Consider the following 72,089-nt stretch of genomic DNA (forward strand, 5'->3'; position numbering starts at 1 on the left):
AATGAAAGAAATCTTCTTTCCTCTCTCCCCCTCCATGTACATATATATCTCCCTCAATATCTCCTTCTTTTTCTCTCTATCTCAACCCCAAACTCACATGCTCTCTCACTCCATATCTATCAATTTCTTTGTTCTTCCCTCCCTGTCTCACTCTCTCTCTTCTTCCCTCTCTTCACCTTACATCTATATCTCTATCTTCCCTTGTCTCTGTATATCACCCCCAATACATACACTCTCTTTCCCAATTCTATATATATTACTCCCTCCTCTCTCTTTATCTTCCTTATCAATCTCTCTCTCTCTCTCTCCACTTTTCTCTCTCTATGTCTTTCTTCTTAACTCCATTTCTCTCTCCCTCCATAACCATCTCTCTTTCCCTACCTCTCTCCACTCTCTTGCATCCTCTCTCTCTTTCTTTTTCTCTCTCCGTTTCTCTCCCACCTCTCTCTCTCTCTCTCTTCACCCTCCAACTCTGTTACTAAATGCCTCTCTCTCTCCTTCTCTACCCCTTTCTCTTCATCTCTCCTTATTTGTCTCATTATCTCACCCCCAAAGATACACACTATCTCTCTATCTCTCCCTTGTCACTCCCTTTCTCTCTCCACTTCTCACTCTTTGTGTTTTTCTTCTTCCCTCCCTCTCTCCCCCTCCAACTCCATCTCTCTATCCCTCCCTCTCTCCTCCTCTCTCATTCTTCATCTCTCTTCCTTTCTCTCCTACCCCCCTCTCTCTCTCTCTCTTCCCCCATCACTCTCTTCTTCTCTCTTATCCTTCCCCTCTTTCCATTTCTCTTCTGCCTCCCTTTATGTTCTCCTCTCTCTCTCTTTTCCATCCAATTCTCTCTCTCTCTCTGTCTTCCCTCCAATCCTCTCTCTTCCCCCAACACTCCCTCTCTCTCTCCAACTATGTTACTATATCCCTCCCTTTATCCTTCTCTCTCCATCTCTCCTTATTTGTCCCTTTATCTCACCCATTAACATACACACTCTCTCTCCATCTCTCCCTTGTAACTCCCTCTCCCTCTCCACTTCTCACTCTCTATGTATTTCTTCTTCCCTCCCTCTCTACCCCTCCAACTCCATCTTTTTATCCCCCCCACTATCATCCTCTCTCTCAAGTTCTCTCTCTCCCTTTCTCTCCTACCTCCCGCTATGTTCCCCCATATCTCTCTTTCTCTCTCTCTCTCTCTCTACCCTCCAATCCTCTCACCAGCTCCCTCCCTCTCTCCTTCTCCCTCCTTCTCTCATTCTCTTTGTCCCACCTTCATCTTTATGTTTCCCTCCCCCTCTCTTACCCTTCTCTACCTCTCTCTCTCTTTCTCTCCATTTGTACTCTCCCCTTTTCTTCAGTTTATCTTCATCTCTCCCTTGTCACTCCCCTATCTCTCCACATCTCACTCTATGTTTTTGATATTCCCTCCCATATATATCTAGAGTTAATATATATCATGATATATTAATATATTATAATATAACAAATTTAATATTATATTAATCCAAAGTTATTAATATTAATATTATAATATATTAATATGAATATTAAATTTAATATTTACCCTGTAAGGTGTTTCCCTTTGTAAGGTGTTTCCCTTTGAAATTAAATCTCCCTGTCATTGCTATGCACCATCAGATTAAGTGTTAGATGATTGAAATCTTGCCCTCCGTTGATCTCATAACAGACTCCTCATAACCAACTCCTTACCGCTCAACTGACTCATTAATTTTTCAGTTGCGTCCCGACTACCCTCACCGTCCCATCCTGGATAAGACCTAACCGAACACGCTCACTCTTTCTTGCCAAGTCTTGCTCAAAGTGGCATTGTTTCTTCTTCTTCTTTTGTGGATGGATTCAAATGAGAACCAGTTTAAAGCAGCATAAACCCTATGTGGCATCTAAGACTTGTCGCGTGAGGTGGTTTATTTAGCTCGTTGTTCCTGTTCCAAATTCGGTTCAAGGTCGACCAACACCTTTTTAAGAAACATAAAATCCAGCTTAGTTCAGCCCGGTCAAGCACTCTCTATGTGGCGTGCATGATTAGCTATCTTGCCCAACATCCTTGTTAGTTCGAGAGCCAAAGTCAGTCAATCCCATTAGATATCTTGATGTCAAAGGTAGGTTATTTGTCTTTAGCAATTGTCAAATATTTCCAAGGTAGGTCATCAGTTATTGATGTCTCATTTTATTTTTTGAAAGGTTATTGGAAGTGAATTATGTGCGTGATTGTGCAGAAAATCGTGTTGGAGGTGGGCCTAAACTGCGAAAAATGCAAATGGAGGGCCATGAAAACGGTTGCAGGGATTGAAGGTAATCTTTGGCTTTATTTGTTATGTGCGCACTGCGGGGTTAATGTAAAGTAGCTTACAGGATACTAAAATAACTGTAATTGGAGATGTGAATCCTATGTGCCTTACGACTAGTCTCAAAAAATTTGGATTCGTAGATATGGTGAGCGTCAGATCTTCTAAATAGGCGCAAAATAAATCCTGAAATGCAGCCCCAAAATGAGCCTTCAGGAAACATGTGGGAGGCATCAAAACATAATTTATGTTAGGTCATTCTTCAACTAGTGGTGGTTGTTGCAGCGGCTACGGTTATTTCTGGCGTGACAAGAACCCCCAATGCCTTCTGCATTATGTGACTTTCGTACCAAGGATTTTGCCGATTTGCGAAAGAACTGGGCGGTTTCAATGATGTTGCGTCAAAGTAGGTTTTGGCATTTCATTTGTGGCCTCCTCAAGACACGGATCTCAGAATTCCGTTTGTACCTCTCACGCTTGGCTATATATAAGATTCAATAATTTGTTTGGCTACGCTTATCTGTTTTCTCCGCATTGTGCACGTAACTTCTAATTATTATTAATTTATAACTGATTATTATTACTTTATATGGCTTTTGATGATAGAAAAATTTCAGTTAAATATTTTGTTCAAGGGCGTTTAAATGCAGTAGTATATATATATATATTTTTAATATATTTTGGAGTGTTTATGAATTTGTTAATAATTGAACATGAATTTTTTCGAATCATACATTTAAGTTGTAGAGTCTTCGCAATGAATTAAAAAAAAAATATCAAAGTTCTGAATCTGTATATTCAATTGAAGATATATTTTAAATGTATGATAATTAATCAACGCCTATTTAAGTTTTTGTAAGATTCAGTACGTCTACTCATATTTTATGTTCTCTCATATAACTAGCATTTGCATCAGATGTTGCAAAGGAAACGCCGTAAGGCATAAATTTAAATGGTCATTGAAAAGAAGATAAAGCATAGATAAAGCATAGATTTATCCCATGAATTAACTGTGAGCTTCCCCTGGCACTAAAAGTTGTAGGGAGGACAAAGGCAGGGTGTATTGATCCACTACAGTGGAAATGGACCGCTCAGAGACTGCCAAATGACCATAGCCTCGATGCTTGTCTAAGCTTGAGTTACGATGCACTGGGTAAGGAGACTATTCATTTGCAATTATTCTTTCTATACATGGCTGCAACATTTGCAGAACACCAAATTATTCATGCCAACCATGTGATTCCATTGTGGGTGGGAGAAGGGTTGTTGGCAAGAAAAGATCGCCATCAACTTAGCTACAACCCATCCGCACTGGGAGGGGTTTATCTCAACCTTTTGGCAGATCGTTGTTTGATTGAACCCATCGTGAGAAACATTGATGGGTGCGTAGTCTTCTGTAGGATACACAACCTCTTGCGCGATTTGGGAATCCATGTTGCCGAGGCCGAAGAAACTTTATTTTGCCGTGTGGGTCAGGATTTGAGCATGTTTAATGAAAATGAACGTTTCGGATGTAGTTGGATTTTGTTGAGTAGTAACAAACTGAGTTCGCTCCCTGAGTCAATGAGAGTTCCAGAACTATGTTCATTTTTAATAGATGGTAACAAATGTTTAACAAAAATTCCAAAAAGGGTTATTGGGAATATGGTCTCTCTTAAGGTTCTGGATTTGAGTGGGACGTCAGTGCAGTCATTACCAGAGAGTGTGGGGTGTTTGAAACAACTAAGATGCCTCTTTTTATCAGGTATGCCCATCAACTTTCTACCTGCATCTCTTACAAATCTTGGAAACCTAGAGATCCTTGATCTGAGTCGCTCTAGAATCACGGAATTACTGTTCGACCTTCATAATTTGAAATCTTTAAGGCATCTAGCCATGGATAAATGTGGTCATTTGCAGTATCTACCTTGCAGCATCTCAAGGCTCACCTCTTTGCAAGGTTTGACAATGTATGGATGCACCAATCTATGGGAAAAAGGTGAGCCCAAGAAATGGAAAAAAGTGGCCAACATTATCAATCTGGCCAACTTAAAGCAACTCACCAAGCTCCATTTGACAAACAATGAGGGCGTTACTAGGGAAGGCACATTAGGGAATATGATTGAAATGAACACCCTCATGTTAGAGCTCGCAAAGGTGAGATCTCTGCCGAGTGACATGAATAATATGTCAAAGTTGAGAAAACTATATATGGAGTGTCGTGACTTGGTTAGAATGGAACTAGTCTTATATTATACAAGTGTAATATGTTGGAAGAACTTTCACATCTGCATAAGCTCAACAATCTGCGGCGATTAGAAATGATTGAATGCTCTAAATTAAAGAAGTTTCCTCAGCTCAATAATCTGCAACGATTAGAAATAATTGAATGCTCTAGATTAAAGAAGTTTCCTCAGGAATTCGGTGACAAGGAGGCATTTTCTTTATTGAAGATATTTTCAATTGCTGGGTTGCATGAATTATAAGAGTTGGCAATCGTAAAGGAAGGAGCAATGCCAGTACTTGACATATTCATCATAGTAAAATGCTCAGCATTGAAGGTATTTCCAAAGAGTTATTTCGATTTGAAAACACTTCAAATAAGAAAAATCTATGGTTGCAGTTCCCTGAAAATGGAAGATTTAAGAGAACTTAGGGAATCCAATAAAATGATAGAGGTGAAGACTATGTCTGTAGAAGACACTAGAGACTCAAGAAATAGGTACTCTCAATTAATGACGGAAATGAAAAGTTGGCTCCACAGAGAATTTTGGAGCAATAATGATGTGTTCCTTTTCTTAAGAAGTCTTTATACACTTGCATGAGTTAACTGTGAGCATTCTATATATGGTGAGTTCTAGGAAGGGTAGTCCATTAAAATTGACCAATATAGACCAATCAATACTCAAAATACGTAATACTCATAAGAAAAACATATATTCCTCTATTATGTATATTTATTTACTATGTGGTTTTGAGTGCCGTTGTTGGAAAATATAATCATTAAATTAAAAGATATATTCATCCATTATGTATATTTATTTACTATGTGGTTTTTTGAAAGACTTTCATCTCATTTTGTTACAATTTCCTTGTAAACTTTAAAATCAACCTATCAATCCAGTACATGGTTGGTGTATATATTATTTGTTAGCATGTGAAAGATATATATGTCTTAGCATAACAATCAAATTTGTACTAGTTTTTCTTTGTGATGGCAGTGCTTCCCTACATCTTAACTACGTTGTGCATGCAATAATATGCAAGTGTGTTCCATAAAGAAAAACATACTATAAATGAGACTCCTAAGCAATGCCATACAAGGTTTCATTCATCAAGTAGTCATATTCCACTGGACATCCAAATCAGGTTTAAATACCAGTAAACAAATCTTTAAATGGGGTTCTAGCACCATGCCAAATGGATGCAAAACGAAAAGAAGAGCAAGGATTGAGTTGGAGGCATTTTATCTTCAGAAATATTTGGATTACTTGTTTTGTCTGTTGTAGCATTTGAAGTAGATACTTGTCGGGAGGACTTGGTGAAAGACGAGGCTTCTGTGAGTTGTCTTTCATGTGTGGTTGTTGTCGTTGAAGTTGCCAGTGCAGATTGAGCTGTAACAGAAGGTGCCTTTTTAAGAGTAGCATCAGTGGATTTAGGAGGCTCTAGTTGACTAGAAGCACTCAATTCTAACGAACCCACAGTTTGTTCCTGCATATTGCTCAGAGAAAAAACCCTATTCAAAGGTTTTGATGCAAAAGCTGTGATTGACTCTTAGTATCGTTGCTACTTGTCCCTGTGAAAATAAAAGGATATCTGGTCAGCCCAAATGCTGATTAAAATCAAACTAAATGTTACCTCCAACTATATCAATCAAATTAGCAACCCAAAGTAATTCATAGTCTATAGAATATGAACAGTGACAATTGACTTGCCAGAAATGTATGTTACTTCAAAAGGGTGCCACTGTTTTAGTGGCTAAATGCAAACAATATAAAGTGTATCTCCCAGTTTTTGGAACGTGTCATATTCCACTAGACAACCAAATCAGGGTTCAATACCAGTGAACAAATATTTGAATGGGGTTTTAGCACCATGCCAAATGGATCCAAAATGAAAAGAAGAGCAAATGTAGCATTTCTGAGAATTAAACAACCCTTCGTACTAGGAACAAAGCCATGAGATTCAAAGCAGGATAATGTAAGCACTTGCAGCAACATTTTTTTTGTAGAGGTGCTTCCCTACATCTTAACTACGTCTCTGAGCCTATTGTGCGCGCAATAATATGCAAGTGTGTTCCAGAAATAAAAACATACTATAAATGAGACTCCTAAGCAATGTCATACAAGGTTTCATTCATCAAGTAGTCATATTCCACTGGACATCCAAATCAGGGTTCAATACCAGTAAACAAATCTTTGAATGGGATTCTAGCACCATGCCAAATGGATCCAAAACAATGTCATACAAGGTTTCATTCATCAAGTAGTCATATTCCACTGGAAATCCAAATCAGGGTTCAATACCAGTAAACAAATCTTTGAATGGGGTTCTAGCACCATGCCAAATGGATCCAAAATGAAAAGAAGAGCAAATGTAGCATACAGATCACAAACTTTTCCAGCTCCTGAACCCTCAGTTCAAACTTTAACAGCAAGTCCATCTGCAGTGCAAAGCTTATTTGTAGGAGTTCCACCTTGTGATTCAATACAAGAAGGTTGCCAACAATAAAGCGGTTGGATTTCTTAGCAGACCACCAGTCCAGGTTCTTAGCGTTTTAGGTGTTCAATATGCTACTTATGATTTCTTGAAAGTGCACTACCTAATTTATCCAGATTGAAGGCGTTGTTATAATTAAGGGTTGATTTCTGCCAAATAAGCAGCTTGTCCTTCTATGTAGACCATGGTGGTAGTTATCCAGGCTGTACATGTTTCCAGAAATGAAGAATATACTTCATTTTTGTAGCATAGATGGTTGCATGTCTATCATACTCGGTAAGTTCACATCATATAGCAACCATGGCACTCACTAGAGCAGTGTAGAAATGAGCAACAACACAAGTTCATTTTGACAAATCAATTGATCTGTGATACAAAGGCCGCAGAGATGGATAAAGAATGTGTCAACAAAAGATAAATGTGGCACAGATTTGTATCCTTTCCAAATTCTACTCTGACAAATCACCACGTCATGCTAAACAAATGTAAAGTTACTCCTCACAGTTGGAACAATGATAAAGCAAATATATAAATATATAATAAAAACTGCATACTATTACTTGAACAGTAGATATACATACAACAACTAGCAAACTGTAAAGGTTTTCCAAGGACAAAAACCATCCTCTATCAAAGGGATAGTATCTGGGAACACAACCAAGTGACAAAAAAATTCATTAGAACCACATGCTTTACTACAATCTTGAAATAAATTACTAGAATCCTGAACTAACATAACATAGATAGTTAGTCTAGAAAAAGACATAACATAGATAAAAATCAATTTTCAATACCACTGGAAGATGCCCCTGAAGCATGGGAAGATTGCATAGGACCTGTCATCGGCGGGGCTTGTGAGGTTTCTCAATCAAGTTTATCTTCACAAACATTACATCAGAACCTGCCACCACCTCCACCACCCCCTCCTGCACTGGATGCTAGTCAACTACCTCCACCCACACACTCACAGCCTCGTTATCCCCAACAGTATTTGCCACAACCTCCTGCACTGGAATTTTCTCAACCACCTCCACCTTCAACAGATGCCTTGGATCAACCTCCATCTTCACACACAACCACTTTACCTCCACCTCCACAGGTGCCAAATGATGAAGAAATGGTTCAGAATATTGAAATTCTTTCTAAATTTGTTGTTAAGAATGGGCCTGAATTTGAAAATATGGCTCGGGCTAAGCAAGCAGGTAATCCAAAGTTTTCATTTTTATTTGATGGAGCACCCAGCAGTGATGCGGCAATTGGATATCAGTATTTTCAGTGGATGAAAAAAAAGTGGGAACTGCAAATAACTACAAGTGAGCAGGTGGAAAATCAGGGTCAATCTATAGAACCATCAGAGACACCTATGTATAGCCAACAATCAATAGATCCAAAGCTTTCAGTGGAACAGGTACCAACATCTCCTGCAGTGTCAGATATGGATATGGATGGTCAGTATTCCAGCCCTTTTTTTCTTTTAAACAAAACTTTGACTCTCGGTAGAAAAATCTGATCTATATCATATAATGTTTTTAGTTTTTAAATTATCATTAATAACTTTTACAATATTGATATAATGTTCTAGAATTTGGTGTATATCCATGTTATCACAAAAGATATGTTTTGCGTATAACCAAGCTTACCAATTGAAATAAGGATTACCTGAAGGATTGTGCATTTTGAATGGCATGCAAGCACCATATTCATGGGGTCATTTGTTTGTAAACATCATAAAGATATGTGACTTATATAGTTTGGCGAACTTGTGAGTCATAGTCGGTGGTGGATACTTGGGCCAAAATTGATGAATTTGGGAAGCAGGTTGGGATTTTGGGGCTGTAACATTATGTTCTCATCAAGCATAATCAAGAAATGTTTTAAACCTTTGGCGAGCTTGGACATTCCCAAAAGAGGAATAGGAAACAAGTTGACTACCTCGATATTTATCTGAAATAGACTAAACGTGGAAGATATTTGGAGGTGGACTTCGAAGCGACATGGTCTGGTTGGATGGTTTAATCAAATTTCGATTAATGAAATTGTTGTGTAATAGGTGCATATGCCATCTATTTTCTTTGACAAGATTCTCAACTCGTTTGGAGCTTTCCGCTTCACTCTAATTGTTTAGAAGTATTCAGACTCCAGTTGCATCCGAGGGAAGTTGAAGGCTGGCAACATGTGTCCACTCAAGGTGGAGCTTCACATTTGGCTAAAGCCTAAGTTGCACAGATATGCATACGGGAACAAATATGGATATGACATATTTTTAGAAAATAGGATACGGCAAGTATATATATATATAAAATGTGTCCGCTCAAGGTGGAACTAAAGCCTATGTTACGTAGATGTGCATAGGATATGCAGGTTTTTGGAAAACAGGATATGGTATGGCTAGGATATGATATTGAGTCGACATTTAAATGTTTACACTCTTTTACAGACACTACAACATCTCCCCCATACGGGCTGTAAAGTGCCTCTCAGCACAATTATATAACAAAAAAACCGTGAGACAATATTTTTTCATAATAGTATTCATGAATTTCAAATTTGTAAATAAAGACAAAAAGAGAGCTATAACTGAGAGGAGGTCCAAGTCTTCTATATTAACTTGATTTGTAAGAAATTAGGGTTACCATTTTTTTTCACTTTTACTTTAGTTTTCTATGGATTGAAATGTTGGCGGAAGTGATGGATATACACTTGGCTTAGAGTCCAAAATGGTGGCTGAAATGGCCGATACAGCATTTCAAAATCGAGAAACACTTCTGAAACATTTCAGTCTTGTTTAAAACAAGGATCCTTTTCCAAAACGTAGAAACACATTTGTGGCACCTAGAGGGCAGTGTTTCTGGTGTCTTAGGTCAAAAGCACTGATTGGATGATGAGCCAGGCTATATTAATTATGTATTGATTCTTTTGAGGTGGTGATTTTAGCATATTTACAGTTTTAAATATGATTTTGTACTTATATCTTAATAGTTTGGGACTATTTAAAAGCTTTATTTCTGATTCTTATCTTAAACTGAAATCTGGGTCTTTGGCCAATCCTATGCAAACTGGGGCTATCCTTGGAATTTTCCTGCAGCTACTTACTTTGGATTGGGTGGTCTTCTCATGCTGAAGTTTTGATGTTTAGCCAAATGTCTGCAACTGGGCTATGCTTGATTCTCTCCTGCATTTGTTCACTTTGTTTTGTTTTGGCTCTCTATCTCTTATGTTTTTCCATTAGTACGTTATCTGTTTGTATAGTAATGCTATTTTCTCATCACCTTGATGTTCATTTGCAAGCACTGCCAAGGTCCGCGGCATCATTTCTACAATTCAATCTTTAGCTGAAATAACTGCTCATTATATAGTTTGAGTGTGTTTGGGCTAGCTTGAGGTGATTGTATCATTCATTGAGCATTTTTTCAATTGATGAACATTCTTTTCTGTCTACTATATTTTTCCCTCGCTTGGGTTAGCCATTTCTCTTTGCTCTGATTTTTTTTATTTTTTTTGAGGGTTTGCTCTGTTCTTCTTTGCCATTTCTCTTCCTTTATGCAAATTAATTCCATGCATCTCAAATTAAATTTGAATATCATATAGGACCTTTTCCTTCATTATTCATCTTTGCCATTTCTTTCATGAGAAGAATATACTTCATTTTTGCAGCATAGATGGTTGCAAGTCTATCATACTCGGTAAGTTCACATCATATAGAAACCATGGCACTCACTACAGCAGTATAGAAATGAGCAACAACACAAGTTCATTTTGACAAATCAATTGATCTGTCATACAAAGGCTGCAGAGATGGAAAAAGAATGTGTCAACAAAAGATAATGTGGCACAGAGTTGTATCCTTTCCAAATTCTACTCTGACAAATCACCACATCATGACAAACAAATGTTAAGTTACTGCCCGTAGTTGGAACAATGATAAAGCAAATATATAAATATATAATAAAAACTGCATACTATTACTTGAACAGTAGATATACATACAACAACTAGCAAACTGTAAAGGTTTTCCAAGGACAAAAACTATCCTCTATCAAAGGGATAGTATCTGGGAACAGAACGAAGTGACAAAAAAATTCATTAGAACCACATGTTTTACTACAATCCTGAAATAAATTACTAGAATCCTGAACTAAAGAATACAATGTCACAAGTTTTCTTGCATACTGTAATGCTCTCAGATAGTTAGTCTAGAAAATGACATAACATAGATAAGAATCAATTTTCAATACCTCTGGAAGATGCCCTTGAAGCATGGGAAGATTGCATAGGACCTGTCATCGGTGGGGCTTGTGAGTCTGCAACCCAACTCGGCGATGTTCCAGAGACAGGTATTTGAAAAAGAGGAAATGGGCGAGTAGCCACAGGTTGGAAAACAACGCAGCTACTCCCTTTTGAGTTTTTGGTGTGTTTACATGGATGTCAGAGTATGTGTGTTTTTATGCGATAGAGGAGGATACTAGATCTTGATCATCACCTGTTGCAAACAACTCTAAAAATATGGTGAAGCAAAGTTGTCCATATGGTCAATGGAATTTTTAATTCTTTAATATCAGCGTTCTCCGTCACATGGTAACTGGTATTGTAGACTTATTTTGCACTCTTCTTTGGACATTCTTTTTCTGTCAACTATATTTTTTCCTGGCTTGGGTTAGTCATTACTCTTTGCTCTGATTTTTTTTTTTTTTTGAGGGTTTGCTCTGTTCTTCTCTACCATTTCTCTTCCTTTATGCAAATTAATTCCATGCATCTCAAATTAAATTTGAATCTTATATAGGACCTTTTCCTTCATTATTCATCTTTGCCATTTCTTTCACGATTGAGATATGACTGAGTGAATGAGAAATTTGCAGTGCTGAAACAAGAAAAATGGGTCAACCATAGAGTGGGTAATCATCATCATTTGGAGTGGGTACCCCACAATTCTGCTATCAGGTGTGTATCTCAATCGCAAATCCCTTCCTCTTCTGCAATGCTATTTTGCTGGAAACGAAACAATCTTGCATACAGATCACAGACTTTTCCAGCTCCTGAACCCTCAGTTCAAACTTTAACAGCAAGTCCATCTGCAGTGCAAAGCTTATTTGTAGGAGTTCCACCTTGTGATTTAATACAAGAAGTCTACCAACAATAAAGCAGTTGGATTTCTCGGCAGACCACCAGTCCAGGTTCTTGGCGTTTTAGGTGTTCAATATGCTACTTATGATTTCTTGAAAGTGCACTACCTAATTTATCCATATTGAAGGCGTTGCTATAATTAAGGGTTGATTTCTGCCAAATAAGCAGCTTGTCCTTCTATGTAGACCATGGTGGTAGTTATCTAGGCTGTACATGTTTTCAGAAATGAAGAATATACTTCATTTTTACAGCATAGATGGTTGCAAGTCTATCATAATCGGTAAGTTCACATCATATAGCAACCATGGCACTCACTACAGCAGTGTAGAAATGAGCAACAACACGAGTTTATTTTGACAAATCAACTGATCTTTCATCGAGATACAGGGCATATGTGCGTACAAATGCGGAATAGTCCCAAGCATTTGAGTGTGAATCATCTCTAAAATCAGACAGATTGAGCAGGCGTGCACCACGCCTTATTCCCTGAAGAACTTCCTGCTCAAAACTTGGATCACCGTCCTGAAATAGCCTATGAATGAGCATCAGCGCCTTCATTGCCACTATCCAATTGTGTGTTTTGCTGATCCTCTTGGACAGACTGTGGACACAAGCACTAACATAACCCCTGGAATAAGAGGTGAGGTGCAAAATTTCATACACATATTTTTCATCTATAGGTACTTCATCATGACTTGTTGCCTTTACAATGGCAACATCCAGATCCGGCGCATTGTTGCTTGCAACCTTTGCTATACTAATACTCGTCTGGTCCTTCACAGCACCGAGAGCTTTCCTTAGCTTACTTGGAGCCATTCGCAAATCTCAAAAAGCACAATTAACCTTAACAAAGGTTTGATCTCAAAAAAGGCAATTCAAGCTCTGAAAAAACCAAATTTCTACCAACGGGACCTAATCTCCCTACTGCACTTTTCATGGTCTAAATTCCCCAAATAATGACAAAATGTATGGCTAACGGCAAACCTGCCGATTTCACCGCCCTGGAACACCACCAGCCAAATCTCTCCACGAGAAGCGATGCCGGGGACCTCAAAGACACGGATTAAACCCTGTTATAAAAGCAGCCGACGTCAAAGGCCACAAATTACCGGCGAATATCCTCCACAGCTGGGGTTTCAGCTCAATTAGGTATATCAATTGCAAAATTTCAAAAAAATCCAAACCTACATAACCCAAATAACAGCTAAATCAGAGAAGATATCCAAAACATATGAGAAAGATGACAATATCCTCGCTTGAAATTAAAGCAAACAAAATCTCTGCAAGATTTTAAAAATGCAACAAAATCCATTATCAAAAAGCAGAACACGGATCTCCAATAAAAAAGATAAAATTTCACTAAATAATCCTATACATCGCACATCTATAAATACAAGAGTACAGCTTCCATCTCGAAAATGAAGATCGAATCGCCGGATCTAAGATTTGAGCAAAATTTTCCTCCAAAACATAAATCAAGCCACCTGACTTTCAAAAACTTTACAGAATCTCTCAAAAATACCTGGACAGCGGCCGATATAAATGGATCCTTTGACGCCGGTTCGAATCCTCCTCTCGCCAATCTCCAGCAAAGCTATAAACCATTGAGAAAATCCTCTTCTTCAAATATGAATCCACATTATATTGTCGTAGAGGAAGAACTTTGATTGAACATTTTAAAAGCCATGGACGGAGACGGCCGACCTACAGAGCACAAAATCCATCCATCTTACCAATGAAAAATGCTTGGATCCACTACCGCGACAAATTTGCTGGAATTTGATGGATTTTGGAATGCAAAATAAAATTTGATGATTTTTGGAATCCTCTTCTGCATTATTTCATAGTCTGAGATTGACGGTGAGCTCCTACTTGAAGATGCCCCTGAAGCATGGGCAGATTGCATAGGCCCTGTCATCGGCAGGGCTTGTGAGTTTGCAACCCAACTCGGCGGTGTTCCAGAGACAGGTATTTGAAAAAGAAGAAATGGGAAGTGCTTTCCTCGGTGCTGGAAGTCCTTGAATTGCAGAACAACCCCAGGACCTGCAGGCAGGAAAAGAAACAGAGAATTACCAGATTAAAGAAAACAAGAAAACAAAAGAATGTTCAGATACCTAATGTGTAAATCGCTACAAGACGGCTAACCCATCAACAAAAATTAAGCTTACTTGCACCCTGTGAAACTGGATTCTGGATGGTATTCGGTAGCAGTAGTTGGCAGTAGCAGTGGATAGGCAAGACGCATAGACCGGTTCACTGCAACGTCGTGGCCAAGAGGCAATAACTGCCACCCAGGAGGCAACCCTAGCTGAGTTAGGGTTTTGCAGAGCGTTTTCACAGAGCATGGCATCGAACACCCTAGATGAGTTAGGGTTTTGCAGAGCTTTTTCACAGAGCTTGGCATCGAACAACTGAGTTATTTCTGTTAATGAAAAGGCTTAGGGTTAGATGCACCCAGCGGAGCCACCGAACCGAGAACCGAGTTGTTACAGGTAATGAACAGTCTTAGGGTTAGATGCACCCAATGGAGCCACTAAACCGATTTAATTGCCTTGATAGCATCTAACGGTGGAAAAACATTTAATCGTCTAACAACGCATCTAATGGTCAAGATTATGACAGAAAGGCAATTGGGGAGGTTGATTTCAGAGGGGAACACCTTACGGCGTAATTAAACCACACCTATTTAAATTTATGATGTTCTCTCATATAATTAAACAAGGAGTGGTCTATAATGCGACTTTTTGGAAATACCGGTGACGGAATCCAATGGAAGAAATTGAGGTTAAATCTTGATTTGTTGCAGTTAAAATGGTTTTTTAACTGCATATTTGGATTCAACACCCTTGAAAATCCTAGGACGCTTTGATTGTGCAAAAACTAGCTATCAAACTTGCGATTCCAATAAATTGCTGCTGGATTTTGACCAAAAAACCCATCGAAAAAACTTCCAAAAAATCGCATTAGACAACTACATTAAACAACACTTAAATGTAGATTAGATGCCTTTGTTCATATTTAATGTTATCTCAATCGAATGTGCCTACTGCAATTTAATATTTTGTAGGTTATATATACGTGTTTCGAATATGCCAATTCATATTTAATGTATTTATATTTTAATGTTTTCTATGTTAGATATATTGTTCATATTTAATAGTTTGTATCTAATGTTAGATTCCGTAGAGTGAGAGTAGATTCCTGCCCCAGATTGATCTCGAGATACAACATCGTCATGGGTTGAAGTGAAAGCCATAGGTGCTCACATCTATCAGTCCTTCATATTGTTTTTTTGTTGAAATGGTTTTGTAAAAATGTTTTCTTTAACTATTTATAATTAGCGTTTTTTTGCACTGTCCTGCGTGATCTAATGAGTGAATATGTTGAACATATTCTTTTGAGAATCAATATAAGACATTAATTAAGAAATAAAAAAAGTCAAGAGATCCTCATCCATCTTAAATTGAAATAGAAATACTTTCACAATTATCTTTTTCTCATTCTTATTCCTAATATTTATTCCTAGATACTAATGTAATAATATTTATTGACGAGTACAACCACATTAAAAATATTAATGTGGTTGATATAGAAGGCTTCATAAATATAACAAAAATAAATAGAATATGAACATATTAGAATTGGAATAATCTCAAATCCCTAGGAAATTAACTATTGCAACATGAAGAATGTCTTACCAATCCACACATTTACTTGATTAACTATGTATAAAAAAATTATGGGTCAACTTTAATTTGAGAAGAAAAAATATTTACACATCTTATTGTAAAATGGACCATTTATCTCAATAACAATTTCTTATATACTAGCAATTGTCCCAAAAGGTACAAAGAGAGGCCGATAGGATTAGTGAAAGGAAGAAAGTTTTATAGATAGTGAAGCATATATAAAAGTATGTAGTGACGAAGTTAATAACCATCCTGTACCAGTACATTTGATATTAGAAGAACAAAACCAAAACCAAACCATTCATATTAATATAGTAAGTGTAGAACACGTTCATATTTTTAAAGTTCAATAGGTTCAATAGATTATTGGCAGCATGCTTTGTTGTACATGGTAAATGAAAAGTGAAGAAATTTGTTATTTGCAAATGTTAAAACAAATCACTTACATTACTGGTTGACAGTAGAAGTAAAACATTAACATTATTAAAATTTTGAAACCGATTTTAAATTCATGTATTGTATTTTTCAAAGTATTTTGTTTTACATACTTAAGTCCTCAAATATAGTGTTTTTAGATTCCATTTTGGCAAACCCACCATTTAAAACACTATGTATTTCTCATATTTATGGACATTTCTTAGCAGGCAATGAATCATATACCATACACAACAAGAAGAAATGATATTCAAAGGAATAGAATAATAGCATGAAGCATTTAACTATACAAGACAAGTGACATATAATATTCAAATAAATAGAATAATGGCAGAGACAGGATATATATTTTACCAGGATGATGTTGTAAATCCACACCCATTGTCCGTACAGGTGGACATAAATTTTAATTGAGTCTATGTTTCTTTTTTGTGCAACATTGCAATTTAAAGTTACTTTCTAATGTATGGCTACCGAGATGAAATTTGGTGTTTTCTCTGGTTCTTAGTATAGCAATAGGGGTAGAGTATGAAAGTTCAGGGGGTTATTGTTCCTCCTAACAATAACTGTGCTAAACAGAATCAGTCACAGAGCCTTTGTCATGGCAGGTTCTGTATTACTGACCTCTATTAATGTGTTTTAAATTAGTTATTGCTACCCTGTTTCTCTTTACATGCATGCTATTTTTAATTTATTTGTATTAAAGTACTGGACAAACATTTTGGTTCTAGAGCTGTCCCTGTTGAAAGACAATGCTGTACTTTTTGATGCTCTCTGCAAAAGTTTCATACTGAAGGGATAGAGTGCAATGGAGAATGAAGTACACTTAGCATTATGGTTATTGGACAAGATGGCTTGAAGATGAGGTGAATTCCTTTTTACTTGTAAATATGTAGCCTCTTGATTCAATCCAAGAAGGGTAAATTGTTTATAATTAATCTTTCCTTAACTGGAAGAAAGTCGTTATAACTGTATTTTTTAGGGGATACTGCTTTCTTATTAAAATTTTTAATTTTTATTGTTGGATCAGGTTGCTTCACTATGCACTATCCTCGTTGAAGAATACAAAGAACATGCATATGAACTCTTGCGACTTCCTTATATAAGGAAAATTTTGGTACACAGTTCATCTTTATTCTCCATTATGTATTTTATCTTTTGTTCTTAATGTCTATGGAAACATTTGCAAGGCAAAGAGTCTTCACTATTTTGTGCGCAACGTTCTAATCTTTGTGAGCTTTTGAGTCTCGGACACATCTGCATTTTTCTTATTTTCATTGTTGAGTCTTTGAGGAAATTACAACTGTCAGCTTGCAGGTATTTTTCTTGATTCAACTGCTGGATATTTCACCACATTGGACAGAGTTGCAGTTGATTTACTGCTTGTTGGTTGCAGCCAATATTATAGTACCATGGCAAATAATTTTATAAGTCTATCCAAATTAAAATTAATTTAATCGTATCTTTAAAAAAATTCCAGAACTTGAAAAGGCACTCTATCAACCAATTTCATCAGTACTAATGTCAAATAATTTAAGAAAGATATTAAAATTAAACTTAATTTAACCGCACATTCACAAAACCTTAGAAAACAACAACCCACAGTCTAATCATATCTCATTTGTCAAGCAATTTCATCAGTACTAATGTCAAATAATCGAAGAAACATATTAAACGTAAACTTAATTTAACCCCACATGCACAAAACCTTAGAAAACAATAACCCACAGTCTAATCATACTTCAAGAGCAAAAGCATTTGACCATGTGATTTTCGCTATCATATAAGATTAAGCATTTGACCATGTCATTTAATTTCATGAAAAGAGTAATGGAAAGTGAAGCAGATATGGCTGCAATGGAAAGTACATAAAGCTGCAACAAATCATTTGTACATGCTCTGCAACAACTGCCCGTGAAAAGGGGTATTGGAGAAAATTCCAGAGATGCAAAGCACTAAGTTTAATATCCATATATTGCAAAAAAGAAAACCACTTGGTCCTAAATGGAGTAACTGAGATACAGGTCTAATTAACCCTGTTTTAACATTGCTCTCCCAACAAAAAACACTTCAAAATACGATCAGGAATGCCTTCCATTAGGTTGAATAAGTGACCAACCCCAGGAAGCTCATGATAGTGGATGCAAGAAAGCTTTTCACCAATGTAACGCTGCAAAGTCACCGGCACTAATGCATCCTCATCCCCTTGCCATATATGAACTGAAACATCATTGTTAGGAAATGGGTTATTGAGTTCCAAAGGATCAAAATCCCACTTGCCAAACATGACCATCAATGCTGCCTTCAAACGCTGCAGAGGCAAATGAATCAGTAAATAAGGAGAAAACAAATCTTGGATCCAGAATCAGGCACAGTACCAGTATCTTGTTAATTTGGAATTCTTTGTCTAATCTTAGCATTGGTTTATTGAGAAAGAGAAAAGTCAATCAACCTCAAGCAAATTCCACAATTCAATTTCGTTAAGAACAGCATAGCATTCTGATTTGACTTTTGAAAATGGTTTTTTCTAGGAAAAGGAGAGATCAAGGTCTCAGATGGAAACCAAAGTCAGTCAACCTCAAGCAAATTTCGAAATTCAATTTAGTTGAAAAACATAGCATTCTGACTTGCCATTTGAAAATGGTCGTTTCTAGGAAAAGCAGAGGTCAAGGTCTGAGTTGCAAACCACGTAAAATAACATAAATAGACAAGAAATTATAATTCACTTTCCAAAAAGAAGTGAGAGGTATAAGGCCTAGATCAAGGAAAAATAAATACTTCAGCAGATCTTCCACTTGTAGCTAATTTGCGTCCTAGCTCGCGGACATGCCTGTTCAGAGGTTTCCATGTCCCTTGAATAACGCTTGAAGAAGGAAACCATTTTTGGGTATTCCACCAATAAGTCAGCCAAGGGGTATAATAAGCAACACGAAGTGCCCATTGATCCTGTCGGGCTTGCTGATAATAAGCTTCTTTAGATAAATTAATTGGGAAACCAGGCCACCTGTAGTTTATTACAGGTGCTAAGAGTGCAGCACCCGCTAACCTGTGTTACCATCATTCATATTTCAATGTTATTAAAGTGCAGAATCCCAAAATTTCTTAGAAAAGGATCTAACACAACCGTTGTGTGTCACAGAGACTGCAAAGTTCTCTGTGTGCACCCTATTTAGTATTATATCAACTAATATCATAGACAATAGATGCTAAGTTGGGAAAAAAAAGATGAGAACCTGTGTGGTATATATTTGAGGGATCCCCATATCGTGTATCCCCCAAGGGAGAAGCTCATCACATAAAATTTGGGACCAAGATCAAGTTGGTCTGCAAGCTGTTCAATATCTAAAGCCGCACTTCTTACAGATCGCTTAGGATGAGGATCGCTTTCTCCGTACCCAGGCCTGTCGAAGGATACAATGTACACTCCCAGCTCTTTCACAATTTCCTGCAAAACCTGAATGCCATTCTGCAATTACCTCAGAAGCTGGAAAGGTATCATTTCTGGATCCTGTAAAACCATGTGCCATAATGATCTTATACTTTGCTCTCTCTCTGGGAACTCCACTTTCCCTGTAGGCCAAATGTCTTCCATCTTGAAGCCGAATTCGAGGGGCAATAACTGGAGGGCCATTCAGAGATCCACAGATAGCAGAAGGGGGCGGCTGGATGGACTTGGATGCCCATGCAAGGAACCCCACCATTAAAACAATGGCTAATTTTCTCAATATACCTGAAATGCTATGTTGTTACCTTTGCTTAACACTTTGATCAGAAAGAGCAGAAAACAATTTTAGGTTAAACTAACTTACCTCCACTCAATGCATCAGATCTTTTGTCCGACTTGCCCGTTCTGGTATGGGCTCGGGCAGCTGCAGCCGAAACTTTTCGGTTCCCAGCAGCCATATTCTATAAAATATACTATGCCTCCCAGAAAACTAAAATAAAGAGAAAGAAAAGGCGCTTATCTCGGCAGCCTTCCAATAAAATCGACCACACCAAGAGGGCTCAATGCATATGAAAAATACCCAAATGCAAAAACAGGGCATTCACTATGCTTCCTGTCAGGATTTTCCCTGCCAATAAATTCAACAGCTGAGATCCTCCTCAATTTCTTTATCCTTAAACAAAATTCTATGCATGCTCCTATCTAAGGATAGAATTCCCCCCGGTTAGGCCAAAATGTGAATCAACTGTACTGTACATGTTAAAATCCAAACACCAAGAAGCAAATTAGAGAAATCTAGGCAAGCCCAATTCAGAAAAACCCAAAAATGTCACATGCAATATCATGCAGAAGCCCCTTTTCTCGTTTATGAATGTCCAATAGCAATTATCACAAAACTTACCTACAGAAACGAATCTCCAATTGCAAGTATCACAACACTTACCTCCATCTCGGTTCTGGGTTCAGGCATGCAATATGATGAAGTTGGAGCTATAAATGAGGTTCGAAATATGGCATGGAAATGACAAGTAAAAAGGACATAAAAATGTTTTTTTAATAAAATAAAAGAACAGAGTCAAGATTCAAAGCCATTCACGAATCATAAGAGTAGAATTACATGTTCTAACCATAACCGAAAAAGAGAATTCTCATACATATTAATATTCACCGTCCATGTACTGTAACTGATAATTTGATAAGTTATTACCATCATTGATTATTGATGATGTTAAGGACCTTTTCAGCAGAAGCATGTAAGCAGGTCATGACTCATAACATCTTTGTAAGGCACGTCTACATGTCCATGATAGTGGTGAATGTGGTATATCTAGCAGCTCCAAATCAATCCCAAGTCCTTATACAGAACATTCTTATACCAGAAAACTACTTGCATCATAACCAGTCCCTGCACATGAATTACTTATGTGTTGGCTGGTAATTTGGCTAGGGTGAATGTGTTCGACATTGTCCACTTGTCTCAATGAGCAAGTGCAGACTCGACACAACTTTTTGGACTCTTTTGAGAAAATTTGTTGTTTTGAGTTTACCATTAAGCTGAATAACAAACCAATCACCAAAGTAAGCACAGCTAAATCCAAATTTGTAGCTACTACCTAACATTCATCAACAGGAGCCATTCATTCAAACATGCAACATAAAAACAAAATGCTCAAGAAAAGAAAACTTGTGTTGTTAAAAAGCAAACAGACATTCACCTTCGTAACTCCAAGTCCTTGCAGACCAACCATATGAAGTCTAAACCTTTCCGAATCAGTAGTAAAAGTGGATTGTGCAATGCAAGATGCAATTCGCAAGCAAAAGGATCATATCTTAGATGACTGCAGAAAAAACAAATATTTAAACAACAAATAATTAAATTTTTGAACTAAACACAATTGAATGAAAAAGCTAAAAAAAAATCGTAGCTACTGCCTAAAATTCATGGACACAACCCATTCATTCAAATATGCAGCATGAAAAACAAAATTGTAGCTACCGACTTAAAATTCATGAACAGAACCCATTCATTCAAACTTGCCGCACAAAAACAAAATTATCAAGAAAAGGGAAATTTTGTTGTTAAAACCAAAGAAACATTCACCTTCCTAAGCTGACCCGGCCGTATGAACATTGCAATACCAGTAGTAAAAGTGGCTTTTGCGATGCAAGATGCGACTTGCAATCGAAAGGATCATCTGTTTGAAAAGCTTTCTTTCGATATGTTTACAAAATTTGGCTCTGGCGATTAGGCTTTTTGTTTTGCACTTAGGGTTTCCTATATTTTTTCTTGGCCGCCCTCATTGCATGGGGAGGCACCATTAATGTAAGACTCTCGCTTGGAAATCACCCCAAATATCACTGTGTTTTCTGAGTATTGATGAGTTTATCAGTGAAGATTTTCGTCAAACAGATTAGTAGTATACTGCTATAGATGTCATTTGATGTTTGGGTTTAAATGTATATGAACAGTGAACAACAAGTACCCAAATAATACCCCAACCGCTGACAAATAAAGAAAAGGGCTTTCTAAACACACTTTTAACAACAGATTGGCGCTAGCATCGAATCAGTAATTTGACAAATAACATAAGAGGCGTGATCATTCATTGACTGAACCATTGAAAGATTACACAGAACAAGGATAAGAGGAACCTGGTTTCATTTAGCAGTCCATGAATAAAACCTATACAGGCCCCACGTTACTGCACTTCAGCAACCACAACTTCAGTAATACGCTGACCAGGAGGTATACATTAAGAATCGATTAGACATTGAGAACAGGTATTGGAAAAGGATAGGAATACTCGACATATTTAACAGAACAGCCTCTGTTGTTGGGCAATCTAAGCCAAAGGTTGAGTCCATTTCCCTAAGAAAGAGCCATTTACCAACAAAACACGGAGGCCATATGAGATGCATGTGCACAGTTCATCATAAAAAGGAGGGCAGTATAGGCCAGAATTTTAAGGAATCATCTGCTTGAGTCTAGGGATTTCTATCTCTGTCCAATGCACAAACTAAGGGAATTGACGTCATGTGCGTATACACGAGTTAGAGATTTCACTGTAAACGAGATTTGAACAGACTGTCAAATTAAGTTTTTACAGCAGAACCTCTGCTGATGACTGGTCTAACTATAATGAAGATAAATAAATAAATAAGAGATTATAAAGAAGGAATAAGATAACAGTCCATAACCACAGAGAAGATAGGTGGTTAAGGCATTATTGTGGAACAAAAAAATTTCATATATAAATAAACATCCAAAGACTAAGAAAGAAACCATGAACAAACTTGCCTGGAGCGATCACCTCTGTCACGGCTAAACTTGCAGGTAAAAAAATAGGAGGACTGTCTTCAAGGCATCAGGGATTAGGGTAAAAATTGACCACGTGATGAAAGCTACCTGCAGCGAGTTGGCAGCAGGGGTCAAAACCGTAGCTGTAGTGGAGAAAGGCGCCTCTCTTCATAACCAAAAAAGACGCAGCAGCAATAGTTGCATTCAACAGACCGATGGATAGAATGAATGAAAAGAAAATAAACACAGAAATAGCGATCACCTCTGTCACAGGTAAAAATGCGCTGATGATCTTTTCCTTGCGCTTGCAAAATGTGAGGACTGTCTTCTGTCTTCAGGGCGTCAGGCTGTCGAAGAAACTGGAAAATAAACCGTGAATGAGGTTGTGTTCTAACCTCCATAGGAACCCCAGAACAGTTAAACGCCGCCGCCATTTCCTCGCAGAACATAAATATCCACCACGCCACTCCCTCAGAACTGTTCCGCCACTCCCTCGCACAACCGTCCCGCTGAAAAACTCCTGGTTTTCTACCTGCACGAGACTGGAAAACTCCTACAGAATCCGATGCCACGTGTCGGTATGAGGAGCGAAGGGGCTATTCAGGAAAAAGATGCCACGTGTCAGCACGAGAGTGAAAGGAACGACGAAAGTCTGTTCCAAAGGAAGGCCTATCGGCCTAATTAATTTCCACATCTAAATAGAATATGAACATATTAGAATTCGAATAATCTCAAATCCCTAGGAAATTGGTGAGCAGTGAGCCACCTAGCACAAATATAATCTTTTAAATTTATTAAAAGTCAATGTAGCCTAACAAACTTTGTAACACACTACAACCATTGATAAACTTTAAGACTAAGTATATGCTAAGCATATTAGGCTGTAAATTAAAAAAAAAAGTCAACATATCCTCATCCACCTTATTTTTATCCTATTGAATTTTTTACCCTTAATTTTTATTACAAATTTATATTTTTTATTACAATGTTTTAATATAAGATTTAGTTGTATTTTTATTTTTATTCTTAATTTTCCTTAATTTTATCTTAATTATTCTTATTAATATAATATTTAGTTATAGTTTTACTTATTTTCATCCTTATCATCCTTAATACTATCCTTATATTTATTATCCTATTATCCTTTTTCTTATTTTTTAATATTTTACTCTTAAAATTTATTCTAATATACTTATTTGTATTTTTTGTTTCCTTAATTACACCATAAGGCGTTCCCTTTGGGAAGAAGTCACCTAGATGCCACCCTAGACCATTTTGCACCATTCGATCGATTGTTAGACGATTGAAAGGCTTTTAGCCGTCGGATCCCACCGCTCGAAGTCGCAACCGCCTCCTTGATTTCTGCCACTGGACAGACAAATGGAAGAAAGTGGTTCAATGAAATGGTTCAGTAGTTTGAGGATATTTCGATCAGGAAAATGGGGTTAGCATTCATCCACCGGATCAAATTCATAAAGAGGCCTTCTCTTTAAAGATGTTGTTATGAGTTGTTTAACGAATAGAGATGCTTTTCGGTGGTCAAAACCTTGGTGTGATGATAGAGTTTTAGCTTCCATTGAAGCGTTCAAAGAAATTCTTTTTCTTCTGAATTTGAGCAGAAGCGTGGATTAATGGTGAGTATAAACTTGTTTTTAGTGATTTTGAATGGTGTTGTGAGTATAAACCTATTTTTAGTGATTTTGAATGGTGCAACTTTTATTCTTTGTTGGTTAAGCCTCGATGTTTTGTGAATTTATTAGTGTCATAGTTTCAATCTATCATAATGTTGCATTGACAGTGGAATCTTTGTCCTTTAACTAGACTTATGCTATCTTTTGGTAACTCTCTAGATTCAAAAATGGAGAATTGGTTCTCGGATGAGGTGATGGTTGATTCAAAGGGCCTTGGAAAAGTCAAGAAGTAGATCAATCAAGGGGTTTCAATCACAGATTCGCGGAATAGACCAACAACTGAAAGAAAAAAAATGTATTACAATTACTTCAATGCTTCTTTGGGGTGGGGGTGAAAAGGAAAATAATTTTGTTTTGGGATTAGACAATGTTTCTGATATGGAAATCTTTTTATTTGGCATCCATGTACTACTTGTTCCCTTGGGGTATTGGTGTTCCTGGCCAAGCCCTTGCTAGCCAAAAATGCATCTGGTTGAGCTTAGTTTCTAGCATTCCATTTAGTTCAATCCCATTCAAACCCATGTGGGTATGGAATATTCCAGGTCATTTTAAATAAATTTTTCTCACAAAAATACATATATTTACCCACATAAATTCTTATACAACAAAATACACTTTACAGTGATTTTAATAAAAAATAATTATCTAACCCTAAAAAGTGTGGGCAATATTTCTTTAAATAATGATGCAGCCCTAAGGATGTCACAACCAAAATACGTTATCGGGATGCATTTTCCCCTTAATGGCCCTTTAAATCTTCATGCCCACACATAATTATATCGGAAGCATTTTATATGCATTTAGCCTCATAACCCCAAATGGATAAAAAATGACCCAAACAATCACCCTGCCGAACACCCCTTTTCCTTTGGAAACTATGCCTTTTCCTTTCAGAACCCAAAAGCCTTTGAAAAAGCTTTAAAATAGTGATTTTCCACCTTTTTAAAGTGATTCTATATATTATGTCGCAAATCTAGATCTGGCCAATCGGACAACTCAGATTGGATCGCTATATCGACGATTGGAGGTCTCAATGGTCCACAACTATCAGCGCTTCCCTTATCAGAGGTCCGATGCGATATCGTAATTGCTATTGGAAATAGAAATATGTCCTCTCAAAATTTTATCACTCCACTACAACACCCCGATGCGATATGTCGCAATCGGAAGTCTCAAGGTTTGGGGATAAAGCCTGTGACCTGCACCGATCTGATTGAGCGATGCGATATATGTATATCGGACCCGATAAGACCCAAAAATCCTGCGTATAAATTTTCAAATCCGCTATATGGGTCCGCTTAGTGGTTTTTCATGAAAACTTAGTGTAACTAGATTTTCCGTTTGCAGAATTAAGCAACACTAGTTTTGTTTTCGACCCTGGGTTTTCAATGATAAAACAAATGGGAATGCAATTAATGATTCATGGAAACAGGTGTTCATAGCCCCTCCATCGAAATGCAAACAACTAGATGCAAAGGCATGCACAATATGATTATCGTGGATCTGATAAAGGATTTACATAGACATCATAAATATTTCATCAAACAAACAGTGTTACAGAGTCTCACCTTAATGGCCCGATTTGCATACAGTTCCCTCTCTCTCTACTCACAATCTTTCACTCTCGATTCATTCCTTTCTTTGTATATACACACAGAAACACATAATTATAAGTTTGAGGCTTTCTGCCCCTCTCTGGCCTGATTATTGTAGTTAGCAGTCTTCTTCTCCTACGCTGCCCGTACGCTTACAATGCTCTTGACTCCTCTCTCCCTGTCTCCCTTGTCTTCAGAAAAGACAGGAAAACACATATATGTCTAAGCTAACCATCTCCTCCACAATTGAAGGAATAAACTATACATTTAGAAATCAAATCCTATCCTAATCTAAACAAACTAGACTACTTGGCTTGATCTCCACGCAAGGAGGATCATTTGCCATTTATTCCCAATTCTGTTCAGAATTAGGCAACAAATTAACCACTTCCATAATTTAAATTAATACAATTTAAACAACCAAGTCTTCCTCCAAACTTGCATTAGCCACAACATGTGACCACTCCATCACATTGCTGGCTAGGCCTAGATGCTCTTGCATCAGACTCCCAAAGTTTAAATTAATCATGATCTCCTGATCATGTGCTTCTGATCTGTGTCCTCCTGGATCCCATACTTTGTTTGGTAGTCTGTCCTTGGTTACTACTGTTGTTTGTTGTTCTCCCAGTCTCCATACTTTATGCTGCATTTCCCCATTAGCTATGCTCTCACTGTCTGCTGCTGTCCTTTTCATATATCTTACTGTTGTTTGCTCATCATTATAGTTTATGACAGGCTCCCACATCTTAATTTGTAGTTTTCCATTTCCTTCACCTGTACCATTCTTTCCAGCCAATCTTCCTTTCTTCTTTTGTCCTTTATTTGTTTTATTGGAATGCTGCTGTATGAGTCTCCACAACTCATCCAATTCTTTGTCCACTTCACTTCTCATATGTTGAATACTATTCTCCTGCAACTGATTGTGTTCTTGAATAAGAACATCATAATCCCTGTGCCAATAATTTTCCATATACATTTCTGAAATGTATAAATGCCTTCTCCATTGATCCTCTGCAATAATTCCAGTTCCTTCTTCTGGTTTCTCATTCATGACTTCACTACTTCTTACTTCAAATTCCAGTATACCTGCAATTCTACAAATTTCTTGAAAACTCAAAATTTTTCTTGCTTGGTTAGGTACTTGGAATATTTCCTCTTTTAGTAACTTCATTTCTGCACTCTTAAGGATTATGGAATTATATTTATCTGCATCTGAAATGTCATCTTCAGCCTCTCCTTTATCAATAAATCCCTGTAGTATAATAATAATTCTGTTACTATCATCTCTTGAATTCATTCTTAGTTCAACACTCCCATACCGTAGATTCAACATTGTTCCATATTTTTGAGACATTCTGATCTCACCCTTCATTAATTCGATCTGATCTTTAGAATCAACTCCTTGGTTCAAATTGACTTCACATTGCCTTGTTCCTGCATATAAATCTTCATCATCAGAATTAATCAATTCAATAAACACAAATGCTTTATCTCGTTTCCTCATTATGCCAACATTTATGAAAACTTCTTTCTCATATTTGTCATCCATGACAACTTTGTTCTCATTCAGTTCTGGTTGTACAATTTGATCACTTATTCTTTGGTTTCCTTGCCTCTTCTCCAAAAGACTTGACTGATGCCACAAATCTACCATTTAATTTGGAATTTCTCCCAAAATCTCTGCACAATCTTTATTGTCTACAACAACTGTCTTTAGTCCTTCTTTACTCAGGTTTTATTCAAGGTCAATAATCTTCAATGACTATTTAATATCTATAAAGTCTTCTATATCAATCTTCAGTAGTTTTTCTCCTTTGGCTTCAGTCCTCAATAGTTGTCCTGTATCCACATAATTCACTACAGTTATGTTTAACAGCTGCCCTTTCCTCTGCATGACAAGATTATGTGAATTTCCTTCTTCTAACTCTTGAAAAATCATATCTTGACTTTTCATTTCCCTTATGACAACATGAATAAGTTTTCTTACTCCAGTGTATCCTGCATTTACACACAACATATTAGTTTCAAAGCTATGAGATACGAAGGTCTTCATAAGATTCTCCAATAGGTTTGTATTAGCATCATCAGTTTTCCTAAGAAAACTCTTTGTTACATATTCATATGAATGGATCTCTTTCTTTCCAAACATTCCTTTGATCTCAATAATTCCTTTGCCATCCTCCTTTTGACTTATCCCTTGGATGTCATCTAACTGGACATCTTCCTTCACTTGACTGTAACTTTTCTCCTTATTCTGTATATGACTGTGAATAGTCATCTCTTCACCTATTAATATAACAGTTTCTAATAACTGCTTGTCTTCCCTCAAGTCTATATGACCTGCAAACACACAACAACTTCCAGTTTTCAAAATACAATACTTTTCCTCTTCTTTTGATGCTTCAAGCACCAATCCTCCATCATAGATCTTTTGGATTTTAGCAGACCCTTCTTGCTGTGAATCCATTCCTTTGAGTCTTTCCTTCTCTAATAAATCAATATGAATTTGTTCAAGTTCCCTGACTCGTTCATCAGCTTGTCATTCCACCTCTGTTGCCATAGCTTCCACTTGACCCTTTTCTTCATTCTCCATCTGTTTCTTCGGTCTTCGCTTGTCTTTCTTTGTATTGCTAGACTAATCTCTTGTTCTTCATTCTACTGCCAGTTGCTATACTTCTACAATCTAATGCCTTCCTCAAATTCATTCTCATGTTGCTGATCATCTCCTTTAAATTGTTGGTTTCTTCCATCTTCATCTTGTTGGATTAATACTTCTATCTCCTTCATGTCTCTGAGGACATAACTTCCTTGTTGCTCCTGATATTTCATCGCACCTTCAAATAATCTCTACTAAATTTCTCTGATTTCAACATCATATTTATTAATGTTGTCTTCCATACTTGCAGTCACATCATTAACTGAAGAGTCTAAACATTTACCTAACTCAATAAATGTTAGAGACATTTCATCCTTATCATGCATAGTAACCATATCCTTTTCTCCATCAGGTTCTGAAAGATTCATTTCTTCTTCAGGTTCCTTGAGCAGTCTTTCCAAGAATTCTATTTCCTTGTGAAATCTCTCTAGTAGTTCATCACAACTTCTATTCTCCACTTCATCCTTTTCTGGAAATCCTCCTGAGTTATCCTATTTTCTACACTATCATATTGCAAACTTCTTTCATAAATTTAATTAAACAAATTTATTTGTTTACCTCCTTGGAATACCACTATGGCATGTTCATTAGACTTTTGGTCCATATCAACTTCATCTAACTGTTTCACACCAAATATAATTTCATCTATGAACTCCTTCTGCTGCAATAGATCAGCACCTTCTTCCTTTAAAAATCGTTCTCCATCATACTTCACCTCAAGAGCTTCATTCCTGTTTATGACAGTTTCACCAGACTATCCATCATCCTCTGCATATCTTGAAAATATACACACATTATGAGAATTAAAATCACAAGGATTCGTTGCCTCATCTACTTCCCTTTTCATTATATCTTCGAATTGTTCTGAACTATGCCAATACTCCATGAGATCTTCAACTGATCTATCATTTTCCTCTTCACCCAAAATTTCACCTTGTTCTAGCCTACAAATGGAAACTTCCATTTCTGCTTCTGCTTCTCTGAGTTCCTTTGGTTCCTCTTTAACACTCAATATCTGCTCATTATTGCTCAACTCTTCTGCTATCTCTAAATTCAGTCGTTGATTTCTCTTCTCTTGTAGCCTATGCCACTTTACTCTCCTTTTCATGGTCCAACCATGCTTCTAGCCTTCATCACTTCTCTGTAGCATCATCAATATTCCAATCTCGAAATCTATCTCAACTCTCTCTCTGTCAAACTCTTCTTGACTCATCCTCATGCCATTTGCTTTGGTATCTTTCCTTCTACTATGGCTTCTTTCTGAACCTCTACTATGACTATTAGTAGTCATATTATTCTCCTCTCTCTTCATGAGCTTGTCACTCCTATGCAACAAGCCTCTGCAACAACAAGTCTTCCTTACTGCAATCTTACCTCACTAAGCTCTCCTCACTGAGTCTTTTGGTAAGCATGGTCCTCTATCTGGAACCTCCTCTTGAGCAACACCTTTTCTCCTTCTAGGCTTCTGCAATCTCTCACTCTCTCTTGAGAACACTTCAGCTGTTCTCTCTGTCCAATGTCTTTTGGATTCTTCAGGTTCACTCCCACTTCAGAGTGATTTTATTGCTATGCTTTTAAGAACACATCTGGTTCTTCTCTCACAACTTCTCTTGTTCTATATTGCTGTAGTATTCACACTTTCTTATGTTTTCACCTGGGTTTTGAATGGATTTCCTCTGTCTCTTGCATCTACAAGTTCTACTACACATCACCTCTGTGTGCCTTCCTTCTGTCAGATTAGAAACTGATCCTTCCTCTTGCCTGCATGAATACTTTAACACATAACTCTCTTTTTAATTCCTTCATACAGAATTCCTCTGTTCTATTTAACCCCAGTTATTCAATTACAATATGTCTCTGCTATCAGTTATTTCAATCACAAACCTGCTATGATACCAAAATGACGCAGCCCTAAGGCTGCCACAACCAATATACCTTATCGAGATTCATTTTCCCCTTAATGGCCCTTTAAAGCTTCATGCCCACACATAATTATATCAGAAGCGTTTTATATGCATTTAGCCTTAAAACCCCAAATGGATCAAAAATGACCCAAACAATCACCCCGTTGAACACCCCTTTTCCTTTGGAAATTATGCCTTTCCATTTTAGACCCCAAAAGCCTTTGAAAAATCTTTAAAACAATGCTTTTCTACCTTTCTAAAGTGATTCTATATATTATGTTGCAAATCTAGATCTGGCCGATCAAACGACTCAGATTGGATCGCTATATCGGTGATAAGAGGTCTCAATGGTATGCAAATATCGGCACTTCCCTTCTCAGAGGTTCGATGCGATATCGTAATCGCTATCAGCGATAGCAATATGCCTGCTCAACGCTTTATCGCTCCACTGCAACACCCCGATGCAATATGTCGCAATCGGAAGTCACAAGGTTTGGGGATCAGGCCTGTGACCTGCGCTGATCCGATTGAGCGATGCGATATATGTATATCAGACCTGATAAGACCCAAAACTCCTGCGTATAAATTTTCAAATCCGCTATATGGGTCCGCTTAGTGGTTTTTCATGAAAACTTAGTGTAACTGGATTTTCCGCTTGCGGAATTAAACAACACTAGTTTTGCCTTCGACATTGGGTTTTCAATGATAAAACAAATGGGAATGCATCTAATGATTCATGGAAATAGGTGTTCATAGCTCCTCCATCGAAATACAAACAACCAGATGTGAAAGCATGCACAGTATGATTACCGCGGGTCTGATAAAGGATTTACACAGACATCATAAATATTTCATCAAACAAACAGTGTTACAGAGTCTCGCCTTAATGGCCTGATTTGCATACATTTCCCTCTCGCTCTACTCACACTCTTTCACTCTCAATTCATTCCTTTCTCTGTATATACACACACAAACACATACTTACAAGTTTGAGCTTCTCTGCCCCTCTCTGGCCTAATTATTGTAGTTAGCAGCCTTCTTCTGCTGCGTTGCCTGTAGGCTTAAAATGCTCTCGACTCCTCTCTCCCTATCTCCCTTGTCTTCAGAAAAGATAGGAAAACACATATATGTCTAAGCTAACCATCTCCTCTACAATTGAAGGAATAAACTATACGTTTAGAGATCAAATCCTATCTTAATCTAAACAAACTAGACTACTTGGCTTGATCTCCATGCAGGGAGGATCATTTGCCATGTATTCCCAATTCTGTTCAGAATTAAGCAACAAATTAACCACTTCCATAATTTAAGTTAATACAATTTAAACAACCAATTCTTCCTCCAAACTTGCATTAGCCACAACATGTGACCACTCCATCACATTTCTGGCTAGGCCTAGATGCTCCTGCATCAATTAATCAAATTTATTTTCAAAAGTATAAAAATGTTAAGTCTCTTTAAATCAAGTTGTTAATATCCTTTGATATAAAGCATGATACAATATATTTACATGCATGTTAAATGTTTCATGCTTTAAGTATTGATGAAATATCTTTAATGTTGTTTTTTCATTTGACATAGATTAATTAACATGAGATAATTAGTTATTTTTTAAAATCTATTTATTTTAAATATTAATGAAATATCTTTTATGTTTTTTTAATGTAAATTAGGTATTTTTTTTTAAATTGAAATAGAAAGACTTCCACAATTATCTTTTTCTCATTCTTATTCCTAATATTTATTCCTAGATACTAATGTAATAATATTTATTTACTAATACAACCACATTAAAAATATTAATGTGGTTGATATAGAAGGCTTCATAAATATAACAAAAAAACTATTGCAACACGAACAATGCCTTACCAATCCACACATTTACTTGATTAACTATGTATAAAAAAATTATGGGTCAATTTTAACTTGAGAAGCAAAAAAATTACACATCTTATTGTAAAATGGACCATTTTGCTAAATAAAATTTTCTTATATATTAATTTCCCCATCTAATTAGAATATGAACTTATTAGAATTGGAATAATCTCAAATCCCATGAATCTAAAGGAATTACACAACTTATTGTAAAATTAATTTCCCCATCTAAATAGAATATGAACATATTAGAATTGGAATAATCTCAAATCCCTAGGGAATTAACTATTGCAACACAAAGAATGCCTTACCAATCCACACATTTTCCTGATTAACTATGTATAAAAAAATTATGGGTCAACTTTAATTTGAGAAGCAAAAAGAATTACACATCTTATTGTAAAATGGACCATTTTTCTAAATAAAATTTGCTTATATATTAATTTCCCCATCTAATTAGAATATGAACTTATTAGAATTGGAATAATCTCAAATCTCATGAATCTAAAGGAATTACACATCTTATTGTAAAATGAACCATTTTGCTCAATAAAATTTTCTTATATATCAGTGCCATATCAATCGAAAAAGGGCCTACTTGTGTTTGCATCCCGATTCTTCCTATGGTGCATGATGACTGGACAAGGATGTTGATTAGATTTTTCGAGTGTGGAGATGAATAAGCTCAGGGTACTAGAATTGTTGCAGTAGAAGCTCTTGAGATCTACTTGGATGGCACCAGAGCAGGTGCTTTTGTTGAAAGAGTTGAATACAACACCACATCTTTAGAGGTGGAATGGTTGTTAGAATATAGGTAACAGAGGATTTTGTATTGGCTACCATGCCCATGTTGTAATTTCTTGTTGTAGCCTTCATATCATGAAGATTCCAGTATATTTATATGAGGTGTTTGACATTTCCTTCTTTTAGGAAGATATGTTTATGTAAATAAAGAGCTAAGATGGCTCCATTGGTTGTATGGTTGCACCTACCTCTTATACTTTTTCATGTTACAGTAGGTGGAAGAATAAGCTCTCTAGCATGAAGCCTATTTTCCAAGTATTTATATTGTTCTTTGTCATGGTAATAAATGTTAATTGAATGATCTTTGACATTCTAAATATATAATTTTGAAACATTATAATGTTGTGCAGAGATTGCATCTATTTTACAAGACACTTCAAGCTACTAGTTCCTTTTCTACCGCCTTACGACATTTTCTTTGCAACATCTGGTGCAAATGCTAGTAATAATAATATTAATCGTTTAATATTAATATTAGGATTAATAATTCTTTTTTTGCATGGTAGTAATACTAATTTGGTCCATGATCTTTGGCCCATAGGCTTGGTATATAATTAGATGTTGATTTCTAATCCTATTTGATATATTTTTTATTTATTTACCATACCTCTTTATACCTCTTTTATATTTAATTATTTACCATACCTCTTTTATAAATATGGTATTTGGCCCATGGTATTAATAATAATTTTTCCCATGGTATTTGGCCCATAGGCTTCACCTAAATAAAACCTCTTTTTTGAATTTTGTAAATATAAAGAGGTTTATAGAGTAAATATAAAAGGAGGTTTTATTTATTTACCATACCTCTAGTTTATTTATATTTTCATTTATTTACCATACCTTTGGTCTATTTATATTTGTATTTATTTACCATACCTCTTTTTGAGTGTTCTTCATATTTTAAATTTATATTGTGTTTATACATAATAATAATTTGATTGATTATTAAATAGGACCCACATTAGATTAAAAATGTTAAATGTTAAATGTTAAGCATTACATGTTTATGTTTTTACGTTTACATTTACATTTTTAAGTAAGATCTAACCCCATACTGGGATGTAGAGGGCCTCTCGGCACAATAATCATTATACTAGTTATTTCGTATATGTGTTTATGATTATATACACATTAGCTCTCTTGGAAGTGTGTTACATTACTTTGGTGGAAAAAGCGTTAAAAGATCCACGCAATTGTAAATTTGAAACTATGTATTGAAGTTAAATATATGGGGCCATAGAAGACGATGTGTGAAGCCATCGACCACCAAAATGCTAGATGGAAGTTAAAAGGAGGGTCCCCATTATTATTATGAAGATAATAATATAAAAATGGGGGTTGTTGTTTTTCCACAATATATCCAAGCTACACTTTTTTATTCTTATTGTACTTCTTCAACACTCAGTTTCTCTTGTATGGATACCTAACATCTTTATCTTCTAAATTTATTTCTGTCCAAATTTTTGTAGAAATTCGAAGAAACAATTGGTTTTACACTTTTATTTTTAATAAAAATCAATATTTTTTGCCACTTTATGATTCAATACATATATTTTTATCTTTTATGCATAATTTCATAAAATATTTAGTAAATTTTTTACACTAGCTCCCTTATTATTGGCTTTCATGTGTCATATTTTTTACGTGCTTGGTCTTATGGCATATGTTGTACACTTTTAAATCTTCCTATTATTTATGTTAATTTCGTTGTGAATACAATAACTCTTTTTCAGTTTTTATCTTGTAAAGATATTTTTTATAAATTTTGTTTTTCCTTACCGTATATAATTGTAATTTGTAACATATATTAATGTAAGTAGGTAGAGCTATCAACAACAGGGATCTAGTCCTATCATCTGACGTAACCCTATGGGAATCTATGGGAATTTAATATGTTGTAGGTGAAGATTTTAAACTCCACCCCTCAAATAAGTTGTAGCAACCTAGAATCGTAGAATGAGTGGCAACAATTCAAAGTTGCAGCAACTATACTCAAGTAGAGAGTTGCAACAGATCATACTTGAGAGTTGCAACATGTTCCCCACAGAGAGTTTCAATAACTATTGAGAGACTTGCATCACTTGTGTCCCATAGAGATTTGCAACAACTATTGAGAGAGGTCCAACACCCGTTCTCGGAAGGTACCTGTGTAGATTCATATTGAGAGAGGTCCAACACCCGTTCTCGGAAGTTACTTGTGTAGATTCATTCTTGTATACTACTGTTAGCACATAAAGACAATCATATTCTAAAAACACATAACAATAAGTTTTGAAATTACATATTAAGGGCCTAATTATACTTTGAGCAAAAATGCACCATTATGGATTGTTGACACCTAATCCTCAACGGATGGGTGAACTGGACAGTCATCAAGAAGATGAACTGATCCGTCATATTTATGTATATAAATGTTAGTTAGCTAACGAATAAATCAATCTCAGTTTTCTTCCGCTCATTCATTCTGGAGTTACCCTGGCCTGACATGGTATCAGAGCACAGGTCCCAGAAATAGTTGTAACTCCTGCTGTCTTGAGAGCTGCTCAGTCCTGAGCGCTACTCTGACATTGATTGCCTGCCTGAACGTTTGCCTGCCTAAACGCTGCCCCTCTCTGCGCATGAATACCTGACACTGCCAACGCTGCCCCTCCATGAATGTATCGGTTATACCTGACATTGACTCTCGTCTTTTGGCCGTTCGCCGAGTCTCTCTCTTCCAAATCTCATCAACAATCTTCCATTATCGACATTCATGTATTTCCTGCCATTTTATTTTGGGTTTCAAAATTTTCCGACTTTTGCCATTCTGCAGTCAAACGAGCTATCTGGAATCACCAACCGTGAGAAATTTTGAGATAAGGTCTGCGTATATACATTGTTTTTGTTGAAAAGCCCGGAGACCCTCTCAGAGGAAGATCACCGAGCGTTGCGCTGTAGCCGCTTTTCATCTCTCGCCCAAACCGCAGTCCAGTCCCCGAGTTGCTCATCCGGAGGCCTATCTCGTCTCCCTCTTCGAGGACTCAAATCTCTGCGCCATTCACGCTAAGCGCGTCACCATTATGCCCAAAGATATTCAGCTCGCCCGCTGAATCAGAGGCGAGAAGGCTTGATTTATTGAATCTGAATTCATTCATTTTTTGTGCGGGTGTTTTACATTGTTTTACATTGTCGGAGCCCTCAAAACTTCCGTCCAGACAAAGGAGCAGTCGCAGCGGATTTTGGACATGGTATCATAGAATGCAACATACATTTCAGGGTGTCTTTTTGCATGCCGGTCTGTCCTCATTTTATAGCTGCACAAATCAGCAAGCATAGATGTATATTCCTCCATGTGAATTTTTTGTTTCCTATGAAAAATGTATGGACTTTTATTATGCTTTGCATGAAACAGCAAAAAGGCAGATGGGGGCCTTTGCAACAGTTCCGCAAAGGTAAATCTGCACTCGGCATTCATCCATCAACTTTACAAAAAATAAAAGTTTAAGCTGTTTCGGGGTTTTCCCCGCGAAGGCATTGCATAATCTTTGCATCTTTTATGGGCATTTATTACATTTAAAAAGATTGAAGTGATATGTAATACTTAATATTTGAAATACTGGATGCTTTTGGAGGGATTTGAAGAAATAAATTTGGAGAAAATATGTTGCAGCTTGAAGTATTGAGGTACTTATTGGAAGAGATTTGAAATTTTTGAGAATGCCCTTTTGAGTACAGTTTCACTGTATATCAGCAGAATATTTTTTTCTATCAGCAGAAGTATTTTTTTTTACAGAATGCATTCAATCATCTCTATGGTCGGAATAGTTCTCACTGGCAAAGAGAACTATTCTGAATGGTCCCGGATGGTAAAACACACCCTCATCTACAATGAGTTGTGGAAAGGAGTGTGTGTCGGAGAAGAAGACAAAGACCCTGTGCAGCCCACATCAGATAAAGAACTTGTCATTTGGGAAAAAAATAACAACAAAGCCTATGCATTGATCGCAGCATCTGTAAATGAAGAAGTAAGTCGTCATATTTCATCCTATTCCACTGCCTTTGAAGCTTTACAAAAGCTAAAAGAACTCTATGATTCACATTCTGCACTTGAAGTTGTTCAGCTCATGATTAAACTCTTCACTCTTGAACTGAAAAATAATGATCCCCTTGCTCTTGCATCTGAAATAAAGTCTATAATGCATGATATTAAATCCACTAAGGTTGAGCTGGATATCTCTCTTATTGCCTTTCTCAAAGCACTCTATCCTACCTACTCCAATTATCTTGAGTCTTTACAAGCAAATGGAAATCTTAAAGACATAACCTTTGAGTCTCTTGTGAAAAAGTTTGCTGAAAGAGAGAAAGCCTTTGGAAAGAAAACAGTCCCTGAATCTTCTGAAGAGACTGTTTGCCTTGCTCATAAAGAAAAGCATCCTGCTCAATATTCTACAAGAGGAAGAGGTGGACAAAGAGGAAGAGGAAGATACTTCAGAGGCAGGGGGGGCAGACATTCTCAAGCAGAAAAGGCAGATCTACATTGCATTCGCTGCAAACGAAATGGATCACATGATGCTTCTACATGCAAGCTACCATGGGACAAAATTGAGCAGAGAAGAAATCAGCAGAAAGGTAAAACTGATGACACAGACAAAGGTAAAGCACCTGAATCCGCTCACTATATTGAGGCACAATGTAACATTGGAGTAAATGAAGATTTGTTTAATGCTTCACTTGCTTCTTCGAAAAATGACTGGTTGCTTGATTCAGGAGCAACCTATCATATGACTCATAGGAAAGATTTTTTTGAAGATTTCACTGATAATGTTGATGGAGCAGTATACTTTGCAGATCAGTCAAAAATCAAGCCTTCAGGGCTTGGCACAATCAGGCTTAAACTGCCTGGTCTTCCAGACTTTCTTCTGGATCATGTTCTATATCTCCCACAGCTCAAAAGAAACTTGCTGTCCCTAGTCCATATCTGCTAGCAAGGTCACTCCATTCATATGTTTAATGGCAAGCTTGAGGTAAGAAAGGCATCTGACCACTCACTTGTCACGAGGTGTATAGAAGAAGAAAGACTTCTTAAACTGCAAGGAACTTCTGCTCATGCACAACATTTCTCATATATTTCTCATCATGAAGAAGGTACACTTCCGTCAAGTTTATTATGGCATGCTAGATTTGGACATTTAAACTATGATAGTCTCCGCTTGTTGAAGAAAAACGGTGTTGCTGGTTTGCCTACCATTCCTAGAAAACATAAGCAATGTGATGCTTGCATTCTAGGAAAGCATAGAAAACAGTCTTTTCATGATTCACATTCAAGAGCACATAGGAAGCTTGAACTCATTCATTCAGATTTATGTGGTCCAATGCCTGTTTCTTCTGCAAATGGAAATAAATATATCATGACATTTATTGATGATTACACAAGAATGTGTTGGGTTTATTTATTGAAGAACAAATCTGATGCTTTTCAAACATTCAAGAATTTTCATAAGTGGATTGAAAATGATGCACAATCTCATATTGGGTCTATTCGCACTGATAATGGAAAAGAATATACATCAAATGAATTTGAACACTATCTTCGCCAACATGGGATTAAACATCAAACAACTGTGCCTTATAATCCTCAACGGAATGGTGTAGCAGAAAGAATGAATAGAACAATCTTGAATATGGTACGATCCATGCTTTTCTTCAAAAATGTAAAGACAATGTTTTGGGTTGATGCTGTTCTATGTGCTGCATATATAAAGAATAGATGTCCATCTAGTGCTATAAGAAACACGACTCCTTATGAATTGTGGTATGGACATGTTCCTTCGGTAAAACATCTCAGGATCTTTGGTTCCACCTGTTATGCTTTAATACCAAAGGTACATAGAAACAAACTTGGTGGTAGAAGTCGTAAGTGTATCTTCCTGGGGTATTCAAACACATCTAAAGCATACCGCCTCTATGATGAAGTAAATAAAACGTTTGTTTTATCTAGAGATGTCATTTTTCTTGAATCATCCAAATCTGACAATGTTTTTGAGCGGCAACTTGATCGCTTGGATAGATTCACACAACCGAAATCATTTCAAGAGTTTGATAATCAGATTCCACATCTTGAAGGGGGGATTCCTATACTAGATCAACATGTGGAATCTTCTTCTGAAGAACAATCTCCCCTGCATGACACTCCAACAACGGATGATGCTTTAAGTGATGTAATTGATAGAATTGGGAGACACAATCTTGATTCAGACCCAACTCAATCAACAGAGCAGCCTGGACCATCTCAGAAAGGTCCCCCAAGTGGCTGACAAAGACACTTAAAAGTGTTCATCCTGATGAAATTGGAAAAACAGGAACCAGAAATACAAACCGACAAGATGGAGGTGATGTAGATAATTCTAATTCACCTGTTGATATGGATGTTACTTATGATTGTGAATTGAACTTGTCTACAGATTTTGAACCAACTTCCTTCAAAGAAGCTGCTTCTCATGATGAATGGAAAGAAGCGATCGAGAAGGAGTATGATGCCCTCATAAAGAATGGCACTTGGAAGCTGGTTGATCCTCCATTCGGAACCAAACCAATTGGCTGCAAGTGGGTCTACAAGAACAAGTACAAAGCTGATGGCTCACTTGACAAGCACAAAGCTAGGCTTGTGGCAAAAGGTTTTGCACAGAAAGAAGGGGTCGATTATGAGGAAATTTTTGCTCCCACAGCAAAATGGGCAACCATCCGGACACTCTTTGCACTAGCTGCTCAGAACGGTTGGAAAGTCCATCAAATGGATGTAAAAACTGCATTCTTGAATGGAGATCTAAAAGAGAATGTTTTTATGTCCCAGCTTGAAGGATTTGCTGTGAAAGGACATGAACATAAAGTATGCAAACTTGTGAAGTCCTTGTATGGCCTCAAACAAGCACCACGAGCCTGGTATGAAAAACTAACCGAGCATCTTCTGAAACTCAACTTCAATCATTTTGATCTTGATGATGCAACTTTATTTGTCAAGAAAGTTGGCAAAACAGTTGTATATCTTGTGGTATATGTAGATGATCTTTTAATGACAGGGAACAATGAAAGCTATATTGCATCCATAAAGAAAGAATTAGGAAATTTTTTTGAAATGACTGATTTGGGCTATGTTCATTACTATCTTGGCATTGAAGTAACCCAACATCCAAAGTCCATATTTCTTTCTCAAAAGAAATACATTGGAGATTTGTTAAACAGATTTGGCATGACAGAGTGCAATCCTCTTTCTACTCCAATGGAACAAAACTTGAAGCTCACATCTATTGAAGGAAAGGAATTTTAGGATGCAACAAAGTATAGACAACTTGTAGGAAGTCTCATCTACCTCACTACTACCAGACCAGACATTTCATTTTCTGTTGGAATCCTCTCCAGGTTTATGCAAAAGCCTTGTGAGGGACATTGGTCTGCTGCAAAAAGAGTTCTAAGGTACTTGAAGGGAACTCAAGACCTTGGAATCAAGTATACACAGGTGGACGACTTCAACTTGATTGGATACTCTGATTCAGACTTCGATGGAGACAAAGAAACTGGGGTATCTACTTCAGGATATGCTATGAGTCTTGGATCAGGAGCTGTCTCCTGGAGATCACACAAACAATCAGTACCAGCAGATTCCACAACAGAAGCAGAATATGTGGCAGCAGATGAAGCAATGAAAGAAATTGTGTGGCTCAGGAAAATTCTTGAAGATTTGCAGGTAAAACAAATACAATCAACTCCACTCATGATTGATAACACCTATGCAATAAATTTGGCCAAGAACCCAAAGTTCCATGATCGTACTAAGCACATCAATACTAAATATCATCTGATCCGACATCATGTTGAGGCCAAAACAATCCATCTCCGTCATTGTTCCACAAACGAGCAAATTTCAGACATCTTCACCAAAGCGCTTGGAAGAGAAAAGCTTGAAAGATTCAGAACGATGCTTGGACTCACCAACATCCCTTCAGATTAAGGGGGGGAATGTTGACACCTAATCCTCAACGGATGGGTGAACTGGACAGTCATCAAGAAGATGAACTGATCCGTCATATTTATGTATATAAATGCTAGTTAGCTAATGAATAAATCAATCTCAGTTTTCTTCCGCTCATTCATTCTGGAGTTACCCTGGCCTGACATGGATGAAAATGGTATTAGAATGATATGGAACCAAGAAAAAGGTTTATAAAGGGTGCTAAAAATATGTTAATTTGAGTACCCATCACATCACATTTGACACCATACCTTTCAGCCCTTGAAAATTGGCACGTAAATTGTTATTTTGTACATGATGATTTCATTTTATTTCATTTCATAATTCATATTCTTTGGCTATAAATAATTTTTCTGTAGATATTTTATTTTCATATATGGCTGATCAAATTTTCCATCCTATCAATTTGGATTTTTAAATGATTTTTTCATACACTTATGGTTGTAGCATGTGTTGTTTTCACCCTACTATTGAGTGCCTCAACCACCTCATTCTCTTTACCTTTTATACGTTTGATTCAAAGTCATAATCAACCAAAAACTCAAGCCATCTAATTTATTTGGCATCTAAAGTTGCATGTCCAAGCAAGTGCTTCAAAACATTGTGTTGTATTCTCAATTCAAATATTTTGACCATGAGGTAATCCCTCCACATTTTCAAGGAATTTATGATGGTTTCCAACTCTAAATCATGAGTGACACAATTCCATTGATGATCCTTTAACTTCCTTGACTTGTAACATATCACATTCTCATTTTGCATGAGGCCTCCTCTAAGCCCCTCCATGCATGCATTGGTGCAAAGAAAAAATATTCATTTGAATTAACTATCCTTAGTATTGTTCCACTTGTTAGTAACACTTTCGAATGTTGAACTATCTCTTCACATTTATGAGATTAGTCAAACTACACACAATTCTTTCGCAATGAATTAATAGGATGTGTTATTTTTGAGAACCTTTCAATATAACTTCTATTGTAGCCTACTAGCCCCCTGAAGGATCTTAACTCTATCACATTTTTGGGTGTTTACCATCCTTTGATTGCTTTTATTTTCTTTGTGTCTACTTCCACCCCTTCATCTGAAACAATATGACCCAAATAAAAAATTTGACTTTCATAAAATTATCATTTACTCAACTTGGCATATAGATGATGTTCTCTATGTACCTACAACACCATTCTCAAATGTTTTTCATGATATTATTTAGACTTTGAATACATGAGGATGTCATCCGAAAATACAATGACAAAAATTATCCAAATAACTATGGAAAATACCATTCATAAGGCACATGAAAACATATAATGCATTACATAATCCAAATTTTACCACCATAAAATCATAATGTCCATATCAAATTTTTAATTTTGGCTTGTCGATGTCATCCTCCTTAGTTCTTACATAATGGTCCCCTAATCTCAGATCAATCTTGGATCACACTTTAGCTCCCCTTAGCTGATCAAACAAGTTATCTATCATTTGAAAAGGATACTTGTTATTTATTATTACCTTGTTTAGCTACATGAACCTATACATAAACTTAATGTGTCATATTTATTTTTAACAAAGAGCATAATGGCACCTCAAGGTGACACACTTGTGCATATGTACCCATTCCTTAAAATTTCTTCCAACTGCATTTGTAACTCTTTAAGTTCTGATGTTCTCATCTTGTATGGTGACTTGGACATTAGGGAAACTTCAAGTATCAAATATATGGAAAATTCAATCTCCATTTTAGGTGGTAACCTGGGAATTCAAAAAATACATCTTCAAATCCGTTAAGTACCCTAATGATACCCATTTCTTGGAGCCTTTTCCTTGACTACCTCTTCAATGTGAGATACATAAAGTTGGCACCATTTCATAAAACTTTTCTCCAATTTTATGGCTGATATCTCCATGATAGAAACTAGACTTGGATTCCCTTGCAATTGTATTCATTTCCCTTCTTCATCAAGGCAAGTAAATTCCATATTATAACAATCTAGGAATGAATAATTTTTTTTCTAACCAATCCATACCAATTAGAAAATGATATGAGCACAATGGTATGATGTTCAAATATAAAATCGTGCTCAACCCATTCATGTTAATTTGACATTCCTTCACCAGTCCAATTATCCTTCTCTTAGCCCTTATAGCTAACTGAAATAACAAATTCATGCCATGTTTATTTCTCTTTAAATTAAATATCTCAACAAGTTTAGGATCAAGATAACTATGCCTAGCTCCATAATCAATGAAAATGACAATGGACTGGATATTTATCTTACCTTCAAGCTCAATCATATGACCCTAATATTAAACCTAGATGTTATTCAACTCTACATAAATTATGAGAATTATTCTACCCATGTCCTCCTTTGTACCGACTCCTTGAATGTATTGTATACTTCTCATTTTATATCTTTGTGAGGGAAGTCCATGTACATGTGTTTATTATAGCTCAAAAAGCCATGACCTAGGGTCCAATAGAAGGGAAAAACACCCGCCATGTCAATGTGTGAAGATGTGAATTTTGGAAATCTTGAAAAATATGAAATTCGAGGATTCAACACCCCCTTGTTATTTTACCTAAGAAACACTAGGCCCAAAAACACTGTGTGTTAGAGTAAATTGAGAAACAAATGGCTAAAATGCCCCTTTCCCATTGGATTGGAGAAATAGAGAAAAAAATTTAATGTATAAGGTTTATTAGGTAATGTTTGATCACTCAAAGTAGCTAAGGATAAAAATCCCGAACACGGTCAAGAAAGTGTCTAAATTCATTGTGATTACTCTTGAGAAAAATCCCTATAAACAAGATCTCCATGTAGATAATCCTTGTAGATTCAAACTGCTAATTGTAATATGCTAAAACAATTGGATTCAATCTACTCTACTCATCAGCAGAATAAATAAATGATCGATGAAATTGTGAAGCATACAAGAGAAAGAATTCAATCACACATAACACATTGATTTCTTGGGGAAATCCATAGCTACAAAACCATTCTATCTGTATAATGAATTAGTCAGAAAATATGAGAAGATTACAACGCTTTGCTCAAGCCTGAGCAACCTCTGCACTATCTCTATTTGTCTCACTACTTCCTAGACTAGCCTAGACCAATACTTAGCCAATTTCCTCCTTGCCCAAGTCCCTATTTCCTTGCATTGTCCTTGAAGGAATTAGCTCCTATTTAATTGAGAAATTCATCAATTATGAATTTCGTAATCCTCATAGGAATTCCTCTGACTACATGCACCATCTGTTTAATTTGGATGATTTTACAACTGATGGTACACTGTCCCTAAAGTCCAATCTCAACTGGGTCTTTATCTAATCTGACATAATTATGATTGAATCTCCAGTTTACTAGTTGATCACTAGAGGAAGCACTACACTGCACTTCAGGTAGTACCCCATTGTACTTCAGGAAACACCACACTGCACTTTAGGTAACACCCCACTGTACTTCAGGAAACACCACATTGCACTTCAAAAAAAACCCCACTGTACTTCAGGAAACACCACATTCGACTATAGGCAACACCCCACTAGACTACAGGAAACACCACACTACTATACCTCCCATTAATTACTCCGTTAGTTGGAACTAGTTTAACTGTCTTTAACTCAGTTAGACTAAATTAATTAATTACAACTCAAAATAAACTCAACTGGTGATCCTAATTGTAGGAGACACTCTACATGACTCTAGTTAGACCCTCAACTTAAATTAACTGAGCCAACTAAGTCAATTTAACTTAGTTAACTATTACACATTGTCATGAGATGTGGAATTACAATTTTATTCCCACTTTAATTCAAGGACAAAATTAAATTAGGATTTTCTTATTGCATTCTCAACACTTCCTCTCAACAAGAAAGGGATTATCTTTTACCCTGATCCCACCTCTGTGAAACTCAAATTTTCATCTTGTCAATGCCTTTGTCAAAATATATGCATCCAATTCCTCTGTAGGAATGTACTCCAGCAACATGATTCTCCTCTACGTGTAGAAAGTCCTGTAGATTCACAAGCTCATTCTATGTACTAAAGCACAGGACAATAATCTACTTCTACTTTTAACCAACATAATCCAATAGATCGATAAAAAAATATGAACAAGAATAAGATACATCAATGGCACATAACACAAGATGTATCTGAGGAAAATCACTAATCAAAAACCCACTATCTATATTTCATATATCAGAAATATGAGTGATGATACACAGCTTTTTCTCACTAGAAAAGTTTCACACAATTATGCTCAACTCTTTCAGGTCACAAGCAAGCTCCTGGCCAAAACTTAGCCAATTCAGATGCCCTCTGAGCCCATATTTCCTTGTGCAATTTCTATGGCTGAATAGCCCATATTAATGGGAATCAAGTGCTTCCAAAACCACGCAATCCAATCAGGTTATAATCAGGTTGTTGTGCATCCAGATGATCAGGAGAAGACTACATTGACCACTCCTTGGGGCACCTTTATGTATTCCAATATGCCTTTTGAGTTGATGAATGCTGGAGCCACCTTTCAGAGAGCTATGGATATAGCATTTGTGGGAGAGAAGGATAAATTTGTCCTTATCTACCTTGATGATATAACAGTATACTCCAGCAGCCATCAAGACCATGTGCAACATTTGAAGAAAGTGTTTTTGAAGTGCAGAAGGTTTTGGATTTCAGTAAATCCTAAGAAGTCACAGTTTGCTTTAGAAGAATGCAAGTTGTTGGGACATATTGTTTCTGCTGCAGGTGTCTGAATTGACCTAGAAAGAGTAAAAGCAATACAGACCTTGTCTATCCCGAGATCAAAGAAGGACATCTAGTCCTTTCTGGGCAAGATTAATTTTGTAAGGAGGTGTATCCCAAATTTTGCAAAACTTGTGAAGCATATTACCTCTATGTTGAAGAAGGGGTCAAAGATCAAATGGAATGGCGTAGCAAGAAAATCATTTGAGTCCATTAAAAAGGAAATTATGGAGGCTCCCACTTTAATCAGTCTAGATTACAGTAAGGAGTTCCACATATTTTATTTTGCCTCTGACGACACCCTTGCAGTAGTCTTATTGCAAGCAGATGAAGAAGGCTCAGAGCATCCGATGGCATTTTTCAGTAAAACCTTAAGGGATGCTGCACTGAGGTATGATATTATTGAGAAACAAGCATACACTCTTATCAAGTCTTTGAAGGCTTTCAGAGTTTATATTCTACATTCCAAAATAGTTGCACATGTACCCTCTGCTGCAATAAAATATGTCTTAACACAACCTGATACTAATGGAAGAAGGGCTAAATGGATCATGAAGTTAATTGAATTTAATATAGAACTGAAGCCCACTAAGCTTATCAGAGGTCAGGGTCTTGCCAGACTATTAGCTGAAGAAAATTGTAGAACATTGGACATGAACCTCATGTGTTCGAATTCAGAGAATGGTCAAACAGAAGAAGAGGAAGCAGTTGAACCAGGAGAAAAGCAGTCATTGACAGAGAATCTAGCTTCTTGTGATTGGTATTCTGCAATAGCTAATTTCTTGCTGAAGCTAGAAATCCCTCCAGGCCTTACTCAAAGTTAGGCTAGAACTGTTAAACTCAGGGCAGCAAAATATTGCATCCATGAAAATCTGCTCTATTGGAGGGACCCATCTGGAATGCTTTTGAGGTGTCTGGACAAAGAACAGTCAATGGAAGTTATGCAGCAATTTCATTCCAGCATGTGTGGAGGACATCATTACTGGAAAACTACAGCCCACAAGATCCTCAGGGCTGGGTACTATTGGCCCACCTTATTTTCTAATGTCTTTTCATTTGTTAAGTCATATGACAGGTGCCAAAGATTCGAAGGGAAACAACAACTGAAGTCCCTGCCCTTAAAACCAGTACATGCAAAAGGACCTTTGAAGCAGTGGGGCTTGGATTTCATTGGAGAAATCAATCCACATTCCAGTGGTCAGCACAGATGGATATTAGTAGCCACTAATTATTTTACTAAGTGGATTGAAGCAATCCCTACTAGAAAGGTTGATCATAATGTGGTCATGAAGTTTTTGATTGAGCATATCTTCACCAGATTTGGTTGTCCACATAAATTAGTCACAGATAATGCAGCAGCCTTCAAAGCAAAATAATTGGTGGAAATGTGTAACTCAATGGGCATTAAACTGGTTCATTCCACCTCATACTACCCTCAAGGCAATGGTCTAGCAGAATCTTCCAACAAAAGTCTGATAAGGATAATTAAGAAGCTGTTGGAGGACAACAAAAAGAATTGGGATTCTAAGCTCAAATATGCACTTTGGGCTGACAGAGTGACCATTAAAAGATCCACAGGAAATTCTCCATTCAAGCTGGTGTATGGCACCGAAGCTGTGTTCCCAATTCAGTTAACTCTCCTTGTGGCAAAGTTCCTGCAACAAGAACAAGATGAGGAAGAAGGTATGGCAAAACAAATCACTAATTTAGCAGAGGTACATCAGATTAGAGAGAAGCTGGTTGAAAAGTCTGCAGCACATCAGAAAAAGATCAAGGAAGCCTTTGACAAAGGGACAAAAACAGATAATCTTCAAGTTGGAGACATGGTCCTTAAATGGGATGCACTAAAAGAAAAGAAAGGCAACCATGGGAAGTTTGATGCTTTCTGGACAGGGCCTTTTATCATTTCTCAGGTCCAAGGGAACAATACCTTCATGCTGAAGAGCATGGAAGGGGAAGCAGTTTTTGATGGCCCAGTCAATGGGCGTTTTCTGAAAATTTATGTGATTTAAGGTCTTTGGGCCTTAAAACTGTAAATATTTTATTTTATCAGTTTAGTATAAGCAAAGTAGACTCCATGCCCAATGGAACACTAGGAAATTTTGGCTAATTTGTTTTCTACAGGAAAGGCATTGCTCTGTAAGTTCTTGAGACCTCACAGGGAGGCTCTCATCCCCAGAAGGAGCCAGTGTTAGCTCTGCTACATACTCCAGCATTTGGAGGACCAAATACCAGCTTGGCCGTGTGTTTACGCTCAGAAGGGCAGATCGCAGCAGTCTTTTCCTCCCTTCTCCTTCATTTTCCTTATACTCCATAGCCCCGCTATCTCTGTTTTTTCCTCCTAAAACCTCTCTGTTCCCCATTTGAACCCTCTGAAACCCAACAAAGCCCCTGTTTTAGCCCCCAGTCCTTAAGCGCGAAGCGCAAGCCTTCCATAAGACCCTACCATATAACCTCGGTGCTTTCATTCCTCATCGCCATCGGAGCTTTCAGCGGGTCTTTCATAATCCATGTCTTTGACAATCGCCGATGGCCGATTGCCGATTGCCCCTCGGATGCGATATTGCGATAATTCATTTTACAGTGGTGTATCGGGTCTGGGCCTTAAATCGCTATCGGCGATCGGATACGTATAAGGGCTCTTCTCCCCTGACTTCCGCCGATGCGATATCGCGATCGCTCCTCCACCGTTGGATCAGTTCCGCCAAGATCCAACGGCCCACGCCCAATTCGCTCTCACATCCCACCGCAAACAGATCTCTGTCGTCCATCCATTCAATCCAACGGTGATCGCTCCTCCCACTCTCGCAAGCCGCCCACGCGATAACTCGCGATAAAGCGGTTTTCCCCTGTCCCGTCCACCACGTGTCATCACCTAAATGGAATCGCTGGCCATTGTACGTTTACCGCTCTCCTCCCAAAAGCGGTGCGATCAACTCCGCTTACCACTTCCGCCCGATTTCTCCCGCCAAGAGATCTCTACCGTCCGTTCACTTGATCCAACGGCTGATGTGTAATCCCCGGCCTACTCATGCATCCGCCATACAGTCCTTATGCCTTTGACCTGTATCATACACCCGAAGGGCGGAGCAATCAGTTACCAATTGCGACATGTGACAGCGACCCAAGGGCGGACCCGATGGAGGAATTAACCATTTTTCAGGACTGTTAAAGCCCGAAAGAACAGAGAAGGGCGGGATTTCTCACGGTCACATCATTTCTCTGTTATACCAGAAAACAGTTCCCGTATTGCATTTAAAGGATAACAGAGGCCCGAAAGACCCATTCTATCACATAATCAAAGGCCGGGAAATAACTGCCAGGAGACAAAGGCCGAGAAGCAATCATGGAGATCGACAGCACAGCCCAGCAAACAAACAGAATGATTGTGGGGTGTTTCTGGCATGGTAGAGCTCCCAGACAGCGCAACCACTACCCAAAATATCTGGATGCAGTTATTCCCTTGTCAGAAGAGGAAAACCACTGAGCCATGCTTGCCGGTAGGGGGAATCAAACAGTTAGAGAACAGATCAGGAAGACTAAGACTCAGAGCCTTCTAGAGAGCTCAGGAGCATTGTAGACAGGCTATAAATGGTTGTTAGTAAGATGTAATAAGGGTTCAACTTCTGGAGACTCATGAGACTTTGCTACTCAAGCTTCTCATCTTCATTTTTAGTAATACAAGCTTCTTTTGTTGTTACATGTTTAATGTCCATTTCTCTCCTGTTCTATGCTTGCACTTGAACAATTTGTTCAGGTTTTCTATGTGTTTAAGGCCAGATAACTGTCATCTTATCTCTGCTTTGATACATTATATTTGCAAGCTTCTCTACTGCCTATGGCTAGCCATTTATATGTGTGATTATATATGCATCTGCCAGTATAGTCAGTAAGTTCATTTGCTGCCTGTAGCTAGCCATTCATATAGGTTCATGTATGCAATTTGCTGGAATTGTCAGTGTTCTCCATCTATTCATTAAATCTACAAACTATTGAGCATTAGCAGTCTAAAGCCTTGTGTTATTGGGGGTGTTCATGCATGTATTGAGTAAAAACATAGTTGAAATGGTTATTTGGCTTGATCCAAACCATCATTTATTCGAATAGTTTAGAGAACAATATTAAAGATCATATGATACCAGGCATCTCCGATTTACAACCTCGGAGAGTTTCCTGGAGTGATAACACTTCCAACTCGAAATTACTAAGCTAATTAAGTTAATTAAACTTAATTAACTCTTTACAAGTTGGTATGAGAATAGAATTCGATTTTTAATTCACAGTTTAAATTCAAGGACAAATTTAAACTCGAATTTCTTGTTTCCATTTCTCAACACTCCCTCTCAACAAGAAAGGGATTAGCAGCTACCCCAATCCTGTCTCTCTAAAACTTGAATTTACATCTTGAGAATTCCTTTTTCAAAATGGAAGCATCTTACTCCTCCATGGGAATGTACTCTAATGACATAATCTGCCCCAATAAACAATCTCTGAGATGATGATATCAGATATCAATATGCTTGCACTGATCATGAAAAACTGGATTTTCATAGAGTTTGATACAACCTTTATTGTAGCAATAAATCACAGTTGGATCCATCTGCTAACTAAACAAACCAACCAGGATCTTCCTCATCCAAATGGCCTCACATGCTACCTGACTTGCAGCCATGTACTCTACCTTTGTCGAACTAAGTGCAATCGGTTTATGTTTCCTATTGTACCAAGGAACTGTCGTTGACCCAATATTGAAGATCCCTCCTGATGTAAGGTTAGATGGAATCCTTGCCCAACCTACATCGGTGAAGCCTTGAAGCTTCACTCCCTATATATCTCTATACCATAATCCATATTGAGAAGTGCCTCTGAGGTATCTCAACACATCCTTTGTCACCTTCCAATATAGCTTGGAAGGCCTAACCATTGTTTGACTAAATTGGTTAACTGCATAACACATATTGTTCATGTGTTCACCAAGTACACGAGTTAAACCATAAGCTGCCTATAAACAATAACTTCCACTACTTCCCTTGAAGTAGCATCCTCCTTCCTCTAATTACCTGCTAGAGGAGTCTCCATGGGTTTGCTGCTCTCCATGAGAATCTCCTGAGTATCTCATTGGCATACTTTCCTTGAGACACAAACAACTCCATATCTCTTTGCCATACTTCCATGCCAAGAAATTAATGCATGGGCCCCATGTCCTTCATCTCAAACTCTCTTGCAAGGTCCTCCTTTCAAGACTTGATAAGCTAATCATCACCTGTCAGTATGAGATCATCAATATAAAGTACAATGATCAATAGTTTACCTTCCACCATTATGCGATATAGGTTCACATCCACTTAGCTCTTCGTGAAGCCCAACCTGGTGAATTAACTATCTATCCTGGTGTACCAATCACGGGGTGCTTTCTTCAACTCATATAACACTCTCTTGAGCCGACACACATGCGACTCATGGTCATAGGTCTCAAAACCTTCAGGTTGCTCTATGTACACCTCTTCCTCATTCATTCCATTAAGGAAGGTTGTCTTCACATCCATTTGATGTATCTTCCAAGCCATCTGTGCTAATAGTGCCAATATGGATCTGATCAATGAGTACCTTGTAACAAGAGAAAAGGTCTCATCATAGTCAATCCCCTCTCGGGAGCACATCCCAAACACTGTTACGAACCATGGAGTCATACTCCTCCACCATGGCATCAACCCAAACCAGCTGTTGCACTGCTTCCTTAAAGGAAGATGAATTTATCACAACACATTCACCCATATGAGCCATGTATCAAGTGTACCTCTTAGGTGATCTCCTCTACCGACGCTGAGAAGTGGGTGTTCCCACATTCTCCCATGCATCATCCAACAATCTATCAACCTTTCTAGTGTGTTTTCTTCCCTCTCTGGAAGACTCTGCCTGAGTAGATGTCTCCACTCTCAGATCCTCTACATGTGGCTACTCCACATCAATTTGAGTCTCATCAACCTTAGGAGCTAAAAGCATCATCCGCATGTAGCTCAAGCTACCTCTCAAGGGAAACTCGCATGGGCTTCTCCTCATAAAATCTAACATCCTTGCGAACCACTTTCATTTTGCTGGTTAGAAAGTACACCCAATAGTTGTGAGGTGTATCAATATACCCCACAAATATCCACAACCCTATTTTTGGCTCAAGCTTCTTCTATGCATCTTTGGTCACATGGAAATATATTGATGACCCAAAAATCTTGAAGTGACCAACATCTGGCCTCTTATCGAAATAAGCCTCCTCTGGTGTCTTCATCTCAAGTATCTGATGTGGGCTACGGTTATGAACATAAAATAATGTGTTGCATGCCTCAGCCCACAAGTCTAGTGGTAGGCCTTGACCATGCAACATCGTCCTCGCTACCCCTACTATGATTTTGTTCTTCCTCTCAGCCATCCCACTTTGCTGAGGGTTATGGGATGCCATCAACTCTCGTTTAATCCCTTCCGCTGCACAAAAGTTCTTAAACCCATTTGAGACATACGCACCACCGTTATCACTCCATAGAGATTTAACTTTCTTTCCCAAATCTTTATCTACCAATGCTTTAAACTCACAAAGATTTGTGAAGGTTTGATCCTTTTTCTGCATGAACAATATCCAACAATTTTTAGAGAAGTCATCAACAAATATAACATAATACCTATGTTTGGCTGTGGATTTTGTCGATAATGGTCCACACACATTTGAATGGACTCTCTATAGAATAGCCTTTGCTCGACTATCTCTGTCATGAAAGGAAGACTTGGTGTATTTTCCCAAAGTACACCCGTAACATGTATCAAATTTCTCAAGCATATCTTTGGCAATACCGATAGAGATCTGCTACATTATCTTCAAAGCCCCATGATGCAAGTGGCCCAATCGCCTGCGCCACAACTCATCAATGTCTCGGCACTACACTCTTTCTGCTTCTGTGCTCAAAGAAACACACTCCTCTACCTTAAGCTTATATAGATTCTACACCCAAATCCCTACCTTCTTTACTTGACCCGTGGCTATGTGTCGAAGGAACACCCTTCCTTACGAGAAGATCACATCATAGCCTCTATCCTCAATAATGGAAATAGATACCATGTTCTTATTCAACCCATGCACATACATAAAATTCGTCAAGGTGAGTGGAGCATAATGCTCTCGTTTAAAAGTAATCGTGCCCAATCTAGTAGCACTATACTTCATGTCGTCACCCATCTTGATATGCATCTGGAGATATTTCTCCTCCAGGTCACTTAACAACTCCTTGTCGCCAGTCATGTGGAATGAAGGTCCACTACCTAAGTACCATACACTTCCCATCATTGATGAAACCATGCATGAAATGAGGGAAAAGTCCAATTCAAATTGAGAGGCTAAGCCTCACCCACCACTCCTCCTGATGACTTCTTCTTGGATTTCTTGAGTGGACAATTTGTAGCAACATGGCCCAACTTATTACTCTGATAACACTTAACTTTCATCATGCCTTTCTTCTTACCTCCATGATAAGAATCTGATTTGGGATGGGAATCTTTCTATTTCCCCTTCTTCACCTTAATCACTAAGGAATAGTTCTCTTCATCATCGGTCTTTGATGAAGAACCATCCCTAGTGTTCCTCCTGCATAAAATCCGAACACAGTCATTCCCAATCTGGAAGCTTCTCCCGACCATTGACAGAGTTGTGATAACTATGCCAACTCTTTGGGAGTCCTAGAAGAGTAAGACTCGCCATATCATCATCATCAATCGTGATTCCAACAATTCCAAGTTCATCATGACACTCAATGAACTTGGTCAAGTATTTTGGAATAGTGCCGCCTTTCTCCATTTTTATTTTTCAAATTTTGTCCTTCAATTCCAATTTCCTTTGGTCACTGTTGTTATGATACAAGTCCATCAATGTTTTCCACATAGCATACTGAGTTTCCTTGCCATGGAGTCTCAAAACAATGTGGTCTCAAACTCCCTTAAGGATTATCCACCTTGCCTTTGCAACATACTTCTTCCATTTGGCCAAATTTTGTGCATCCGATATTGTTGGCTTAGGAATTTCTTGATCAATGAATTCCTTCAAGCCATTATCCTCTAGCACAACCTCCATTCTGTCCCTCCAGGCTATAAAATTTGAGCTGCCTTCCAAGGCATACTTGAGCTGCAAACTGTAGAACGCCATCTGCTGATCCTGAAGTATGTATTGCAAATTTTAATTTCACCTGTAACCCAAAAAACAAAACTTCAAAATCTCCTCTAATATATTGTTTGCAGCTCCGATACCATGTATAAAATCATGTAGATTCACAAGCTCATGCAGTGTACTAAAGCATTGGAAAAAAATCTACTTCTAGTTTCAACTAGCGGAAGCTAATAGATTGAGGAAAACAATATGAACAAGAAGAAGATAAATCAATGGAACATACCAAAAGATGTATTTGGGGAAATCCATTGCTTAAAACCCCATTATCTGTATTGCATATATTAGAAATATGAATGAAGATGAAAATCGTGTTCTCACTAGAACAATTCTGCACAACTATGCTCAACTCTCTTAGCGTACAAGCAATCTCTTGTCCAAAACTTAGCCAATTCATATGCCCTCCAAGCCCCTATTTCATTTCGCAATTACTATGGATGAATAACCCATATTAATGGGAATCCAGTGCTTCCAAAAATACGTAATCCAATCTAGGTTGACTTTCTGATTGCATGCATGATCTATCTAACTCAGTCATTCATACAACTGATAGTATATTGTCGATGCACTCTAGTCTCCACTGGGTCTTTCTCAGAATCGACATGCATGAGTTTCTAATGAGGGAATATTTAGTTAACTAGAGTGACACTTGTAGATGCACTAGTGCACCAACTGACTCTTAACTCTCTATTAGTTCCTCAAATGGTTTGGAACTAATTTCACTGAACATAACTAAGTAAACTGAGTTATCTAATTACAACTCATAATTAAACTCATCCTGGATCCATAAAACTTATGGAGAGGATATACATGACTTCGGAAAGACTTTGAACTCGAAATTTCTAAGATAATTAAGTTAATTAAACTTAATTAACTATTTACAAGTTGATATGAGAAAAGAATTCTATTTCTAATTCACAGTTTAAATTCAAGGACAAATTTAAACTCGAATTTCTTGTTGCCATTTCTCAACACTACACACAATCTCATATGTGGTGATACCAGATGTCGATATGCTTGGACCGATCATGAAAAACTAGATTCTTTGAGAGTTTGATACACCTTTGATTGTGACAGTAAATCACCGTAGGATCCATCTGCTAACCAAATAACCCAACATGGATCTTCCTCATCTATATAGCCTCACAAGTTGCTTGACTAGCAACCATGTACTCTCCTTTTATTGAACTGAGTGTAACTAATCTCTGCTTCCTTTTGTACCATGAAACTGTTGCTGACCTAATATTGAAGATTCCACCTAATGTGCTCTTCTTATCGGATGAAAACCCTACCTAATCTTCATCTGTGAAGCCTTGAAGCTTAACTCCCTCTATTCGTTTGTACCAAAGACCAAATTGAGTTATGCCTCTGAGGTATCTCAACACATGTTTAACTACTTTCCAATAGATTTTGGTTGGCTTAACCATTGCTTGACTAAGTTGGTTAGCTACAAAACATATGTACTGTCATGTGTTCACCAAATACATAAGTGAACCCACAAGTTACCTATAAATTCTAGCCTCCACTACTTCACTTGAAGTAGAATCTTCCTTCCTCTAATTCCTTGTTAGAGAAGTCTCTATGGATTTTCTTTGCATGTGGAACTTCTTCAATATCACATTGGCATACTTTCCCTGAGAGACAAATAGTTCCCCATCTCCTTCCCATACTTCCATACCAAGGAAATAATGCATGAGCCTCAGGTCCTTCATCTCAAATTCTCTTACAAGATCCTCTTTGCAAGATTTTATCAGCTTCTCATCACCTTTTAGAATCAAATCATCGACATATAATACTATAATCGACAATTTACCTTCAACTACAATATTGTAAAGTTTCGCATCTACTTCACTTTTGGTGAAGCCCAACCCAGTGAAATAGTTGTCAATCCTGGTGTACCAAGCACGAGGTGCTTGCTTCAGTCCATACAGTGCTCACTTGAGTATGAACACGTGTGACTCTCTGTTGAAGGCCTCAAATCCTTCCAACTGCTCAATATACACCTCTTTCTCAATCACATCATTGAGGAATGTTGTCTTCACATCCATATGATCTATCTTCCATCCCATCTATGTTGAAAGTGCTAGAATAAATTTGATTGAAGAGTAACTTGCTACTGGAGCAAAGGTCTCCTCGTAATAAATAACCTTCACCTGAGAAAACCCTCTCGCCACAAATCTGGATTTTTGTTTTTCCACACCCCCATCTGTTGCTTAATTTACTTTGTAAAGCCATCTAGAACTCACCACTAACTTGTCTGCTGGTCTTGGGAACACTTCCCAAACCATTAGAGAAAATTTTAGCCTAAAAGTGGCCTCCTAAGGAAAAATAATAAATAAGAGTTAAAATAATAAAATAAGATATGAATTTTGGAGGGAAAAGAAGAAAACTACTTCTTTAATTTTATTGTTGGCTTATCTCCTTATATGTTTACTCGAATTTCAAGTGTATACACTTGTTGGATGCATAATTTAATTCTGCATCCAATGAGTACCCATTATGCATACTTTTGAGAAGACCTACATTGATAAAAATTGAAGATAACATGCTTTTTTAATGTATCTGCAATTTTTACTGATGTGTGTCTTGTCAAAAGTATGTATAATGGGTACTTGTTGGATGCCAAATTTAATTCTACATACAATGAATGTCTACACTTGAAATGTGAGTAAACCTATAAGGAGATAAGAAAAAAATACAATTAAAAAAAAGTAGTTTTTCTTATTTTCCCTCCAAAATATTTACATGTATCTCTTTTTAAATTTAAAGGATTTTGATTGGTTTGCATATTAGGACATGGAAATTACGTGAAAATTCATGGGCACTTTTAGGTTAAAATTTCCTCTAATGCATTGTTTCTAGTAATGGAGTCATACTCCTCAACCATGGCATCAACAAATACTGGTTGTTGTACTTCGTCTTCAAATGAGGATGGATCAACCTCTACACTCTTGCTCATTAGAGCCATGTAGCCAATGTACCAGTCTAGTGACCTCCTCTGCCTGTGTTGTGATGTGGGTGCTCCCAAATTCTCTCTAGCATCATGCATCAATTTGTCAGCCTCTCTAGTGCACTTCCTTCCATCTCTAGAAGTCTTTGCATGAGTGGGTGTTTCCACTCTCAACTCCTCTGCATATGTTTGCTCCAAATCATCTTGAGGTTATTCCTTAGGAGCTAAGAGCTCCTCTTCTCCATGAAACTAAAGCTCTGTCTCAAGGGAACATCTCATAACCTTATCTTCATTAAACTTCACATTTCCACGAATCACTATCATCCTGTGAGATGGCAGGTACACCAGATAGTTGTGAGGTGTATCAGTGTGCCCAAAAAATATGCCCAAATCAGCGATTGGCTCTATATTGTTTCATGCATCCTTGTTAACATGACAATAGACTAGTGAACCAAAGATCCCGAAGTGTGCCACATCTAGTTTCTTACCTGAAAAATCTTCTTGTAGTGTACTCATCCTGAGAATTCTATGAGGAATTTATTTTGCACATAAACAATTTTGTTGCATGCTTTACCCCACAAGTGCAATGGTAGGACCTGATAATGTAACATCACCCACTCAAATCTCACAATACTTCTGTTCTTCCTTTCAACCACCCCATTCTACTGTGGGTTATGAGGTTCTATTAACTCCCGTTGAATGCCTTCTGTGACAAAAATTTCTTGAATTCATTCGACACATATTCTCCACTGTTATCGCTCCAAAGAGTTTTAACTTTCATGCCAGTATATTTCTCCACAAGTGCTTTAAATTCACAAAATTTATCGAACGTTTGGTGTTTCTTCTGCATGAAGAAAATCCAGCACTTACGAGAAAAATCATCTAAAAATATTACATAATACTTGTGCTTGGCCGTGGAGACTATTGAGCATAATCCACACACATCTGAGTGAACTCTATCAAGGATCTCTTGTACTTGACTGTCTCTATCATGAAAGGAAGCATTGGTGTACTTCCCCAATGTACACCCTTTGCATGTGTCTCTCTTCTCTAGTGTACCCTTGGGAAGTCTTGTAGAAATTTGTTGCATGACCTTCAAAGCTCCATGGTGCAAGTGACCCAATGTTCTATGTCATAACTCACTGATGTCTTGGCTCAACACCTTCTCTGATTTTGTTCTCAAAGAAACATAGTCTTCTACATCTAATTTGTAGAGGTTCTTCACCCAAACACCGATCCACTTCACTTTTCCTAAGGCTATGTCACAAAGGAAAGCCTTTCCCTTGGTAAATATCACATTGTAGCCATGATCCTACAACATGGAAACTGAAATCAAATTCTTCTTCAAACCTGGAAGACACATGACATTTTTTAATGTGAGAGGAGAACCAAACTCCCTCTGAAAGGTAACAGTACCAATTCCGGTCATGCTATACCTCCCATCATCTCCCATTTTGATGTGCATCTGGAGGTCCTTTTCCTCCAAGTCACTAAATAACTCTTTGGTGTTGGTCATATGGAATGAGGCTCCACTATCTAGGTACCAAAAACTACCCATCATTGATGTCACCATGCAAGCGATGAGGGTGAAATCCAGGTCAAATTGTGAAACAAGAGCTTCACCTACCGCTCCTCCTGAGGGATTCTTTCCGTCCTTCTTGTGTGGACACTTTGTGGCATAGTGTCCCAACTTGTGATAGTGAAAACATTTAATCTTCAACATGTCCTTATTATTTCTGCCCTGATTGGAATTTTATTTGGAATGGGATGAATTCTCCTTCCCTTTCATCACCTTTCCAGCTAAAGCACAATTCTCCTCCTCATCATGCTTGGATGAGGATCCATCTCTAGTGTTCCACCGAATCTCTTCTTGCACTAAGTCAGACCATAAACAATCCCACTATGGTAGCTTCTCTCTATTATTAACTGAGTCTTGGTAACTGCACTAGCCCTTTAGAAGCCCTAGAAGTGCTAGGCTCACCAGATCATCTTCAACAACTGTAACACTGACACTTCCAATATCATCCTGACATTGGGTGAACTTGTTCAAGTACTTCAGTATTGTGTCACCCTTCTCCATCTTGATTTTTCTGAGCTTGTCCTTTAGTGCCATCTTCCTATGGTCACTGTTGTTTTGAAACAGGTATTTCAAGGCCTTCCACATCGCATATGGAGTCTCCTTACCGTGGAGGTTCGAGACAATATGATCTCGAACTCCTTGTAGGATAATCCTTCTCGCCTTTTCCACACATTTTCTCCACTCTACCAAATTGTGAGCATCAACTACTGGAGGCTTAGGAATATCTTTTTCTATGAATTCCTTGATCCAGATTTCTTCCAAAACTGCTTCCATCCTTTCCTTTAAAGAAATATAGTTCAAACGACCCTCAAGGGCATATTTGAGTCTCAATCCGTAGAATGACATCCTGCTGGCTCTTAAGTATGATACTGCAAATTAAAATTCACCTGCAAAAGACAAAATCGTCTTCTCCTATTCTATAGTGATTTCAACTCTGATACCATGTAGAAATTCCTTGTAGATTCAAATTTCTAATCGTAATATGCTAAAACAATTAACTTGAATCTAATCTACTTATCAATAGAAACAATAAACGATTGATGAAATCATGAAGCATACAATAGAAAGATTTACATCACACATAACACAATGATTTCCTCAGGAATGTCATAGCTAAAAACCTTTTCTATATGTATGTTTCATTAGTCAGGAAATATGAGAAGATTACAATGTTTTGCTTAAGCCTGAGCAAGCTCTGCACTATCTCTATCTGTCTCACTTCTTCCTAGAAAATCCTAGACCAATAATTAGCCAGTTTCCTTCTTGCCCAGGTCCCTATTTCCTTGAGCTATTCCTCAAGGAATTAACCCCTATTTAATTGGGAAAATTCTCAATTATGAATTGCACAATCCTCATAGGCCTTCCTCCGACTACATGCAACATCCGTTTAATTTGGATGATTTTACAACTAATAGTACAATATCCTTGAACTCCAATATCAACTGGGCCTTTCTCTAATCTGACATGCATGAGTTAATCATGAGTGAATCTTTAGTTTACTAGTTGATCATTGCAGGAAGCACCACACTGCACTTCAAGCAACACCCCACTGTAATTTAGGCAACACCCCACTGCACTTTAGAAAACATCCCACTATACTTCAGGAAGCACAACACTGAACTTCAGGAAACACCCCACTGTACCTTAGGTAGCACCAAACTCGACTGCAGACAACACTCCACTAGACTGCAGGCAACACCACACTACTAGACCTCCCACTGATTCCTCCATGAGTTGGAACTAGTTTAACTAACATTAACTTAGTTAGATTGTATTAATTAATTACAACTCAAATAAATTCAACTAGTGCTCCTAATTCTAGGAGACACTCTACACGACTCTAGTTAGACCCTCAGCTTGAATTAACTGATCCATCTAAGTCAACTTAACTTAGTTAGCTATTACAAGTTGTCATGAGATGTGGAATTGCAATTTTATTCCCAATTTAATTGAAGGAAAAAATTAAATTAGGATTTTCTTATTTCATTATCAACACTTCATAAGTGACAAAGGAGTATAAAGTGTTAAATGTTGAAATGTGGTCAGAATACCTCCATGATAAGCTTGCATATACAAATCCAGATATAAGTGAGTGCAGGTGAGGAGGTGGCTTGTGCAGAGGCTACAAAAGGACTCAACTATGTTCTTCAACTTGATATAATAAAAACTAATAAATCTTTCCACGATTTCATTTCATGTATTCTTTTGTTGTTTGTGTGTTTTTATTTTAGTTTATTTGCATGCATGTACAAATCTTGTGTTGCAGGGAATATAGTGGTTTGGTTTCTCATTTTCATGTAGATTCAGATGTAGGAGTAGGAGCTGATATATTTGGGAGATCTCCTACAATTTGGCATCACCAAATAGAGTTGGATTCCTCTCGATAGGAAGGTAACTGTCTACTCTTTGCTCGTAACTCTTGTGCTTGTGTGATTGGGATTGATTTCCTTTCATTGTATCACACTTTATTCACACACCCTCCATCTAGCCGATAGACCCTAGGAAAGTTTGTTGGACCTAAAGTGACTCATTAATGTGAGTGAAATTTGTATGTAAATAAGCTATCCTTCACAACCCCAACACCTAATGGGTTTAAATCTTGATATCTCTCCCAATTAATTAGTTCCTCTTTGTTCACTTTTGGCTAGATGAGTTTCTTAATTTTCATGGGATTTGCTTTTGAAAAATAAATTTGTATATTAATTCCTCCTTTTCTACACCTTGGCGCTCTTCTTATTATCCCAGGTTTTCTAGAAGTTGGTTTACTTTTAAAATACTCATAAAGGTACTCTACCTTCGTCATAAATTTTCTTAGTCTCATAAAAATTTTACTTTTGTCACCATGGAATGATGGAAACCCATTTACAAATCTGTATTTTTATCTTTTAATCCTTCATAAAACCAACATACCTTAGTAATTTAGTGAATTTTCTTCCATATTCCTCAATTTTCATACGCCCTATCTTGAGTTCAAAGAACTCTTACATTTTCCTTTCATAATAATGCTCTCACAAGTACTTCCTTTGAAAGTATCTTTTAAATTTATGGATTTAAAAGATACTTGCAAATGGATTTTCTTAATATTATGAACAAAAATTTCTACTCTTAATGCATCTCTTGCAAAGTCCTCTTTTATCTTCTTTTTTTTCCATATACAACATCCAAGGGAGAAGGTGGAAAATATCCAAAGAATGTTTCAAAATGTGACTTACCAATAGAATTGTGGATTACAATATTACAAGAGTGTTGTATATAGATTAGATTTTCATTGAAGGTATTTAAATGCTTCTGACTGTATCCCCCTCAAAAGTTGTACCAAAATCCTGTTGACAAATGATGTATTCCCATCTATTTACAAATGGAATTTTATAGACCGCTTCAAATTCATTTGTATATTCACTCACAATATAGTCCAAAATACACTGCGAAATACAATGTCCCTATCGAAAATGATGTTTCTTAGTATCCCAAAGTGAACATAGACCTATTCAAATAACAATTTTTTTTTTCTTATTTTTCTATGATGGTATTTATATAGGTCATGTGAATTCACATATTGCTAAACCTATTAGCTACCACAAACATGTGGTCATGTCCCTTCCTAGTTGTTAGTAAACCTCCCACAAAATACAATGAAATGATTTCCCAACGATGAGTGGGTACATCTAAGGGATGGTATATACCTTTCTTGTTGTTATTAGGATTGTTTCTACACAAAGTATGCATCCTCTAATGTGTTGTGCTTCATCTTCTTGAATTATGGAGTACCACATATATCTCTTTAAGTTGGAAATTTTCTTCCCAACACAAAAATTCCCTACAATGTTGGAGGTGTGAGCCTCTCTAATAAACTATACTTACTCACCTTTAGGAACAAAAATCTTGTCTAGCCTATAGATTAAGCCATTCTAGTGATGATTGTTAACTTTTCCATCACCATTGTTTACATGAATTTGGCCCTATAGCTACTAAACCACCTCCTTGAAGTTGTCATCTTTGGTGTATGCTTCCTTTTAAGCATAATGGGTGAGAGGATACATGTGCATAAAATTTCCAAAATAGATATTTTTTAATGTGGATGGCCTTGAAATAATTCTCCCAACCTATTTTTTATGTTCTTCTTCTACTTAATGAATATATGAAATTTCTATAAGAACCATATTTGGGTACATCATATTTAGTAGCTCATCGTGACATTATTGGGACCTACACTTTTCCCATAATTTGATCCTCTTCCATACATTAGTAGGGGCACACATGAGCACTTTTATTTCACTACTATAGATTCCCTACAAATTGAGATCAACTCCTATTTTTTAGCATTTTTTTTTTGTTTCTAGTAAGTCTATTTTTAGTAGTGGTTTCCACCTAGGATGACATGTGATGCTAATTGAAATTTGACTACATGATCGCATGGCTACTTAAAACCCATTAATAATTTTTAATTCATTCATAGTCCCTCCTAGAGTGACTATACACTTACTTTCTTAAATTTAGTAGCTACCACCTAACTCCACTTACCTATCGCTTATTAAATGACTTTTAGTTCTACTTTTGGAGTTTTAATAGGTCTTTATAGCATGTGAGAGTTATTACATTAGTTATAAGTGAATTTTAACTCCACTTACTTCGAATGAACACTATCATTAGATATTTTTCTAAGTTAGGGTCTCTTAGGTTAAATCCTAGAGTAGCTACTCATATAGGAATAATAATACATCGTATTTTCATATCATGTCTCTTTTGTAATTGGAATTGTCTCTTTGGTTACTTAGTCGATTTTCTAAGAAAATTTTCTCTCTTCTCTCTTGTTTTGGAGTATTTAGTCTATTATTTGTTTACACATAGATCTTGATCTTGTGTTTAAAAACATACACAATATTAGAGGAAGTTTCTTGGTGGACTAAAAGACAAAAATTAACATGAGTACCAAAAGTATGGAAGATGCTTAAGGGTGCTATAGTCATGAAGACGAGGTTTGAGCATGTGCATAGGCCGAGTAAAAGATATAAATAATTGAGATGAGAGGTTACCAATGTGATAGGATGGTCACATGGTAATGTTGAAAAAACATAAATATTGAAATGTTTTGTTAATAAATTGTAAATATTTAATTTAGGAGTGAGTTTTGGTTTTTTTATAAAAAAGTAGGAGAAATTATTTTCTATTGCAAATATAGTTTTAGTTTCCCTTGTTTGTGGGGGAGGAGAAGAAAGGAACTTGTTGTTTCTTTGTGTAACTAAAATTATGAGTTTGTAGACCTGTTTGTACTTTCCAATGTGTGTGGACATGAAGGTATTTTTGTGTGAATGGCGTGAATGAATAATGAATGGACTATAAGTTGGTGTGGTTTTAGATTCAATCAAAACCTCATGGTTGAAGAAAATTGATTTCTTATTTTGAACTATTATTATTTGCAAATTTATTCTTATGTATTTGATTGTTTTGAAAACTTGTAACTCGTGAACTGATTTATATTAAGAAATTGAAATCATGTCGTTGTGTGAGAAGCCATTTATCTTTTGTATTCTTGTGTATCAGTTTTAAGGCCTGCAAAGGAATGTTCCACTATGTTCTAGAGTAGTGAATGCATGTTTTTTCCTACGATTTGAGTGCTAGCAATAGAAATATAGTACCCTATTCAGAATTATGCAAAAACCATTTTAAATGGTGGTTCGGTTGGAAAATTTGCTATATTTTTGCAAACTCAGGTGGAGGAAAGCAAAGAAAATAATATATTGTGTTGAGGAGAAATCTAGGGGTTGTGAAGAGTTGGTTTGGAAAAGAATCAAGTTGTTTCATCTTCTCATAAAATTGTTATACAAAATTTCAACAATGCGTTGTGAAATTAACCTCTAGAGAACAATGCTATAGAATTATTTTGTAGCGATTGGACAATGGATTATAGGCAGATGCTACCAAATCATTCCGTAGCGATTGATATAAATTTTTTAGAGGGATAAGTTTCAGTGTAAATTTCCTTTTGGCTTGCCCGTTGCACCAATTTGTGGTATCATAGCAAGAAGATGACTATGAGAGAAAGGAGAGCATAAGGTCGAGGAGACAGACCCATGGGTAGTGCAAATCTTAGACAAGAGATAAGGATACAACAATATTGTTTATAGGCCATGTAGGTAGGAATGAAACAAGATCTCGAGGCTGGGGATATCAATGAACCTAAAGAAGAGGTTAGGGAAGAAGAAGCAACACCCATTGAGGAACCTCTAGAAGTCAAGTTATTGAGATTTTTATTAGGCTCAAGTTTAAGACCAAAGCTTGAAATATATACTCATGATCGTAGCCTGGCTGTTGAAAATTTATTTGATTGGTTCAGTGAGTTAGACAAGTATTTTGAATATGAATATATGGATGATGAAAAATGGGTGAAGTTTGCAGTAACAAGGTTAAAGGTTAATGTTGCACTTTGGTAGGATAATGTGAAGGATGAAAGGAGAAAGAAGAATAAGACATTGATCAAAATATGGGACAAGATGGTAGAAATATGAAGAGTAAATTCTTATCAAAATATTAGTAGTTAAATATTTACAGGCAGATGTTGAAACTAAAGAAAAGGTCACTGACAGTAAAAGAATATACTGAAAAATTTTACAAAGTTAACTCGAGAGCAGGTGATGTGGAAGATACCCCATAAAATATAGAAAGGTATATTAATGGATTAAGAATGGATATCAGGATGAGATCAACATGCTTTCTCCAAAGACTATGGAAGAATCATACCAATCTACCTTGAAGGCAGAAGAAAAGATAGCAAGGAAGCATAATGCAATTAGAGGGTGTGATTTTTTTAGAGAAAAATGACAATTAATTGGAAGAGGAAATCTTCTATCTCAAAATAATGATACAGGAAGCGCAAAAATAAAGGGAAACTGGAGAAAGAAGGTGGCACGAGAGTAGGAATACCTTACCAGAGAGGTAGGGGAAGAGGCAAAGACACTGTTTACCGGTGCTACAGATGTGGTAAAATGGGTCACAGATATTTTGAGTGTCTAAAGAATAAGAATATGGGAAAACATGGTGCACACATAGTTCATCCAGAAGTAGAAAAGGCACAAGCACCTGAGGTAGAAAATATGTCAGAAACAGGAGAGGTGTTGATGATGAATAAAGTATTGTTGAAGTTAGCAAAAGAAACTGCTCAACCAACCAAAATAAGGTCCATATTTAAGATTATGTACAAAGTAAAAAGGAAGTGTTGCAAGGTAGTGATTAAAAACATAAGCATTGGCAATCTTTTTTCCTTAGAAATGGTGGAAAAACCGGGGTTGGAGAGGATTAAATATCCAAAAACGTACATGGTATCACGAATACACTAGGGATACTAATTTTTAGTGAATGAATAAAGTGAAGCTAGTTTCAAACAAGTAGATATATGGACAAGGTAATCTGTGATATAATGCCAATAAATGTCTACCACATCTTTTTGGGTTGAACATTGAAGTTTGACAGGAAAGTGATACATGATGGAAAGATAAACAACTACAAGTTTGAAAAGGATGGAATCAAACATACTCTTCTATTAAAAGAAGAGAGTGCATATGAAACAAGTAGCCCAAAAGAACTATTGGTAAGTGGTAAGGAATTTCTATAAAAAATGGAGAAAGAGGAGGTTAGCTATGCAATAATGTACAAACCAAAGGCAATACTTTTTCACATTGAAATTATAGATTTACATATTGAAATTCAAGAAATTTTGCATGCATTTAATGATATTGTAGTAGATGATTTTCCATGCAAGTTGCCACCTAAAATAAGCATCAACCATCACATATATTTGACACCAGTAGCAAGCCTTCCAAATAAGGATGCATATCGAATGACACCAAAGGAAAAAGAAGAAATAAGGAAACAGGTTCAAGAGTTGTTGGACAAAGGGTTGATAAGAGATATGCACTGCGTAAAACCCCCATACTTAAATTCAAAAAGAGTCAAGGGATCTCTACTTGAATGGTTCATGAGGCACAATACTTGCTAAGGTTTTGCAAATGGGGTAGCAAGCTAAGGGGGCTTGATTGTGGGGAAAAACTCCACAGTTAAGCGCGCTTGAGCCAGAGGAGTTCTGGGATGGGTGACCTCCTGGGAAGTCCTGGTTACTGGGTGCAAGCCCCGGAAGTGATGATTGATGCTATGTGATTCGTTCTCCACATTTCACTAGTTTCAATCCCACTTCTTCACCCCTGTGAGCATCACCCGATGCAATGAGTGCTAAGTGAACTATTCAAAAATCATGAGAAATTAGTCAGTTACGACTACCTCTCATGGAAATGATCATACGTGAATGATCTTACTTAACGCAGTTGAATCCCAAAAATGATATCTAAGAGATATCTTGTGTCCATGTGTTGTGCCTGTCATACTAAGTCAAAATAAGTATGGAGAGTGGAGGAGGTGTACATATTCCAAAGCAATCAATAAGATCACGATTAGATACATATTTCCAATTCCACAAATGGATGATATGATGGTCTGTTTGAGTGGAGAAACTTCCTTTTTAAAGATTGATATGAAAAGTGGTTACCATCAAATCTAGATTAGAGAAGGGGACGAATGGAAGACAACATTAAAGACTAATTACGAATTGTACGAATGACTAGTCATGTGATTTGAACTGAAAACTATACCTAGTACCTTAATGTGGTTGATGAATGAGGTCTTTTAGGAGTTCATTGGTAAGTTTTTTATTTTTCACTTAGATGATATCTTAATTTTCTGTCAAACTAAAGAAGAGCACCTTAGACATGTGAGATATGTTCTGGAAATATTGCAACAAGAAACATTGCTAATTAAATTGAAGAAATTTTCTTTTATGAAACTTGAGTCAGTATACTTAGGTTCTTTCATTTCAAAATATGGAACAAAAATGGATCGATAGAAAATAAAGGCCATTGTGAATTGGCCTTCACCCAAGAGAATTTTCAAAGTTAAATTATTTCATGGCTTAGCCAACTTCTATCAAAAGTTTATTGATAACTTCAGTGGCATTGCCACACCTATCATAGATACAATCAAGAAAGATAGGCAACCATTTTGTTGGACAACAAAAACAGAGAAAAGTTTCTAGCTATTGAATAAGAAGATCACGTAGAGACCCGTGTTGAAGTTTCCCGACTTCAATCAACTTTTCCAGGTAAGATGTGATGTCATTGAGATAACTATTGAAGTTGTACTGAGCCAAGAAGTTAAACCTATTTCATATTTCAATGAGAAGTTAAGTGACTCAAAACATAAATACTCTTCTTATGACAAAGAGTCCTATGTTGTGATTCAATCTTTGAAGCATTAGAGACATTATATAATGCCTAAGGAGTTAGTTTTGTTCTCTGATAATTCTACATTACAATATATAATGCAACAAAATAAGTTGAACCATAAGCATGCCAAGTGGGTTGAATTTATGCAGAGTTTTACCTTTGTTCTGAAGCATATAAGTGGACGAGCAAACAAGGTAGTTGATGCTTTAAGTAGGAGAAGTTTGATCATACAAGAGATTCAAGTGCAAGTCTTGGGCTTTAACTATTTAAAGGTTTTGTATGAAGTTGATGATGATTTTCAAGAAGCTTCTGATGCATGCAAGAAACCTATAAACAAAGATAAGAACCCATGGAAATAGTTCATGTTGCATGATGGTTTGTTATTCAAGAACAACCAACTATGTATTCCCAACTAATCTATGAGAGAGTACTTGATATAAGAAAAGCATAATGGAGGGTTTGTAGGACATTTTGGTGTTGATAAGACACTTGGGTAGCTGGACCATTTTTATTTTTGGCCAAAGATGAAATTGGTTGTGCAAAAATATGCGAGTAGGTGCAGGGTGTGTCAGAATGTGAAAAGGAGTCAAAAATCCTTTACCCATTCCCGGTAGACAATGGGACTCAATGAGTATGGATTTTGTTTTGGGTTTACTAAAGACTCAGTGAGGTAATGACTCAAAACTTGTAGTTGTGGAAATATTTATGAAAATGGCTCATTTTAATCCATGTTACAAAACTTGTGATGCTACACGTGTGGCTAATTGTTTTCCAATGACGTTTTTCAATTGCATGGTTTGCCTAAGAGTATAACTTATGACAGGGACACAAGGTTTACATGGCATTCTTGGAGAACCTCGTGGAAGAAAATTGGGACCAAATTAAATTTTAGCTCAACCTATCATCCACATTCAAATGGACAAACCTAAGTGGTGAAAAAATCTCTCAAGAACATATTGAGAAGACTTGTGGGTGATTACCCCAAGTGGTGGGATCATGTATTAGCTCAAGTGGAGTTTGCATATAATGATTCACCAAATAGGAGCACAGGGAAAATTCCATTTTAGGTTTTGTATGGGATGCATTGTAGGGGAGTTTGTGAAATGTGAGATTTGGGCAGATTGAACAAATAAGTACTGGAGGAGAATATTTTGCAGTAGCACCGAGTGAGTTATATGAGCTGGTTCATTAGAGGTTACAAGTCAGTAGATCCAAATAGAAGTAGAGAGTATATTTAAAAATAAGAGAAGTGAACTTTGAGCTGGGAGACATGGTCTTAGCTCACCTATGAAAGGAGAGATTTCCAAGAAAGGAGTATAATAAACTTAAGATAAACAAAATAGGTCCTTGCAAGATGCTTCACAAGTTTTCTTCTAATGCATATGCCTTGGAGTTACCTACAGGTATAGGTATTTCACCAATTTTCAATGCGAGTGATTTGTATCCTTATCAAGCCATTGACAAAGGCTCACCTGCAACAAACACAAACAATGATAAAATCAATGAGAAATAGTGGGAAAATTCCTATGGAAAAACCATTGGAAGATGAAATGATTTGGGACACAAAGGTTGTAAAGAAAACTAGAGGGGAGGAATATCTGGAATACTTGGTGAAGTGGAAAGGTCGTCTAATTGAGGATTTGACTTGGATGAATGTTGCAACTCTATAGAGAGTAGGTCATTATGTAGAATACCTTATGAGTAGGAGCTCACAAATATTTCTTTCCTAGAAAGCTTGATGCAGTTGCATAGACTAAGTACAAGGTCTAAAGAATGAGGACGGGAGGTTACCAATGTGATGGGATGGTCACATGGCAACGCTGAAAAAAAGAAATATTTAAATGTTTTGTTAAGAAATTGTAAATATTTAATTTAGGAGTGTGTTTTGATTTTTTTAGAAATAAGTTGGAGAAATTATTTTCTATTGTAAATATAGTTTCATTTTCCCTTGTTTTTTGGGGAGGACAAGAGAGGAACTCATTGCTTCTCTATGTAACTATAACTCTGAGTTTGCATACCCACTTGTAATTTCCAATCTATGTGAACATGAAGGTATTTATGTGTGAATGGTGTGAATGAATAACAAATGGGACTGTAAGTTGGTGTGGTTTTAGATGAATCGAAACCTTGTGGTTGAAACAAATTGGTTTCTACTTATGAATTGTTATTACTTGAAATTTTATTCCTATGAATTTGATCATTTTGAAAACCTATAACTTGTGAACTGATTTATATTAAGAAATTGAACTCTCGTCATTGTTTGAGAAGCCATTAATCTTTCGTATTCTTGTGTATCAGTTTTAATGCATGTAAATGAATGTACCAATGTGTTTTGCAGTAGTGAATGCATGGTTTTTCTTGCAATTTTAGTGCCAACAATAAAAAGAGAGTTCCTTGTTCGAAATTTTTCAAAAACGCTTTTATATTGGTTGTTCGATTGGAAAATTTGTAATATTGTTGCAAAATCAGGTGGAGGAAAGAAAAGAAAACTAGATATTGTGTTGAGGAGTAAGCCATGGGCTATGGAGAGTCATTTTTGAAAAGAGTTGAGTCGTTTCATCTTTCCTAAAAACTGCGATACAAAATTTCAACAGTGCGTTGTGAAATTATCTTGTAGCGAATGACACCATGAAATTATTCTGTAGCAACTAGACAATGAATTAGAAACAAACACTACCAATTCATTTCATAACGAATGATAAAAATAAATTACAAGACTGCGTTTCACTGTAAATATACTTTTGGCCTTCCTGTTGCACCAAGTTCGAAGGTATCAATGTTAGCATGTGTAATGCTAAGACGAAGTCAAATGGACATGGAAGGTGCAAGTCATAGATAGAGATATGGAAGAGACCAAAAGGAGTCTCAAAATGGAGGTGTTTGGCTACAAGGCTAGTAACGAAAGGAAGATGACAAAAAATTAATACTAATATTTTATAAAACGTAAATAATTTACAAATTATAATCGACATGAAATCTAATTCAAGGAAACTAGAGAAACACGTCTAACAAGTTAGAAGGGAGGATGCTAGAAATGAGGCATTCTAGGAGTATTGTTATGCAACAACATCAGTCACCAAGGCATCTAACCAAGAGAGCCTATGTTCCCTTAGAATCTAGCAATCCAAGCATATCACTAGTGAAACAATAAAGAAGGAAACCTAACTTGGATAACTTGCAAGGAAAACATAGAAATATAAAACCTCCCACATTTGATTGCAGGCATAAGACGGGAGAGGAAGATGAAGCTTGGTTGTTGGAGATAATAAAGTATCTCCAATTGTACAATTACTCATCCAACTTAGAGGCATGAATTAAAAATTACCACTTGAAGGGAAAATCAAATCTATGTTGGGATAAAATCAAGGAATTCAAACACTGAGAAGAATATATCATGGAGGAAATTTAAAAGATACATTCAAAGGAAGTACTTATCATAGCATTATTATGTAAGGTAAATGTAATAATTCTTTGAAACCAAGCTAGGGAGTAAGACAATTTTTGAATATTGAAAAAAGTTTACTGAATTAATAAGGCATGTTGGTTTTATGAAGGATGAAAAGATAAAAATATGGATTTTTAAATGGGTTTCCATCATTCTATGGTGACAATGAATCAATTCCCATAGAAGCAATTCTCCTTGGTTCACTTTGGGATGGATGAGTTTGTTGATTTTCTTAGGATTTTCTTATGAAAAATGAAGGTTTATTATGCCCAAAGGTGCGTTCCATATCCCAATATGAGAGTGATGCATGATTTCGTCTATGCTCAACATGGAGTTGACACGTGTCTCTCTTAAACTAAAATTAAAATAATTTTTGAAT

General features: G+C 36.9%; 2 protein-coding genes, 1 long non-coding RNA gene and 1 pseudogene across 5 annotated transcripts; all 4 read right to left on the reverse strand.

Annotated features, from left to right (window-relative positions):
- Positions 1 to 12,464: 12,464 nt before the first annotated feature.
- Positions 12,465 to 12,932, reverse strand: LOC149236326 (putative clathrin assembly protein At2g25430). The gene has a single exon (XM_089368844.1). The coding sequence runs from the start codon at positions 12,930 to 12,932 to the stop codon at positions 12,465 to 12,467; it is 468 nt and encodes a 155-aa protein (XP_089224970.1).
- Positions 12,704 to 14,630, reverse strand: LOC149236327 (uncharacterized). 2 transcript variants are annotated; one of them, XM_089461549.1, is made up of 3 exons: positions 14,285 to 14,630; positions 13,639 to 14,159; positions 12,704 to 13,300 (listed from the first exon to the last, which is right to left on the reverse strand). In XM_089461549.1, exons 1-2 carry the CDS (start codon positions 14,518 to 14,520, stop codon positions 13,985 to 13,987), a joined length of 411 nt encoding a protein of 136 aa, XP_089317675.1. In that variant the 5' UTR covers positions 14,521 to 14,630; the 3' UTR covers positions 12,704 to 13,300; positions 13,639 to 13,984. The 2 variants fall into 2 exon arrangements, with proteins under 2 accessions (XP_089317675.1, XP_089317676.1); XM_089461550.1 differs by lacking the exon at positions 12,704 to 13,300 and adding an exon at positions 13,306 to 13,396.
- A 3,394-nt stretch (positions 14,631 to 18,024) lies between these two features.
- On the reverse strand, positions 18,025 to 20,457 carry LOC149236328 (uncharacterized; annotated as a pseudogene). Its single transcript, XR_016268387.1, has 5 exons — positions 20,050 to 20,457; positions 19,717 to 19,970; positions 19,474 to 19,685; positions 18,967 to 19,286; positions 18,025 to 18,538 (listed from the first exon to the last, which is right to left on the reverse strand). The product of XR_016268387.1 is annotated as an uncharacterized LOC149236328 (transcript).
- A 353-nt stretch (positions 20,458 to 20,810) lies between these two features.
- On the reverse strand, positions 20,811 to 22,730 carry LOC149236329 (uncharacterized). Its single transcript, XR_016268388.1, has 3 exons — positions 22,338 to 22,730; positions 21,401 to 21,523; positions 20,811 to 21,239 (listed from the first exon to the last, which is right to left on the reverse strand). It is a non-coding gene; the product is annotated as an uncharacterized LOC149236329 (long non-coding RNA).
- Between the last annotated feature and the right edge of the window lie 49,359 nt (positions 22,731 to 72,089).

The sequence above is a fragment of the Pinus tabuliformis genome, chromosome 8 (genome assembly GCF_031772625.1).
Source record: "Pinus tabuliformis cultivar Carrire ecotype Pingquan chromosome 8, CPIR1, whole genome shotgun sequence".
Taxonomy (NCBI): domain Eukaryota; kingdom Viridiplantae; phylum Streptophyta; class Pinopsida; order Pinales; family Pinaceae; genus Pinus; species Pinus tabuliformis.

Bases quoted from the DNA above. Each gene is read 5' to 3' on its own strand.
- LOC149236327 (XM_089461549.1), bottom strand. From the start codon at position 14,520: ATGCCAAGCTCTGTGAAAAAGCTCTGCAAAACCCTAACTCATCTAGGG. The intron at 14,160-14,284 runs GTAAGCTTAATT...TCCTGCCTGCAG, and splicing joins TCCAGTTTCACAGGGTGCAA to GTCCTGGGGTTGTTCTGCAA.
- LOC149236326 (XM_089368844.1), bottom strand. From the start codon at position 12,932: ATGGCTCCAAGTAAGCTAAGGAAAGCTCTCGGTGCTGTGAAGGACCAG.